Source organism: Nycticebus coucang, chromosome 22, assembly GCF_027406575.1.
Source record: "Nycticebus coucang isolate mNycCou1 chromosome 22, mNycCou1.pri, whole genome shotgun sequence".
Taxonomy (NCBI): Eukaryota; Metazoa; Chordata; class Mammalia; order Primates; family Lorisidae; genus Nycticebus; species Nycticebus coucang.
In genome coordinates, this window is record NC_069801.1 from 16408941 (window position 1) to 16480755 (window position 71815).

General features: G+C 41.7%; 1 protein-coding gene across 11 annotated transcripts; it reads left to right on the forward strand.

The window, feature by feature from the left end:
* The first annotated feature begins 15458 nt into the window (after positions 1-15458).
* On the forward strand, positions 15459-57172 carry CDC42 (cell division cycle 42). 11 transcript variants are annotated; one of them, XM_053576070.1, is made up of 6 exons: positions 15459-15578; positions 40050-40204; positions 44312-44384; positions 50206-50315; positions 50430-50627; positions 55680-57172. In XM_053576070.1, exons 2-6 carry the CDS (start codon positions 40100-40102, stop codon positions 55767-55769), a joined length of 576 nt encoding a protein of 191 aa, XP_053432045.1. In that variant the 5' UTR covers positions 15459-15578; positions 40050-40099; the 3' UTR covers positions 55770-57172. The 11 variants fall into 11 exon arrangements, with proteins under 11 accessions (XP_053432045.1, XP_053432055.1, XP_053432044.1 ...); XM_053576080.1 differs by having other exon boundaries at positions 55684-57172; XM_053576069.1 differs by lacking the exon at positions 55680-57172 and adding an exon at positions 54209-55076.
* Positions 57173-71815: the final 14643 nt, after the last annotated feature.

A 71815-nucleotide genomic window follows, 5' to 3' on the forward strand; every position in this document is an offset into this window, starting at 1 on the left:
CCAGTTCTTTCTTATGGAAGTGAATTTATAGATGGGATTCCTGCCCCAAATTAACCAAGTAAGTGGACACCCTGTAGTTCATTTCCATTTCTTCTGGCCTTATGCCTTTCCTACCTGAACATCAAAGAGAAGCCAAGCTCCAGTGTTTCAGAAGCTCTGTGGGGATTCCTCATCTCTTTGCCACTCCCAAGAGGTGTCTGCTTTCACTCTGAAGCTAGTTACTATCTGTGTCTGTCATTGTCTTTTTTGAGTTAGTCTTGACACCAACTATAAAGAACCCTAAAAGCTCTTAGTCCTGTGAGCACTGGGAAGGAGAGCAATGTAGAAATAATTCTATATTCTATTTATTTTTTTCCTTTTTGAGGTAGAGTCTCACTCTGTTACCCAGTCTAGAGTGCTGTGGCATCAGCCTAGCTCATAGCAACCTCAAACTCCTGGGTTCACATGATCCTCCTGCCTCAGCCTCCCGGGTGGCTATAACTACAGGCACTGGCCACAGTGCCTAGCTAATTTTTCTGGTTTTAGTAAAAACCAGGTCTTGCTCTTACTCAATCTGATCTCGAACTCCTGAGCTCAAACAATCTTCCCAGCCTCCCAGAGTGCTAGGATTACAGGTATGAACCACCGTACCCAGCCTATGTGGTATTTCTAAAATGTCACAGTGTCTGTTTCCCCTTTGTGATTATTTTGACTTCAAGTTCCACAAAATAATAATTTCATCTAGTTATTGAAAAATGTTCCTGCCAGATGGTTGCTTGTGAAAACTAGTGTTGGGACCACAAGGTAATATGAGATTCCTAGCAACTGGCTGGTGCCATGGAAAAATATGTCATCTGTTAGGCAGCTACTCCCTATGCAGTGAGTGGGTGCCAGACCCTGGATGCCAGAGAGAAGGCCAGTTCCAGAGGGTGTGGGGGCCATGAGGAGTCCACTATGGTGGTGGTGGCTGAAGAATTCCAGTGCAGTTGGCTCTCCTAGGAGTATCATGTGTGGTCATATTCCATGGGCAGCATAGTACAATGAACTTGACAATGACTTGACTATTTTGCTGAGCATTTTCTTTCCACCCACTGCCATGCATTTATTGGCCGGTTTCCCTTGGCCTGGAATGCCCCTCCTTCATATCTCCCCCAGTCTGTTCTCGCCTACTCCAGTTCATTCTTTATGATGCAGACAGACATGGTCACCTTCATAAAGCCTTCTTTGATTTCTGCCTTGAAACCTTCCTGTGAGCTCCTCTAACACCTCAGCTTTAGTTCTCTTCTGTCCTTGCTTATTCAGCAAATAAATATTCTTTTTTTTTTTTTTTTTTTGTAGAGACAGAGTCTCACTGTACTGCCCTCAGGTAGAGTGCCATGACGTCACATGGCTCACAGCAACCTCTAACTCTTGGGCTTACGCGATTCTCTTGCCTCAGCCTCCCAAGCAGCTGGGACTATAGGCGCCTGCCACAACGCCCTGCTATTTTTTTGTTGTTGTTGCAGTTTGGCGGGGGCTGGGTTTGAACCCGCCACCCTCGGCATATGGGGCCGGTGCCCTACTCACTGAGCCGCAGGCGCCGCCCCAGCAAATAAATATTCTTATGTGCCATACCCTGATCTAAGGGCCACACTGCAGTGCAGTGTCCAGTTTGTGTCCCCAGGCAGATCGTGAGCTCCACGAGGAGGGAATCCCTCTATTCTTGGCATTGAACTCAGGGCTTGCACATGGTTGATCCTCAGGAACAATTTGACTTTTGTAGGAGATGTAAATGATTTAAGGCATTTCCTTCTAGTGAACACAAATAACTAAGGTTCTTGGGTGACCATTAAATGTTATTACACTGGGGAGAGCGCAAGGAGGGGAGACTATTAATTCCTGTGGAAGAACGAGGGCTGGAGGTAAAAATAAAACCGACAACACAAAAGGGAAGTCTTCACTGGGGTGTCTAGCTTTCTTTTCTGTTCTGCACCTGACCTTGCAATAAGGTGAGGTTAACTGCCCTCGGCTGGCTCTGCTTGAAAGCTCAAGGGCCCCTTTGGTGCCTAGCAACAAGCTGGCTACACAGCACAGTGATTTTGAAGCTGGGTGTGTCTCCTAGGCAGGAAGCCGCCAATACCGCCAAAGCAGCCAGGGCCTCCCCTTCACTTCCTCTCAGCCAAAACTCCGCCTCCAGTGGGGCCAATACTTAGTGTTTTGGAGCCTTATTTAGGAGCACAAATGAAAGGTTTCTAGCAATGGTAACTTGAACAGCTTAGGAGATGTGTGATGTCAGACGAGTCATGCCACCTCTCTGAGCTTCAGCTCCCATGCCTGTCTTGTTCCTGTGCTTATTCTCAGGTAGGGTCCCCCCTAAGGCACAGAAACACTCAATACATGCTATTGTGTCCGAATCTGCTTGGTTAGGGGAAGATTCAGTTAGTAATTCTCAGCCGTCCCTTTGATGATGTTCTTTTCTTCTGAGCCCCACTCTTGTCTTCAGCCAACTCCATCTTCTCATTTCTTTATGTGATATAGCAAATCCTTTTTTAATATCGATTGGGGTCTTACTATGTTGCCCAGGCTGGAGTGCAGTGGCTATTTACAGGAGTGGTCATAGTGCACTGCATCCCAAAGTCCTGGGCTCAGGGATCCTCTCACCTCAGTCTCCAGAATAGCTGGGACTGCAGCTGCACACCACTGCCACTGGGCACTACAAAATCTTATTCTTATTTTTTCATTTCTTCCCTCTCCTATTTGCTTATCTTTTGCAAAGCTACTAAGCCTCATCATTAAGACCCAAAAATTCTACCCGAGCATTTTGGTTTTTAGCCAATAATGCTGCTGTAGTAATCTTACTTTTTTATTTTTGGAAACAGAGTCTCACTTTATTGCCCCCGGTAGAGTGCCCTGGCATCATAGCCCACAGCAACCTCTAACTCTTGGGATCAAGTGATTCTCTTGCCTTAGCCTCCCAAGTAGCTGGGATACAGGCACTCACCACCATGCCCATCTAGTTTTAGAGATGGGGTCTATCTGTAGCTCAGGATGGTCTTGAACCTGTGAGTTCAGTCAATCTGCTCACCTCGGCCTCCCAAAATGCTGGGATTACAGATGTGAGCCACTATGCCTGGCCAGTAATCTTACTTTAAAAAAATTTAAGTATAGGCTCAGTGCTTGTAGTTCAAGTGGCTAGGGCATGAGCCACATACACTAGAGCCGGCGGGTTTGAATCCAGCCTGGGCCTGCCAAACAACAATGACAACTATAGCCCAAAAATGACTGCGTATTGTGGTGGGCGCCTGTAGTCCCATCTACTTGGGAGGCTGAGGCAAGAGAATCACTTAAGTCCAGGAGTTGGAAGTTGCTGTGAGCTGTGATGTCACAGCACTCTGTGACGCCAGGATGATGGTTTGAGGCTCTGTCTCAAATAAATTAAATAAATAAAACAGGTATCCTATAAAGTGTACAATTTTTTTTTTTTTTGAGACGGAGTCTCACTCTATCGCACTGGCTAGAGTACAGCGGTATGATCATAGTTCATTGCAACCTCAAATTTCTGTGCTCTGAGGCCAGGTTCATGCCTGTAATCCTAGCACTTTGGGAGGCTGAGATGGGTATATTGCTTGAGCTCACAAGTTCAAGACCAGCCTGAACTAGAGGGAGACCCCCCATCTCTAAAAATAGCTGGGTGTTGTGGCTGGCGCTTATAGTCCCAGCTGCTCAGGAGGTTGAGGCAAGAGAATCACTTGAGCCCAAGAGTTAGAGTTTGCTATGAGCTATGATGCCAGAGCACTCTACTGGGGGCGACAAAGTTAGACTAAAAAAAAAAAAACTTCCTATGCTCAAACGATCTTCCTGCCTCAGCCTTCCCAGTAGCTAGGGCTATAGGCATGTACCACCATGCCTGGCTAATTTTTTCTGATTTCTGTGGAGAGAGGATCTTGCTCTTGCTCAGGCTGGTCTCAAATTCCTAACCTCAAGCACTCCTCCCTCCTCAGCCTCCCACCATGCGCAGAAAACTGCACTTAATTGCATGGCTCAATAAATTTGTACAAAGTGGGCAAACCCTTATTACCATCTTGCAGATCAAAAGATAGAATAATAACAGCACCCTAGAGGCTTTCCTCATGCCCATTCCCAGCCATTAACTTCCTGAAAGATCATTGTTCTAGAGTAGTTTTGTCTGTTTCTAAACCAAACATAATTAATCTGTGCCTGGCTTCTTTTGTTCAACATTGTGTCTGTGAGATTCATCCACTCCTGAGCATTCTGCTTGTCCGTGCCTGTGTACCTGGAAATGCCTGTCCTTTCTGCCAGGACATGGAGTGTCCTGCCCTGGTCTAGCCTGCCTGGGCAGATCCCAGAGCCAGATCAAACCTTTCTCCTTCGGGAAACCTTTCCTTGTTTGAATCCCAGCTTGTCTATCTACCAGCAATATGACTATGGGCATATGTCGGGAATCTATCGATGCCTGATTTTTATTACATAGTTTATTTCAGAGCTGTTATGAATCCCAAGTGAGATAATACTAAATTTTTTTTTTTTTTTTTTTTTTTTGAGACAGAGTCTCTCTTTATTGCCCTCAGTAGAGTGCCGTGGCGTTACATCTCACAACAACCTCCAACTCCTGGGCTTAGGTGATGCTCTTTCCTCAGTCTGCTGAGTAGTTGGGACTACAGGTGCCTGCCAGAATGCCTGGCTATTTTTTGTTGCAGTTTGGTGGAGGCCAGGTTCATACCCACCATCCTTGGTATATTGGGCTGGCGCCCTACCCACTGAGCCACAGATGTTGCCCCATAATATTAAATATTAAATACTTAGAGCAGTGCCCAGAACACAGAAAGAACTTAGTAAATGTTAGCTATAACTACTGTGAATGTTCTGCCTTTCTAATATTTTTGCCTAGTACTTATTATTATTATTTTTTTTTTGTGGTTTTTGGCCGGGGCTAGGTTTGAACCTGCCACCTCCGGCATATGGGACCGGTGCCCTACTCCTTGAGCCACAGGCGCCGCCCCCTAGTACTTATTTTAATTATTGTTCATCCCTCTAAGAGAACTCAGTTTCTTGAATAGGAAGTGTGTCTTCATTTATTGCATTTCTTTTTTTGTTTGTTTGTTTTGAGACGGAGTCTCACTATGTCACCCTCAATAGAGTGCTGTGGTGTCACAACTCACAGCAACCTCCAATTCTTGGGCTTAAGCAATTCTCTTGCCTCCAACTCTTGGACTTAAGCGATTTTCAGCCTCCCGAGTAGCTGGGACTACAGGCGCCCGCCACAATGCCTGGCTATTTTTTGGTTGCAGTTGTCATTGTTGTTTTTTTTTTTTTTTTTTTTTTTGTAGAGACAGAGTCTCACTTTATGGCCCTCGGTAGAGTGCCGTGGCCTCACACAGCTTACAGCAACCTCCAACTCTTGGGCTTAAGCGATTCTCCTGCCTCAGCCTCCCGAGTAGCTGGGACTACAGGCGCCCGCCACAACGCCCAGCTATTTTTTGGTTGCAGTTTGGCCGGGGCCGGGTTTGAACCCATCACCCTTGGTATATGGAGCCGGCGCCCTACCGACTGAGCCACAGGCGCCGCCCAGTTGTCATTGTTGTTTAGCAGGCCCAGGCCAGATCGAACCCACCAGCTTCAGTGTATGTGGCCAGCACCCTGCTCACTGAGCTACGGGCGCCAAGCCCATTTATTGTATTTCTTTAACAGATATTTACTGAATGTGCACTATATCCTAGCACTGAGGATACAGTGGTGAAGGAAGTCCTTGAATTTACTTTTTTTTTTTTTTGCAGTTTTTGGCCGGGGCTGGGTTTTGAACCCACCACCTCTGGCATATGGGGCCCGCGTCCTACTCGGTTGAGCACAGGCACCTTGAATTTACTTTTTAATGGGAGGAGACAGATAATAAGAAAAATAAAGAAGTGAGATCATTTCAGATAAGGACCTGCACTAAGAGAACTGAAGCAGTGTGGGATGAGAGTGGGTTGGGGTGAGTGGGAGGAAGTCTTCTTGAGGAGGTGATATTTGAACAAGAGGAGAACAGCAGGGCAGCGCCCGTAGCTCACTGGGTAGGGCACCAGCCATATACACCGAAGCTGGTGGGTTCGAACCTGGTCTGGACCAGCTAAAGCAACGACAACTGCAGCAAAAAAATAGCCAGGCATTGTGGCAGGTGCCTGTAGTCCCAGCTACTTGGGAGGCAGAGGTAAGAGAATCACATAAGCCCAAGAGTTTGAGGTTGCCGTGAGCTGTGATGCTACAGCACCCTACCGAGGGCAACATAGTTAGACTCTGTCTCAAAAAAAAAAAAAAAAAAAGAAAAGAAAGAGGGAACAGCAGGTGCAAAGGCAAAATTAACTCAGTATGTCGGAGGAACAACAAAGAGGATGGTATGGCTGGAGCCCAGCGAGCAAGTGCTTAGTCCAGATGAGACTGGAGACATGGACAAGAGCCAGTAGCTGAGGGCCTTTTGGGTTATGGGAGTGAATTTCATCCCAAGAAGAGGCCAAGAGGCCATCACTCCTCTTTGCATTAGAGGTGCCCAGTATGGAAGACACACTCACTGGCCACGTCATGCCTCTGACCAATTGGCCCACAGAAGCGATTCTCAGATTGATTTCAAGTTAAAACTTTATCACAGGGCGGTGCCTGTGGCTCAAAGGGGTAGGGCACCGGCCCCATATGCCGGAGGTAGTGGGTTCAAACCCAGCCTGGGCCAAAAAAAAACAAAAAAAAAAAACAAAAAAAACAAACTTTATCACTGTGTCACGTGCCTATGGGTTCTTACTAAACCCTATAAGACAGGGACGGAGTCATTTGGTAATTTCTAGACTTTTCTCTCTCTCCTATCTGTCTCATCCACCCCAGCTCAGTGACCCAGATTATCTCCGCCAGAGATGTGTAACTAAGATGAAGGAGGCAAGTCTGGGCCACTCAGAGAAAAGGCAAGTGGGGAAACAGGTTTGGTCAGTTCATCGCTTTTCTCTGACTCCCAACAGGTCCAGGTCCCAGGACAAGTGGAATAATGTGGGCACAGATGGAGGAGGGAGGCTGCACAGCAAGGGAGTCGGTCTCTCAGTGAGACCTGTGGAGAAGGCAGCCAGAGTAGGAGCTCCTTTGGAGTCCCAGCAGCAGGGTGGGGCTCTTGGCAAGGGCTGACAGTGACCAGCTAGGGGAACGAGGATGGGGGAAGGGGCTTGAGTGATTCGAATGTACACACCCATGTCAACCTTTTGGTAACAAAGACTTTATTTTCATTAAATGTAATTATTTTTTAACTCATTAGTACTTGTGAAAAGCACATAAAACAAATATACAGGACGGCACCTGTGGCTCAAAGGAGTAGGGCGCTGGCCCCATATGCCGGAGGTGGCGGGTTCAAACCCAGCCCTGGCCCAAAACTGCAAAAAACAAACAACAACAACAAAAAAAACAAACAAATACACAGTACAATGAATGATTATAAAGCAAACGTCCAAGTAATCATCACCCAGGTCATGAAATAATGAACTTGAACATTGCCAACACTGCCCCCCTTCCCTTTTAAGATTATAACACCTTTTAGAGGCAGCCAGTAGCAGGACTTTCATGATAATCACTTCCTTACTTTTCTCTGTAGTTTTATTGCCTAGGAATCACACAGAAAGTCTCAAATTCGGATTTTCTCACATATATCCTGTGATTGAAGAACTCAGAGGAAAGCCTCCTTAATGGAGACCCTTCTATTCCTTAGTAAATCTTGGCAGGCCCATGGGGAGATGATGGTGAATTTCAGTCTTTGGCATTTGGCAGAGAAAGCAGTTTGAGGCTTCTCTCATTCAGCCAGTGTGTAAGTTTTCAAGGCATCTGAAGAGCACTATGAGGGAGGGTCATGAAGATGCATCCCAAACTGGGCCTGGCCCTAGGAGCTTAGGGTAAGGCAGAAAAAACTTGGGTAGACATTCTAGAATAGGCTGACAGTTCAGGCAGGAGCTCAGAGAAGTGTTCTGGGAGTTTAGAAGAGAGAGGGATTTTTTTTCTGGTTAGGGGGAAGCAGCTCTGGCTTTGCAGAAGAGATGGGAATATGTTTATTCATGCATCATTTATCAAACATTTTTGAGGACTGGCAGTTTGCCAGAAAAGCAGGCAAAAGAATATAAAAAATGGATGAGATAAACTCTCTGCCTATTTATGGTCTAATGGTTTAGTTAGCATAGATACCAATTTTCAATATGATATACTTTAAAAACAAAGTGTTATAAGAATGTTTGGTTGCCTGGGGTTGTCAGGGGAGGCTTCTGAACTAAAGCCTAGGCTAGTCCTTGAAGGAGAGAAGAGTGGAGTTTGGCAGACAGAAAAGGGAGCCACCAAATCTGTAGAGGCACAGAGGTAGGAAAGGACATAGGTCAGTCTTGGCCAAAGATACAGTTCATGACTGGAATGACTATAATCCCAGCACTTGGGGAAGTTGAGGTGGGTGTTGGGGGCCTAAACCCTTTCCCTTCCTCTTTCCGTAGAACTAAAGGCCTACCTGGCCTTCCCCCAAGAGTTCTGCCAGAAAGACCCTAGCTGGCCAGAACCTTCCAGCAAGCTATAGAATCTTCCTCCTACTATGCCCAGTATAATACAAGCCTCCAAGCCCCCTCAGTGCAGATGCCATCTTTGCCCAGGTGGGTCTCTGTCCCCTTTCATTAAATTTAGCCTGCACCTCTCCTAGTCTTGTCTCTGGGAGATGAGAACCCCTTTTTAGTGGGAGGATTGCTTGAGGTCAGGAGTTTAAGATCAGCCTAGGTAACATAGCAAGACCCAGTCTCTATAAAAAAAACAAACAAACAAAACTAGGCGGCGCCTGTGGCTCAGTGAGTAGGGCACTGGCCCCGTATGCCGAAGGTGGTGGGTTCAAACCCAGCCCCGGCCAAACTGCAACAAAAAAATAGCTGGGCGTTGTGGCGGGCGCCTGTAGTCCCAGCTGCTTAGGAGGCTGAGGCAAGAGAATCACGTAAGCCCAAGAGTTAGAGGTTGCTGTGAGCCGTGTGATGCCATGGCACTCTACCCGAGGGTGGTACAGTGAGATTCTGTCTCTACCAAAAAAAAAAAAAAAACTAGCCAGATGTAGTTGTGCACGCCAGTATTCTCAGCTACTTGGGAAGCTGAGGCAGGAGGACTGCTGGAGCCCAGGAGTTTAGGTTGCAGTGAGGTATGATGATACCGTTGCACTCTAGCTTGAGCAACAGAGCAAGACCCTGTTTCTAAAAGAAAGGTAGGATTCATAGTGGGAATGTGGTGGGAAGGAAAGTGGGACTTGATAGATAGGATGATAAGCAGTAAAGGTGTTTTAGGTAAAGGGAATAGCATGAGAAGGAGCAGAGTGATAAATCATGGTATCTGTCTGCCTAACACTAGGTAATTCAGTCTAGCTGCAGCATAGGTGTGTGATGAAAGTTGTGATGGTTAATTTTACATCAACTTTTTTTTTTTTTTAAACAGAAACTCAAGTTGTTGCCCTGCATAGAGTGCTGTGGCATCATAGCTCACAGCAGCCTCCAACTCAGGCTCAAGCGATTCTCTTGCCTCAGTTTTTCTACTTTTAGTAGAGATGGGGGGGGGTCTCAATTTTTGCTCGGGCTGGTCTTGAACACATGAGCTCAAGCAATCCACCTACCTCAGTCTCCCAAAGTGATAGGATTACAGGTGTGAGTCACTGTGCTGGGCCTGTTTTATACATCAACCTGATGGAGCCATAGGGTGCCCAGATAGTTAGTCAAATATTATTTTGGATATGTCCATAAGGGCATTTCTGGATGAGGTTAATATCTGAATCAGTAGGTTCAGAAAAGCAAATTGCTCTCCCTAATGTGGTAGGGCCTCATTCAATCAGTTGAAGGTCTACTTAGAACAAAAAGGTTGATCCTCTTTTGAGTAAGGGAGAATTTTTCTTGCCTTCAGACTCAGATTAAAACCTTGGCTCTTCCTTGGTCTTCAGTATACTTGCCTTTGAACTGGAACTGAAATATCAGCTCTTCTGGTTCTCAGGCTTTAGGATTTGGACTAGAACTAAACGATCAGTTCTCTTGGCTTTCTAGCTCGCCAACTTACCCTGAAGATTTTGGGACTTGTCAGCCTCTGTAATTGTGTGAGCCACTGCCTTATAAAAATCTTTCTCTCACATAATGTGTATACACACACCCACCCACCCACACACACACAGAGTACCAAAAATGTATACACATTTTAAGAAAGGAAAAAACGGTATTGAAAAAAAAATTTTTTTTGAGACAGAGTCTCACCTTGTCGTCCCCAGGAGAGTGTTGTGATATCATAGCTCACAGCAACCTCTAACTCTTGGGATCAAGTGATTCTCTTGCCTCAGCCTCCTGAGTAGCTGGGAGTATTGGCGCCCGCCACAGTGCCTGGCTATTTTTAGAGATGGGGTCTTGCTGTAGCTTCTGCTGGTCTCCAACTCCTGAACTCAGGTGATCCACCCACCTCGGCCTCCTAAAGTGCTGGGATTATAGGCGTGAACCACCACTCCTGGCTGTATTAAAATTTTAATACTCAAGTCACATTAGACTTCTGCAATTATAAGAGATGCAAGATATAATATACCAGTACTGAGTATTACAATTTATATGGCACCCCCATATATATGTTTAATAGAACCTCCATAGTTGACCATTTCCCTACATGGATCACCCCCTTACGTTGGCCTCATTTTCTTTTCCTTTTTTTTTTTTTTGTTTTTTTGCAGTTTTTGGCCGGGGCCGGGTTTGAACCCGCCACTTCTGCTATATGGGGCTGGCGCCCTACTCCTTTGAGCCACAGGTGCTGCCTCCTTTTTTTTTTTTTTTTTGAGACAGACTCTCCCTACGTTGCCCTGGTGACACAGTGAGTGCCATGGCGTCACAGCTCATAGCACCTCCAACTCTTGGGCTTAAGTGATTCTCTTGCTTCAGCCTCCCAAGTAGCTGGGACTACAGGTGCCTGCCACAATGCCCGGCTATTTTTTGGTTATAGTTGTCATTGTTGTTTGACAGGCCCAGGCTGGATTCGAACCTTGCCAGCTCTGGTGTGTGTGGCTGGCGCCCTAGCCACTGAGCTATAGGCACTGAGCCAAGTTGGCTTAATTTTCATAGACCAGACATGCACCACATGTATGTATCTGTACATTATGACTGGTTCCTTATGTTGACCAGTTTGTTTGGTGGTTAACGTACAGTCCCTTGGGTGATTCACATACAGAGGTTCTACTATATATATAAACATTCTATTGGTTCTTGTTTTCTGGAGAATCCTGAATAATACAGAAGGGAAAGGGAAATAAGTTTAGAAAGGCAAGTTGGTGCTAGATCACAGGGGACCCAGAATCTGTGACTAAAGGACTTGAGTTTTTTTTGTTGTTGTTGTTGTAAAGACAGAGTCTCACTTTACTGCCTTCAGTAGAGTGCCATGATGTCACAGGACTCACAGCAACCTTTAGCTCTTGGGCTTCAGCGATTCTCTTGCCTCAGCCTCCCAAGTAGCTGGGACTACAGACGCCCGCCACAACACCCGGCTATTTTTTGGTTGCAGTTCAGCTGGGGCTGGGTTTGAACCCGCCACCCTCAGTATATGGGGCCAGTGCCCTACTCACTGAGCCACAGGCGCCACTCAGGACTTGAGTTTTATTCTGAAGACAAAGGAGCAAACACTGAGGGTTTCTGAGCAGGGGAATGACATAATTGGAGCCGAGATCTGGGAAGATGAATGCTGTGCTGTGTAAAATGAATTAAAGCAGAGATTCTTTTTTTTTTTTTTTGTAGAGACAGAGTCTCACTTTATGGCCCTCGGTAGAGTGCCGTGGCCTCACACAGCTCACAGCAACCTCCAACTCCTGGGCTTAAGCGATTCTCTTGCCTCAGCCTCCCGAGTAGCTGGGATTACAGGCGCCTGCCACAACGCCCGGCTATTTTTTGGTTGCAGTCTGGCCGGGGCAGGGTTTGAACCTGCCACCCTTGGTATATGGGGCCGGCGCCTTACCGACTGAGCCACAGGCGCCGCCCTAAAGCAGGGATTCTTAAGGGAAGCTTCTAGAAATTGGATGTGAATTCTGTGGGCATAGGGTCTGTGATGCAGAAAAGGTTGGGAACCCTTGGAGGTACCAAGGTGCAGGATACAGGAGTAGATGCTACAGAACCTGGAGGAGGTGGGGACTGAAGATGACTTCTGTGGTACGGAGTAGCTGGAAGTTTGAAAATAGGAGTGGGAATAGGGGCTGGAAGAGGCATAGATTTGGAAGTGATCTACACAGAGGGTGGTGACAAGGACTTTGCAGCAGCAGACAAGCTGCCAGGCAGAGGTGGCAGAGTGTTTTGTGAAGAGTCTTGTAGTTATAAGTGACAGAAACCTATTCAATCTGGCTCATGCAGTAGAGGAAATGTATTGGCTAATATAACTGAGGATTGAAGCAGGACTGGATCCAACAGCTCATGCAATGTCACTGAGACTCAGTTTCTTTTTTTTTTTTACTATTATTATATATTTTTAATTGAGGTTTAATTTATGTAAAATAAAATGCACAGTTAAGATGTACAGTTCTTAGGGTTTTAATGAATGTATTCACTCAGGTTTCTCCCCTCCTAATTAAGACATGAAGCATTTTAATTCTGCCCACATGAATAGCCACTAATCGGAGTTTTCCCTGCCTTCTCTCAGAACTCACTCAGATGGAATTACACAGGATGTAGCCTGGTGAGCCTTCCTCTTGTACCACGTGTTTCTGAACTCCACCTGTCTGTATGGTGTCTGTCTACTGCTAGGATTCTCGAGTGGGAATCATTACATGTGACCTTTTACGTCTAGGGTCTCTCCCTACTTTGCAGAAGTTTATAGCCAAACACATTAGAAGGGAAGCAGGGGGCACCCACCTGGGATTCTAAAATGGGATACTGGCAGTAAATGTAGGGGGCTTGACAGCAGCCAAAATGGACTATTCTGTGGCCAAGGAAGACATCTGCAGGGGCCTTAACACTGGGGTACAGGCCGAGTTGGTATGAGGGTACCTGGGAATCTGCATAAACGTGGGCTATCGGATAGTTTAGCTGGGGGTTCTAGGTTGTATGTCCATATCTTCTTGGGAGGGACTGGTCTTGACTTCACCCTTGGGCACTGGCTGCTGTCGAGCTTGAGGTTGTTGCTGAAGGTCCTTGCATTTTGCTTTCTTGAGTTTTGTTCTGTGCTTCTTGAACCAAACCTGCAGTACTATTAGATGTATGTCTATTTTTGAGGCCATCTCTTTCTGAAGGCTGGGGTTTGGGTGTGGGTGCTTATCATACAAGACTTTGAAAGCTTCCAATTGCTTCTCAATGAAAATGGTTTGTCTCTGTGTGAATGCATCTGTGTGAATGCATCTGGTGATTACCTTTCGGAAGCTCTTCCGTGCCTGACATCTTCTGATCTAGATGTGCTCCCCTGATCAGACCTAGGGATGAGCTGTGACTCAGTTTCATGTCTCCTTCTCTCCGTTCTGCTCCCTCCCTCTGTCTTTGTCTCATTCTCAGGCAGTCTCTCGCCACACAGCAGGAGGCTAACTGCCAGCAATGCCATGATTTTGTCTTACCCTCATTGAACTGGATGGTTCCCACCAAAGTTTCAGAATTGAATCTCATTGGGTCACAGACCCATTGCTGAAGTGCTGTGGCAACAGGACATTCTATAATCTTCTGACTGGCCAAGTCAGGGTCACATGTTGATGGAGGTACAGTCAAGGCCTCTAGAGTGACACGGATTGAGAACTGGGGCAGGGGCTGGTTTAGGAGAAATGAAAGTGCTATTATAGGAAGGCAGAATGGACACTGCAGTGGTAACCACAGCGGAAGGACAGCTGGAGACCCACGGCTGCCCTTCCTGTTGAGCTGTCATGGGGCACTGGGGTCTAGACTGGCAGGGAGCGACCAGGTAGATTGGGGTCAAGAAGTAATGCCACTGCTCTTTGGAGCTGTGAAAAGTTCTGGGAGTGCCCTTCTGACAAAAAGCTGACAACATAAGAGACAAAGTACTAAGGGAGTCCTTGTCCTCAAAATAAAAGCAGGAAAAGCTGAGCAGTTGGGTGACACCCCATCAAGATATTACTGTTGATGGAAAAGGCAAACATTGGGGACATTCATGGGAGTGTGAGACAGGATGAAGGAAAGGGCACTGTCACCTGGCCTTGCGGAGGGAGAAAACAAACACTTTCCCCTCAAATTTGAGAAACTAAGGTTATGCACTTTTACAATAGTCAAAAATTTATAATAGCCGGAAAAATCCTAAATTACAATAGTAGGAGATTAGGTAAAGGTAATGTCTAGAATGCAGGCCTTACAAACAATGCTTTATTTGACATAGAAAGATGTTTACAATGTAGTTTGGAGAAAGGGGATTACCATTTTATTTTTATGTAATAAATGTATATATACATAGCAATATGGGAAGGTGAGCACCAAAATGTTAACAGTTGGTTATCATTAGGGATGGGACTATAGCTGAAGCCCACTTCTGATTTCACTATAATAAATCTGCTGAGTAGAGTGATACTACAGTGGTCAACTAGAGCCAATCTCCTAAATGCAAGTCCCAGCCCTGCCACTGCCTGCCTTGGTGACCTTGGGCAAGTCCATTAACATTTCTGAGCCTCAGTTCATGCATCTCTAAAACGGGGGTAACAGTTCTTAACTCATAGGGTGGCTGTATTAAATTAGCTACTACTACATGCAAAGCTGTTAGCACCATACCTTTAGGAAATGCTAAAAAATATAATGTGTAATTTAAAAGTATAAAAGAAAATATGAGTATCAGTCAAATATTTTGGAATTAGGTGTCTTTCTTGTCTTGACTAAATAGCTGTGGCAGTAATTAAATTAATTATTATTAAGATTAGCTATGAAACATCTGTGAACAAGGCAGGGAAGATCCTTATTCTCCTGAAGCTTGTATACTAACAGGGAAGACAGATAATAGCTGCGTGGAGGTAGGATGATCAGGGAAGGCAGCAACACTGACTACTCAGGGCCAACCCAAGATCTGGGAAGAGGAGGCAGGCAGAGCAAAGAAATGCAAGGCCTTTTAGTGGGGTGGAAGTCTCTAAACCAAGAGAAGACCCATGCGGCTTCTGCAACGGATACTGGGCACAGGCAAGATAAAAAGAGAGATATTTGTCTCTACCACCGAGGCTGACTGGAAACAGGCCTCCTAGGGGAGTCAGGAAACCCTCCACCTGCAGCGTGATCTCAGGCAAATCATTATTTCTCTTTGAAAGCTTCCATCTCCTCGGATGATAATACTTTGCTTCACAAGGTTGCAAAGATCAAAAGATATGTAGGTGGAAGTGCTTCGCAAAATAACGTTCACAATATCACTACAAACACAACCACTGGAAAGAAGTACAGAGCACAACTCCGAGATGTACTGGTCGCTCTGGTGTGCCGGCAAGCCATAAGCGGGCGGAGCCAGGGTGGTTCAGGCTCCACCTCGAGCCATCCCAGCCGCTGCTCCTTCCCGGTTCCTCCCACTTCCGCGGGCACCCAACCGTGCGTCTTCTGCGTGCTGACGTCAGGTGCGTGCCCCTGTCCGGCGGCTGAGGAGACCCCGCGCAGTGCTGCCAACGCCCCGGTGGAGACGCTGAGGTGAGTGCGGGGCCCAAGCCTCCCCCGGGGAGCGGCTCCTGTCCGTCACCTTCCTGCGGTGCGGTCCCCGACCTCCGGTCATCCTCAGGGACATCCCATCTTTGGGATCTCGGGGAGCCTGGGAGCGCGGGGAATAGGGCAGCGCCCGGCTCGCTCTGCGCCCTCCGGGCGAGCGCGGGTCCGTGTTCTGTAGGGAAGCCGAGGTGGGGAGGTCGCGGCGGGGAAGGCGGGGGGCACGCGCCGTCTGAGAGGTGCGCGGCTCGGGCTGGGGTGCCGGCCGGTGGGCGCTGGCGGGGCCGGGCTGTCACCGGGCAGCGGCGGAAGGAAGGGGTCACACCCATCCCGGCCGCCCGGGCTCCCCTCCCCCTCCAGCCCGGCCCCCGCGGGCTCCCGAGGGCGGGAGGCCGGGCCGGGACGCCGGAGGCCGCGGGCGGTGGAGCCGCTCTGGACGCCTGGGGTGGGCTCGTAGCCCGGGTTCGAAGGCTGGGCTATGCCTAGGCGCTCCCTCTTCGACTTCCTGCTTCGCCTGGCGCCGCCGCGGACATTTTGCGGCGGGCTGGGGGAGGGGAGCGGAATTGCAGCCGCGGCGGGGAAGTGGCGGCTGGGAGGGGGCGGCCTGCGGAGTGCTCCTGGCTGTGCTTGCGCCGCGCTTCCCTCTTGCTTTTGGGCCGGACGCCCCATCCGTGCAGGGTGGGTCTGAGCCCGGTTTCTCCCGTCTCCTTCATCCCTGCCTTAGATCGAGTTCCTAACATTTCCGTTTACTTTTCCAAGTCTTTCCCTGCTTATTCAGCTGAAGCTTCCCTTTCAGGGAGTTATCTAACTACCTCCCGAAACTGTCGTTCGGCCGCTTCCTTAATTCCTCTTACTAGGGGGACATTTTCTTTGTTCGTTGGTTTTTTCTTGCCCTTTAAGTCCAAGAGAAATGCAGTGTGGAAGATTACGTCATCGCAATATGAGGGGTGAGAGTTTTAACTCATACAAGTCAGGGACTCATCAAATGAAGACAGCATTTTTGCAGCCTTAGTCGGTAACCCAGAGACTGACTTATCTGCTTGCTTTACAACGCATCGTATTCAGAGATGATTTTATGAAATCTTGTTATTTTTGTTCACAGACACCTTAAATACATCCAAAAGTCAGGAAGGTTTATAATCTCAGGATTAGCTTGTGCCAGGGAATAAAGTGTAAGACAACACCTTCTACAACCACTTGCGTAGGCGCTTAACTTTAAATTTAGGTCCCCTTGACTGTACTTGAATGAAGTAAACTTCATTGTGGGACCAATTCTTCGTTCCAAAAAGACTTACCAGACTGGATTCTCACGTACGATTTATTTCTTGCTGAGAACCTACCTAAGTTGACTCAAGTGTGCTTTTTGTGGAAACTGTGTTGAGAAGAGCCATCAGTTTATTTTATGCCTAATCTTTGCTTGCTAGACATTTTAGTTTTGATTTTAACAACAAGTTTTGGATTTTTAACCAAAAAAACTTGAGTAATAATTTTCAGATTTTTGCAATCACAAGTTTTGTTCCCCTGGATGTTAGATACATTTTAAATTTTATTGATTTATTTTTTTGAGACAGAGTCTCATTTTGTCACCCTTCCTAGAGTGCCGTGGCGTCATAGCTCAGAGCAACCTCAAACTCTTAGGCTCAAGTGATACTCTTTTCTCAGCCTCCCAAATAGCTGGGCCTATTGGTGCTAACAGTGCTCAGCTATTTTTAGATATGAGGTCTCCCTTTGGCTCAGGCTGGTCTCGAACTTTTGAGCTCAAGTCATCCACCCACCTGGGCCTCCCAGAGTGCTAGGGTTACAGGTGTGAGCCATGGCACCTGGCCCACATCTTAAATTTTAAAAACTTCTTGACTAAGTGGTATGGTAGCACAGAAGAATATTGACATTGTAAAGCAAACACATTTAGTTGTATAATGCATTGTTATAAGGATAGTTCATGTTGGAATATCTGCTTTCCCATCGTTTCGCATTTGTATAGAGAGAGCAGATTGTTAAGAAACACTTTAAGAGTGGTAGGTTCAAATCAGCTTTCTATAGTATGTAGGTATTATAGACAATTGGAGATGTCTAGATAGATCTTTCGACATACATAGGTTAGCCTTAAATGAGATATCTTACTTTAGAAATATAAAATTGTAATACTTACCTAGAGCCTTTTTTCTTGAGTTTTCTATACCTAAGATGTTTAAATATATATTAGTTTGCATCTTTTCTTTTAAAATATAACCAAATAGTTTGGATTTACAGGTTTTACACTGAGACCCAAAGATAAGAGATTGGTAATTAACTCAGTATTGTTACAATAAAAATGAGTTCCTTTTAGTATATTTCTTCAAGACCTAAAAGGTATTACATCCTCTGTTAATCCTTAAAATATTTTCATATTATATCCAACACTTGTGCTTAAACTTAATTTCTGGAAATCTACATCTAAGGCAGATGTTACAGCCTGTAGTAGTGAAACAAACATCAGTGAGATTTTTAAAGCCCACCAGGACCAAATCTTGAATTTTTTTTTTTTTTTATTGTTTTAATAAGCCAGGTTACACTGATTGCAATTGTTAGGTAAAGTCCCTCTTGCAATCATGTCTTGCCCCCATATGAAGTTTTTTTTTTAACTTTGAGATTTGTTTTCCTTGGTTAGGGTACTTTTTCTACTTGTGATTTTATGATCTATTAGAAAAGCATTTCTAGGGCGGCGCCTGTGGCTCAGTTGGTAAGGCGCCGGCCCCATATACCGAGGGTGGTGGGTTCAAACCCAGCCCTGGCTGAACTGCAACCAAAAATAGCCGGGCGTTGTGGCAGGCACCTGTAGTCCCAGCTACTCGGGAGGCTGAGGCAAGAGAATCGCTTAAGCCCAGGAGTTGGAGGTTGCTGTGAGCTGTATGATGCCATGGCACTCTACCAAGGGCCATAAAGTGAAACCCTGTCTCTACAAAAAAAAAAAAAAAAAAAAAGAAAAGCATTTCTAAAACCGTTTTTGAAATGGCTATGCTAATAACATGTTTTGATCCAAGAGCTGTCAAATTTGGGGCAGTACAATTTACTGTGACTGTGGATAGTTGTACTGACAGGCTTTTTGGGAAGTAAAAGACAAATTGTATTTATAGATACATTTTACATACATTTCTCTATTGTTTTAGTCTTTAGATTTTTGGAGAGGGTGAGGAGCATGTAATGAGCATGGGAAGGGGTTAATATTGTGTTAAATAGCTCCATTAGGTGGGGCGACTCTGTCTCTAAAAAAACCAACCCCCCCAAAAAAAATCTCTCATAAATGGATTTATATAGGGCAGTTTGCACACGAACTTTATGGGCAACCTGTACATTGCTCTGTATTAAAGGGGTACATTCTAGGCTTTTATAATAAGGCCTTAGTGTTCTTTCAAATATATTTGTTATCAGTTTCTGACATTAGAATGTAAGTTTCACTATGCAAGACTTTGGCCTGGCGTGGTCATGCCATATCATGCACACGTAGAATACTGCCAGACACGTAGTAGGTTTTCAAGAAATAACTTGTCCAATGAATGTGATGGTTAATCCTCAGATACCATTTTTCATTGCTGTATATTCCATAGGCCTTTGTGCTGCGCTTCCTGAGACAACTTCTGTGCTTGGTCAGCCATATCCATATTTGGGCTCATTGAAGTGGTAATTACAAATCTGCTCTTGCTTGATTTTATCCATCTGTTTGGTCCAGTATTTTCTTTTCTTTTGTTGAGACGGTCTCACTTTGTCTTCCTCAGTAGAGTGCTATGGTGTTGTAGCTCACAGCAACCTCAAACTCCTGGGCTTAAGTGATTCTCTTGCTTTAGCCTCCCCAGTAGCCAGGACTACAGGCCTCCTGCCACAACCTGGCTATTTTTAGAGATGAGGTCTTGCTCCTGCTCAGGCTGGTCTCGGGCTATCTATCCGCCTCAGCCTCCCAAAGTGCTGGGATTACAGGCATGCCCTCTTGGCCTAGTACAGTATTTTCTGCAGCTATGCTATGTGGGATGATTGACTGTCACTTAGAAAATCTTTTGCTGATCAGTTCTCTATCCTACAAAAGATTATTCAGACTTAATGTTTGTTTCTTTCCTTTATTTCTTTGTTTGCAAATAGCAGCCTTTTTTGCCACTTCTTTTCCTCTTTCCCAGCAGCAGTTTTCAACCTGTGGGTTGTGACCCCTTTGGGGGTTGAATAACCTTTTCTCAGGGTTTGCCTAAGACCATCTTGCATATCAGATATTTACATTACAATTCATAACAGCAAAATTGCAGTTGTGAAGTAGCAACAAAAGTAATTTTATGGTTGGGGGTCACCACAATATGAGGAACTGTATTAAAGGGTGGTGGCATTAGGAAGGTTGAGAGCCACTGCTCTACAGTATTCTAAATTCTTCTTTTTTAATATTTATTTATTTTTTTGAGACAGAACCTCAGGCTGTTGCCCTGGGTAGAGTGCTGTGGCATCACAGCTCACAGCAACCTCCAACTCCTGGGCTTAAGCAATTCTCTTGCCTCAGCTGCCCAAGAAGCTGGGACCATAGGCACCTGCCACAATGCATGGCTATTTTTTGGTTGTAGTTGTCATTGTTGCATGGTAAGCCTGGGCTGGATTCGAACCCGCCAGCTCTGGTGCATGTGGCTGGCGCCTTAGCCACTTGAGCTATAGGCGCCGAGCCCCAGTATTCTAAATTCTTGCTCATATTATGCTTTGTCTCTTACCAGTTTCTACTTTTAATTTCCAGACCTTCAGTCCTAAATATTAAAGCAGTTTTCATTATTTGCCACTGCAGCTATGACTGTTCGTGTTGCTGTTATAAGTCCTGAATGTTAAACTCTTCGCTAGTCACTTCTGGACGTTGATCTCAAACTGCTCAATTCTATGAAGTGAAACCAGGTGTTTTACCAACAAAATGGTGTGTCTCCTAGCACTTTTAGAAAAATATTTTTTTAAATCAAATATTAGGTATTAGCCATTATGCTAAAATCCGTGATAGTTTCCAGTATAGCAGAAGCCTATATTGTTAAATCGTGATATTCACCAGGCATTGATGTGCTGTTCCTGAAAAGAACCTCTGACTTGGTATTCACTATTATTATTTAACATTTTACATTTTAACCCTGTATCATTTTCTCCAAAAATAACCTTTTTATTTCCAGTTTGCCATTTTAATTCTGCTGTGTATTCTTAAGAGACTGCTGCTGTACCAATTAAAAGTATTGACTCTGGAACTAGACTACCTGGGTTCAAATCCTGACTTTACCATTTAACTATGTGTAGTCTAAGTAAGGTTTTTTTTTTTGGAGACAGAGTCTCACTTTGTTGCCCTCCATAGAGTGTTGTGGCGTCATAGCTCACAGCAACCTCAAACTCTTGGGCTTAAGCAATTCTCTTGCCTCAGCCTCTCAATTAGCTGGAACTACAGGCTCCCACCACAGTGCCCAGCTATTTTTTGGTTGTAGTTGTCATTGTTGTTTGGCAGGCCCTGGCTGGACTTGAACCCCCCAGCTCCAGTGTATGTGGCTGGTGCCCTAGCTGCTGAGCTACGGGCGCTGAGCCTCTGAGTAAGGTCTTTGTAACTCAGGTTTACTTCCTGTTAGGGGTAGGCGTAATGCCTACCTCACATTGTTGTTAGGAAGATGAAGTCAGTACAGTGTATGTGAAGTGCTTAAGACTATTCTCTGTTGGCTTGGTGCCTGTGGCTCAAGCGGCTAAGGCGCCAGCTACATACACCTGAGCTGGTGGGTTTGAATCCAGCCTTGGCCCGCCAAACAACAATGACGGCTGCAACTAAAAAACAGACGGGTGTTGTGGTGGGCGCCAGAGGTCCCAGCTACTTGGGAAGCTGAGGTAGGAGACTCGCTTGAGCCCAGGAGTTGGAGGTTGCTGTGAGCTGTGATGCCAGGGCACTCTACCCAGGGCGACAGCTTGAGGCTCTGTCTCAAAGGAAAAAAAAAAAAAAGACTATTTTCTGTCACATAGTGCTCTTATCTTAATACATAACGTCTTAGGATCTTGTCTTCCACCTTTGAAAGCTATGTTTTCACCAGACATAAACATTTAATATCCGTCTCTCAGCCTAATCTCATGAATCTATAACACTTTCTGAATAAAGTGGAGATTGTTGCCTCCTTTACCTTTTGGTCCATTATCTTTACTAGTGTCATAGAAGCAAGAGTGTAAGGTATCAGATATGTAGTGTGTGGTCTTTGGTCTCAGCAGCATTTAAGCATTACCTGGGAGTTCATTAGGACTGTGAGTCCTACTGAGTCAGAATATGCATTTTAACAAAATCTGCATGTGATTTTTATGCATATTAAAATTTGAAGCATGGACTTCAGGACTGTTAGAGTAATGTTAAGGCATTTCAGAAATAATATGAGTGCTTTATTTTATTTTTAGTTTTCCTCTACTAAAGTATAACTTGGTTTCTTCAGGTAATATATCAGTATTTATTGCAGAGATCATAATCTGAAAGTGAATCTGAAAGTTATTTGGTTTTTAAAGGAATTATAGTTTCCTGAGTATTGTGTGGAATTGTCTCATGTCTGTGTTTATTATCAGGAACTAATGTGTTTAAAGTTATTAAGGTGGTATTGCCCACTTATTAAGCAAAATAGTTGTAAGTTCTGTAGCTCTGTGAACTTGGGAAAGTTAATAAAAACTTAAGTTCTAGTTTAGTATTCGCATTATACGTTTGAACATTTTACTGAAAACTGATTGTTATGAAGAGGAATGATCTAAGCATATGATCAGGATAATTCATATTTGTTTCAAACATGAAATTCATATTATTAGGTGAAATGCAAATGGCATTTATTTTTATCTGGTCAAATGTAAAAAAAAAATATATATATTTTTTGGCTAATATAAACCTAATTTCCAATCTCAAGGGAAAATGTTAATAACTAAAAATCTAGTCTTTAGCTATCATCCTGAAAAAAACTTACTGCTATTTTTCAAGGATCAGATTGAATTTCTCTATTTCTCTTATTATGTTTCCTTTTTCCTTCTTAAACTATTCTGTGTAAGAGAAATTCAACAGTATTATCTCCGTGCAGTATATGCTCTAGGAGTAGTGCTTCCTCATCCTTTTTAAATCAGGGCAGTCATAGAAAAATTTGTATGTCTCTCTAAGGTAAATGGAGAGAGGCTGTTCTTCGCTGGCTAGAGGTGCTGCAGATGCCATATGCCAGGAGATCGGGGGGCTCAATGTTTCAGGCACACCTGTGTCTATTCTGTGTCCTAAGTGGCAATCTGAAGTCATCTGCTGTTGGATATAAAGCCACGGCCATTCTTTTTGTTAAAAGATCACTGTTACTCCTTGTGGAAAGAAGAACTTACTGAGAACTGATCAGATGAAGAAACGTGTGGAACTGGAGGGAGAGATGGAGATGACATAAAAGAATGTTGTGATAATTAGTGTTTTTTTTTTTTTTTTAATTCTCTTTTTTTTTTTGTGGTTTTTGGCCGGGGCTGGGTTTGAACCCGCCACCTCCAGCATATGGGACCGGTGCCCTACTCCTTAAGCCACAGGCGCCGCCCAGTGTTGTTTTTTTTTTATACAGAGTCTTCACTATGTTGCCCTGGGTAGAGTATCTAGTATAGGGTTTTTCAATCTTTTTTATCTTATAGTTAAACTTCTATAGTTAAACTATAGTTTAAACTTGAACCTATAGTTAAACTTCTGCGGCACACTTAAATTATGTTAATAAAAAGAATATACTTAACTGTGCTTTGAACTTCTGTTGAAAATAATTCATTTAATGATACTTAAAAATTTTCATGGCACACCTAACATCTTCTCACAGCACACGGTTGAAAATCGATACTGGGTCAACCGTTTAAAATAGGGTAGTCAGAGGAATTCTTACTGTAAAAATGATATTTGAACCTGTAAGGGATTCACTGAACTGGCTGTCTATGCAAGAGCATTCCAGGTAGAAGGAACAATTATAATCACACCCTGCCCCCAACTCCCAGCAGAGAGGAAGAGGGGGTGAAGGAGAGAGCTTACTTTTTTTTTTTTTTTATTTTTATTTTTTTGTAGAGACAGAGTCTCACTGTACCGCCCTTGGTAGAGTGCCGTGGCGTCACACAGCTCACAGCAACCTCTAACTCTTGGGCTTACGCAATTCTCTTGCCTCAGCCTCCCAAGCAGCTGGGACTACAGACGCCCGCCACAACGCCCGGCTATTTTTTGGTTGCAGTTTGGCCGGGGCTGGGTTTGAACCCGCCACCCTCGGCATATGGGGCCGGCGCCCTACTCACTGAGCCACAGGCGCCGCCCTACTTTTTTTTTTTTTTTGGTAGAGATCAGGTCTTTGCTGTTTCCCAGGGTGGTCTTTAACTCCTGACTTGAATTGATCCTCATGCCTTAGCCTCCCAAAGTCCTAGGATTACAGGCCCATCCTTTAATCATTTTTAGTCAGTGACAAGCACTTTTATGCATATTTTGTATGAAGTCTGTAAAAATATATATTAAATATATTTTATTATTTATTTGGAGTACTCCTCGAGGAGCTTAGTTTCCAAAATGTTGTGTGTGTTGTGTGTCTGATTTCTGTTCAAATGTTTGATAATCAAGGTATAAATTGTACCTTGATGGTGTTGCTCCTAGTTTCAAAGTGTGCTTGAAAAGGCAGATTTGTTGCCAGCCCATACTGGATATTTTTTAAAGTCTTTGCAAACTATCTTTTTTTTGTTGTTGTTGTCTCTCCTCCCCACCCCCTTTTTTAAAAACAAATTAGATAGAACTATTCTGTTTACACCTTTGCAACCAAGCTGAAACATCTGCAGTCATGCCAGCTATAGTATTTTGATTGGACTTGGGAGCAAATGTTACAGCGTCTCCATTTGCCAAGTTATTTCTTGAGGTATATGGTTGAATCCCTCTGTACAAGTTCACCCCATTAACAGTACACTTTACATCAAAATTTGTAGACTGCTTTGATTGAGAATCTTGGTAATCGTGGCTTATCTTGTCTCTTTAAAAAATGGCTTGTGGTTTATAAAACAGATTGTATGGGAATCTGAATATAGGTAGCTCTGCCTCATCAGATAGTATAAAAGAGAATGATTATGGCTTGTTTTGTAGTTGGCATTTCACCTGGTAACCTTTCAAAGAAAGGTTTTCAATTTGTTAGATGATGTTTGTTGCCTTGGTAATATAGTTAAGCTGCAAACTGTATGCTTGTAGGTAGGGTTTTTTTTTTTTTCCTGAGACAGAGTTTCATTATGTTGCCCTCGGTAGAGTGCTGTGGCACCACAGCTCACCGCATCCTCAAGCTCTTGGGCTTAAGTGATTCTCTTTCTTTCTTTCTTTTTTTTTTTTGGCCGGGGCTGGGTTTGAACCCGCCACCTCTGGCATATGGGATCGGCGCCCTACTCCTTGAGCCACAGGCGCCGCCCTTAAGTGATTCTCTTGCCTCAGCCTCCCAAGTAGCTGGGACTGCAGGCGCCTGCCACAACAACGCCTGGCTATTTTTTTTTTTTTTTGGTTGCAGTTGTCGTTGTTTAGCAGGCCCGGGCTGGACTCGAACCCGCCAGCTTCGGTGTTTGCGGCTGTCACCCTACTCACTGAGCTACTGGGCGCTGTGCCATATGTAGGGTTTGTGATAACAGCCTTTCATTCTTGATTGACTTACAACTAAATTACTATGTACTGATTCTGAAAAGCCATTTATTTACATATATAATGCACAGATGAGAACATGAGTCACCTGATTATTCTTAAGATTTTTTTTTTTCCCCTAACTTCTCCATTTGTCTGTGGTACGAATCTATCTTCTAATTTCTCAAACTAAAAAACTTCCTCATGATTTACCTCCTCCTCAAACTCTCTACCCCCAGTGGGATTACCTGTTTCATATCTTTTCCCATGGCACTACTTCAGTGCAGATCTAAGACTATTTCAGTCTTGGATTATTGCAGTAGTTTCTTAGGCTGAGTTCCTTGGCTATCCGGTTGCCTTTGGCATTTTGCTTTGGAATAGAAGTATGATATTAATATTCTGGAAAAACTTGTTCATGGATATGGAAGAGTGATAGCTTTTTGTTTTCTACTTAAGTTGAAACTCTACTGCCTAACTTTTAGAGTCTGTATGTTTTTGTTTCTTCCACTTTTTTTTTTTTTTTGAGACAGAGTCTCACTTTGTTACCCCTGGTAGAGAGCTGTGGTATCAGCTCACAGCAATCTCAGACTCTTGCACTCAGGTGATTCTCTTGCCTCAGTCTCCCAAGTAGCTGGGACTACAGGCGCCTATTACAACACCCAGCTGTTTTTAGGGATGGGATCTCGCTCTAGCTCAGGCTGGTCTTGAACTGCTGAGCTTAGGCGATCTGCCGGCTTCAGCCTCCTAGAGTGCTGGGATTACAGGAGTGGTGGCCGCAGCCTGTTTTTTCCTACTTTGCAGGCTTACTTGCGCCCTTTTCTCCTGGTATTCCATCTAACTAGAGAGTTATTCTCACCTTCTTGTAGACCACTCTCCCATGTTCATTATTTGAAAAGCTATAGCACTCGTAGTTTATATAGTGTAAATTTGAGCAATCTGAGATGACTACAGTTAGCCTCTTCTGCTTATAACCAGAAAAGTGTATAAAGTGATGTACGTGGACCTGTCTAGCATGGTATTTGGCACAGAATAGGCATTCAGTAAATTATTGAAATGTTTTGAAGGCAGAGTTTCTGTCTTACTCAGTGTACTGCTATAGTAGGCCCTTAAATATCTTGCTTAATTTTATAATGTTAATAGAATTGAGTCTTGGAAGAAAAAAGCCTATTTTAACAGTTTTAATTTTATGCCCTACTTTGTGTTCTGATTGGATAAAATCTTTTAGGTGCTTGGGATCCTGTCGTTTAACCAGCACACACCATACTAGTACAATTACAGTTAAATTCTTTTTGCATTTCTTTTTCACTTTAGAACAAGAAGAGTTTTAACAGTTACATGTTTTTAATAACATTGTGTTACCATGCTGGGTGTCTTCACAATTATTTTAAATATGTGGCAGCATCTTATCCTATGGTACATTATTTAAACATTTTCATGTTACATTAACTGTTTGGATGTTGTAGCATTTTGTTGTTTCTTATTTTTAGTATTTTTTTAGAAACAGGATCTTGCTATGTTGTTCAGTCAGGAGAATAGTGGTGTACTCATAGTTCGCTGTAACCTGTAACTCCAGGGCTCAAGTGATCCTCTTGTTTCAGCTTCCTGGGTAGTTGCAATTACAGGTGCACGCCACCACACTTGGCTAAATTAAAAAAGTTTTTTTTGTAGGCTGGACAAGGTGGCTTAGCTTATAATCCTAGCACTCTGAGAGGCTGAGGTGGGAGGATTGCTTAAGGTTAGGAGTTTGACCAGCCTGAGCAAGAGGGAGACCCCATCTCTATAAAAAATAGAAAAATTAGCTGGCTGTGGTACGCACTTTTGTAGTTCTAACTACTTGAGAGGCTTGAGGTAGGAGGATCCTTGAGCCCAGAATTTGAGGTTGCAGTGAGCTATGATGATGACACTGTACTCTACCCTGGGCAACAGAGTGAGACTCTTAAAACAAAATTTTTTTGTAGAGAAGTCTCAAGTGATCTTCCTTTTCAGTGCTGAGATTACAGGCATGAGCTACTGTGTCGAGCCTCCATTGTTTCCTGATAAAATCTTTTCTTCCTTTCGGACAAATTATCTGAAGTGGGATCACTGAGAAAAGTGATGTGAATGTTTTTATAGCTCTTTAAAAAACTGCCTAAGGTCATGAAATAGATTGAGAATTTCAGAGTTTGGTTTATCAAGACTTGTTAGCAAGGAAAAAAAAAAGATTTGTTAGCTTCTAGACAATGCTTTACTGACAATGCTTTTCCTAATTGTTAAAGATGTCCTGGAGAGCTTTTCATCTTAGTAGATATTCTTTTTTTGTTTATTTTTTATTAAAGAAAATATTACATGTGCATGGTGAAAACTTTAGTGCCAAAGGAATATGACAGAAAATGAATGTGCTCATCACAGACACCTATTCTTTTTCTAGGAGCAGCCACTGTTTTTTTTGTCTTGAGACAGAGTTTCACTTTGCCCTCGGTAGAGTAGTGACCTCAAACTCTTGGGCTCAGGTGATTCTCTTGCCTCAGCCTCTCAAATAGCTGGGACTACAGGCGCCCATCACGATGCCGGCTGTTTTTAGAGATGGGGGTCTTGCTCTGGCTCAGGCTGGTCTTGAACCGGTGAGCTCAGGCAATCCACCCATCTCGGCCTCCCAGAGTGTTAGTTACAGAAGCAGCCACTGTTACTAGTTTCTTAGATATCTTTGTAGACAGTCTCTGCATCTGTAAGTATATGCATCTCCTCTCTGTTTGGAAAAAAATTCACGTAAATTGACATGTTATACACATTGTTTTATACCATGCTTTTTAAAAACTTAATCTTGGAGATCTTCCATATTGCCACGTATATGTTTGTGAGGGCTGACGTATCATAGACTGGGTGATGTAAACAACAAACAAATTTGTTTCCTTATAGTTCTGAGGGAGAAGTCCATGATCAAAGTGTTGGCAGGGTTGGTTTTTCTCTGGGGGCCTTTCTCCTTGGCTTGTAGATATCTGACTTTGGATGTCTTCATTCATCTTCCCTCTTTGTCCTAATTTCCTTTTCTTATAATGACACCAAGACACCAGTCATAATGGATTAGGGTCTACCTATATGACCTCATTTTACTTTTGTTTTGAGAGAAGGTCTGGGAGTGGTATGATCATAGCTCACTGTAAACTCAACACTTCTGGGCTCAGGTGATTTCCTGCCTCAGCCTCCCATGTAGCTGGGACTTCAGGGGCATGTCACTGTGCCTAGCAAATTCTTCTATTTTTTGTTGAGATTGGGGGAAGGGGTCCTTGTTTTTGCTCAGGCTGGTCTTAAACTTTTGACCTCAAGCCATCTTCCTGCCTAGTCCTCCCAGAGTGCTAGGATTATAGGTGCTGTGAACCACTGCACCTGGCCTCAATTTACCTTAGTTACTTTTTTTTTTTTTTAGAGATAAGAGTTTCACTATATCCCCCTCGGTAGACTGCTGTGGTGTCACAGCTCACAGCAACCTCAAACTCCTGGGCTTAAGAGATTCTCTTGCCTCAGCCTCCCAAGTAGCTGGGACTACAGGTGCCCGCCACAATGCCCAGCTATTATTTGGTTGCAGTTGTCATTGTTGTTTGGCAGGCCCGGGCTGGATTCGAACCTCGCCAGCTCTGGTGTATGTGGCTGGCACCTACTCACTGAGCTACGGGCGCTGAGCCCTTAATTGCCTTTTTAAAAGCCCTCTCTTCAAATATAGTCACATTCTGAGGTACTGAGGGTTAGGCCTTCAACATAAGAATGGGGGGACACACAGTTCAGCCCCTAACAGACATTGAAACTCATTCTTTTTAATAGTTTCATAGTGTTCCTTTTTACTATAACCTATATTACCTGTCCCCTATTTGTATAGCTGTCGATACTCTCCTGTTTTCCTCTTACAAGCAAGGATGCAGTGAATATCCTTGTATCTACTTCTTTGTGTACTTGGGGAAGGATTTAAAAATGGAATTGCCAGGTCAATGAACGTAATGTACATACTGAATTCTGGTAGATGGGCTTAGTGCCCATTGCTCAGTGGTTAGGGTGCCGGCCACATACACTGAGGCTGGTGGGTTCGAACCAGCCGGGCCTGCTAAACAACAGTGACAACTGCAACAAAAGGTGTTTGGTGTTGGGCGCCTGTACTCCCAGCTAGTTGGAAGACTGAGGCAAGAGAATCACCTGAGTCCAAGAGTGGAGGTTGCTGTGAACTGTGATGCCATGGCACTCTATCGAGGGCAACATAGACTCTGTCTCAGAATAAATAAATAAATAAATAAATAAAAAATAAATAAAAAATAAATAAATAAATAAATTCTGGTAGATGTTGGGCTAGATTTGGAAGCCTGGTTTCTTATTGATGCTGATAGGGGTTTTTTTTTTTTTTTTGTTTGTTTGAGACAGAGTCTTAAGCTGTCGCCCTGGGTAGAGTTCTATGGCATCATAGCTCACAGCAACCCCCAACTCTTGGGCTCAAGTGATTCTCTTGCCTAAGTTTTTCTATTTTAGTAGAGACGGGGGTCTCAACTTTTTCTCAGGCTGGTCTCGAACTCGTGAGCTCCTAGCAATCCACCCTCCTTGGCCTCCGAGAGTGCTAGGATTGAAGGTGTGAGCCACTATACCCAGCCCGATGCTGATAGTTTTTGAAAGCAAAATTTTGCCTTATGAATTAGGTCCTATTATGAGGGAAAAATGTTACTCTAATCTTTATTTTCTTCTTCTTCTTTTTTAAAATTTTTTTTAGAGACAAGGTCTTGCTCTGGCTCAGGGTGGTTTTGAACCTGTGAGCTCAGGCAGTCCACCTGCCTCGGCCACCCAGAGTACTAGGATTACAGGCGTGATCCACTGCACCTGGCTGATCTTTATTATTTTCTGATCAATACTTTGTTAGTGCTCTTATTTTTTTTTTAGGGGTACATGATTGGCTCTTAGTCTGATGTAATATAAGAATACAAGCTGGTATAGAAGATTGTCTAGAGAAGATTTGATTCTAAATTGGCTGCTTGTTTGAATTACTTCACAATAATATTGTGAACACATATTTTGAGTGCTGTATGTGGAGTAACTCAGTTCTTACAAACAACCTATGATGTTGATACTGTTGTCTTTTTTTTTTTTTTTTGTAGAGACAGAGTCTCACTTTATGGCCCTTGGTAGAGTGCCGTGGCCTCACACAGCTCACAACAACCTCCAACTCCTGGGCTTAAGCGATTCTCTTGCCTTAGCCTCCCGAGTAGCTGGGACTACAGGCGCCCGCCACAATGCCCGGCTATTTTTTGGTTGCAGTTCAGCTGGGGCCGGGTTTGAACCGGCCACCCTCGGTATATGGGGCCAGCGCCTTACCGACTGAGCCTCAGGCGCCGCCCCTGTTGTCTCTTTTTTTATTTTTTTTTTGAGACAGAGTCTCAAGCTGTTGCTCTGGTAGAGTGCTGTGGCATCGTAGCTCACAGCAACCTCCAGCTCTTGGGCTCAAGTGATCTTCTTGCCTCAGTTATTCTGTTTTTAGTAGAGACTGAGTCTCACTTTTGCTCAGGCTGGTTTTGAACTCCTGAGCTCAAGCAGTCAACCCTCAGGCCTCCCAGAGTGCTAGGATTATAGGTGTGAACCACTGGGCCTGGCCTCTTTTCTCTATGGAGAAATAAAGGCTTAAAGAGGTTAAGCAGCTTGCAGAAAGTTACACAAGAATGGAAATAGGAGCTTTAGGCCTGCTTGACTTGAAAGCGTGGGCTATTTACTGCTACTCTATATTGTTTTCCTGAGGGCATGTTAGAGACTTGATAACATTTAATTATGATTAAATTATTTTGTCTCTTAAAGTAGAGGTGGGTTACATACCTTTCTGTAATATTCTGAGCTACAGATGTGACATTTAGTTTAAACTTTAAACTGCTCTTTTTGAGATTGGAGGGGATTTCAGAAAGGATTGGCCAAATTAGCAAATAAAACTCATCAAGTAGAAGCAAGGATTTTTCTGAGTTCTTTTCATTTACAAAATGAAATTCAATTCTTTTATTTAAATATATAATGTACATAAGTTACAGATTCTCATTTCTGCCACTCTGGTCGAACTTTACTGGAAAACCTTTACATTTCTTCCTTGAACCTGTTTTCTGTGCATAATGAAGTTTCTGTCTATGTTTTGAAGGTTATAGCTGACTAACACCTGTTTGCTGGTCTTTCCTAGATAGGCCTGGGTGAGGACAGTGGAGGTTGTTTTGGAAGTGTCGCTGAGGAGGTAGGTGGACACAGGGATGGAGTTTTAGTGCCTGCACATAACTGCGGTGTGGTCTCTACCCATAGAAAGTGGGTGAGCTGCTACCATAGCCTTGTGCTGAAATTAGGCAGGAAGATACGTCTGCCCACAGTGGCCCCTGGGACTCCTTCAGGCTGTTGGACCAGACCCCAACTCAGTGTCGGACCTCTTGCCTGTGACCACTGTCAGGGCCAAACCTGAATGAGCAAGCCTGACTTCCCTCTTTTTCATAGTGTTTAGATACTTTGACTTAGCATTGTTCTGATCTTTCCCGTAGGACCATTTTGGTTTGTACAAGTTTAAATTGGGTGTAAGGATACGTGCCATATTAGGTATTTACTCTGTACCAGGTGGTATACTAGTTGCTTTATGTACATTACTTCATGTCTCTTTATAGCAGTTTTGTGAATTAGATGTTAACTTGTAGAAGAGAAAATTAATGTATAAAAGTGAATTAACTTGCCAGGGTCATAAATATTGAAGTAAAGATTGGCACTCATATTTGCAGATCTTTAAAAATCTCATATTTTTTTGTATTACTACTTTAGTCACAGAGTTTTAAAAAATATTTAGAAATTGGGCGGCGCCTGTGGCTCAGCAGGGCGCCGGCCCCATATGCTGAGGGTGGCGGGTTCGAACCCAGCCCCGGCCAAACTGCAACAACAACAAAAAAAAATACTTAAAAATTTATTTGTTCTTGGCTTTAATTGCTCACTATCGTATTAGATGCCTTGGGAAGGGGAAAGCTATAAGCCTATAGTTCTTCCTCCTTTAGAGAGCTTAAAATCTATTTGAATAAAAAACACAAGCACATATGAATAAAAATAGCATGATTACATATTCTTGAGATTCATTTGTTTAGTGAATGAGTACCTACTTACTGCATTGCTGATATTCAGCTATTTTCTGGGCATGCAACAGAATCCTTGCCTTTATGGAGATTTCCTTATATTTTTCCTCTGTCTTCTTTACTGCCAATAATAAACAAGATGATTATAGATTATGACTGTACTATAAAGAAAATAAGCAGGGTAATATGATAGAGTGTAAGGATGGAGGAGCCTTACTTTGGATAGTGTGGTCAGTGGAGAACTTGCTGAGGAGATGATGTTTTGAGCTGAGATCTGAAGACTGAGAAGCCAACAGCTTTAAGATCAGGGTCAGGAGTATTGTTGGCACAGACCCAAAGGCAGGACAAAGCCTGGCACATTTCAGGAGCTAGAGACCTGCGTAGCTAGATCATGGAGAGTGAGGAGGAGAGGAGTGTAAGAAGAGTCTTTCTTTAGTCCATTTGGGCTGCTATAATAGAATACCATAGACTGGGTATCTTGTAAACAATGTAGACTTATTTCTCATAGTTTTGGAGGCTGAGAAGTACAACATAAAGGTGCCAGTAGATTTGGTGTCTGGTGAGAGCCCACTCTGTGGTAGGTACATAGATGGTGCCTTCTTGCTATTTCCTCGCATAATGGAAAGGGACAGGGAAGGGGTGTGTTTTTATAAGGACATTAATCCCATTCAGCAGGGCTCTACCCTCATGACCTAATCATGTCCCAAAGGTGGTACCTTGTAACACTATCACATTGGTGATCAAGTTTCAACACATGAATTTTGTGATGGGGGAGATAACATTCATACCATAACAGGAGGTCAGTTGGGGCAGTTTTTGATAGTGAAATAGTGAAGGTCTCAGAGAAGGTGAGATTCTGGGGTGGAAGGCAAAGATAGAAATAGGATGAATTATAAGGCCATACATCCAAGGTTTGGGGCAATTTATATGAATAAAGGTATAGACTTTGAATAAGAGCACCAAACCCATTTTGGATAACTTAAATGGTATCAGGCAGTTAGCAATTGGTTGGGCATAGTGAGGTACATAAATGCTAGTTGAGCAGTTTCTGTCTTGTTTGTCCCCAGATTATCTAGATTTCAGAGCTGTGGGAAACTCTGATTTCATATTTGGGATAAGCCAAATTTTCTTTTGTTTTCTGGTCTTTGGTATGAAACTGAGGGGATGTTTGTATGGGCATGTAGTTAAGAGAGTTGAGTTATGTTACCTTTTTTTTAAAATGTGGAAGTATAAATACGTGTGTGTGTGTGTATATATATATATATATATATTTTTTTTTTTTTTTTTGAGACAGTCTTAAGCTGTTACCCTGGTTAGAGTGCTGTAGTGTCACAGCTCACAGCAACCTCAAACTCTTGGGCTTAAGCGATTCTCTTGCCTCAGCCTCCCAAGTAGCTGGGACTACAGGTGCCCACCACAATGCCTGGCTATTTTTTTGTTGCAGTTGTCATTGTTGTTTAGCAAGCCCAGGGCCAGGCTCAAACCCACCAACCTCGGTGTATATGGCTGGCACTGTAAACCACTGTGCTACGAGCACGGAGCTAATGTTACCTTTTTTTTAATGTGAAAGCATATCTTTATTACAAAATAATTTTTTCTATTAATAAAATAGTATAAACAAAAAAAAAACCCATAAACTTTATTAAGCACCTAATATGTACTAAGCTTTGTCCTATACACAGCCAAATCCTAAGTCACAGAACAAAGTTCTACTGCTTGGGACAACAATCCTGGCAAGGTACACAGACAATAAAAATACAAAGTATCACCCCCCACATACTTGTCCTTCACAGCATTATCAATAACTGACACCATTGTATGCAATTTTCTCATTCTAGTCTCTTAAATAAGAGCAGCAAAGTGGAGACTGAAACCAGTATGATAACCAAAAACAAGACCAAGTTAACTAAGAACCTACTGCTACACATGAAGTTCATGCAAAGGGGACAGGATGGGAAACTAAAAAACTAGTAAGAGTAAGAAAACGAAATCATTAGTGAAAGCACTAGTACTTGGATGTATCAGGAATTTAAGGAAAGTTTCATAATAGAAAAGCAAAATTTCTCATAATGTGAAGATCTCCATGAAAGAATGTCATTTAGAGGATTTAATCCTGAGTTTGAGAAATTAAAGTTTCAGATGAATGCTAAGAACAAAGCAAAAGAAGCTAAAGATGAAACAGTGGATGTGTCAGATAAAGAAATGTCTAGAAGATATGAGATGAGACCTTGGTGGGGAAAACTGGGAAAAAGTTTACCAAGAAGGAAATCATGCCAATTACCAAGAAGATAAAAATGTAGACACAAATTGATTAAAGCAAAGACATTCTTAACACCCCAAGATTGAAATGAATGCCTTAAGACATGGCTCAGGGATGGCTTGTGAACACCATATTTTTGTAATTTATCCTGATGATGTCTCTACAGTTAATCCTATAATGTTTATTTGTAAGAGAGATGTAATTTTAGAAACATGCTGGTTTTAAAATAGATGTGTGGGGCGGCGCCTGTGGCTCAACGGGTAGGGCGCCGGTCCCATATGCCGGAGGTGGCGGGTTCAAGCCCAGCCCCGGCCAAAAAAAAAAAAAAATAAAATAGATGTGTGATGGATATTATACATCCTTTATTTAATGCTACTTAAAGTTTTGGCCCTTGATCTTTAAATTTAAATGTAGGTGGGTACAGTGTTGTTTCCTAAAATTTTGACCATAGACTTTTAATAACTTTCTAGTCTTGACCTTGAGTTGGTGCATATAAACACCGATGTTTAAATTGTCCTTATGTTTATCTTTTAAAGTATTAATCATGTCAAGCCAATTCGTACATATTTCAGAAATCAAAGTGTCTTAAGAATTTATTATATATAAATTCATCATGAACAAACATGCCTCTCAAGCCTGAAGTATTTGCATGCTACCAGATTATTCAGTATATGGTATTATGGTTTTTGTTTATACCATTTTATTAACAGAAAAAAAATTGTTCTATAATAAAGATACGCCTTCACAGCTAACTCACGCCTGTAATCCTAGCACTCTGGAAGGCCAAGGCAGGTGAATTGCTTGAGCTCCCAAGTTCAAGACCAGCCTGAGGAAAAGCGAGATCCAGTCTCTACTAAAAAAAAAATAGAAAAACTGAGGCAAGAGGATCACTTGAGCCTGACTTGGAGGTCACTGTAAGCTATGACGCTATGGCACTCTACCCAGGGTGACAGTTTGAGACTTTGTCTCACAAAAAAAAAGGAAACACACACACACACACACACACACACACCCACACCCACCCACACCCGCTCAGGAGCTTGAGACTGGCCTGAGCAAGAGTTGAGACCCTATCTCTACTAAAAATGGAAAAAAAAACTAGCCAGGTGTGATGTCTGGTGCCTGTAGTTCCAGCTACTGAGGAAGCTGAGGCAGGAGTACTTCTTAAGCCCAGGAGTTTGAGGTTGTAGTGAACTAGGCTGAGGCCATGAGACTCCCTTTCCTCCTCCTTTCCCCCTTCTCTTCTCCCTTCCCTTTCTTTTCTGCAGTGTTTTGCTTTGTTGTCCAGGCTGTAGCTTCAAACTCCTAGGTGCATGCAATCCTCTTACCTCAGCCTTCTGACTAGCTAGCTAGGACTACAGGTGCATGCCTTCGTGCTGGGTAGTTTTTAATTTTTTTGAAGAGATGGGGTCTTCATGTGTTTGTTGCCCAAGCTGGTCTTGAACTCTTGGTCTTTAGTGATCTTTCTGCCTTGGCCTCTCAGGTGCCAGGATTATAGGTGTAGCCACTGTGCCCAGACTTCAGGAACATATTTTATAAAGAAAAAATTTGGGTAATGAATAAAATGTTTAAGACCAGCTGTTATTACCTAGCTTCTACTTTGGAAATTATGCTAAGAAACTATTGCTATGTTATATAGACTTTATATAAAGCTGAAATTGTTCAAATTATTCATCACAAAGCTTGGCCAATTAAATGAACATGAATCTGGGATTTTACTTCACCTTATGCTAAAGCAGGGGTTCTCACCCTGTGGGCTGCGACCCCTTTGTAACAATGAAGATACATTGAGGCATTAGGAAGGTTGAGAACCACTACCCTAAAGCATTAGGCTGATAATGTTTTATTGGTGCTGGCAGATGTGAGTCTCCTGGGTCAGAAACAATTTACTTAAGGCACAGCAAGCAGCGTGAGATCAGTGTGCGTGTTGCTTCCTCTTAACCCTAAGATCCATGAAGGAATGCAGAGGAGGCCCAGTTGGATGCTGTACATGCAGTGAATTTGCTTCACAGCTGAGGAACACTGGAGTTTGAGGAGTCCACTATTTCATAGCAAGCAGTAAGCATGCCTGCTCTCTGTCACTCAGAGGGAGATATTACTGCATCGTTCAAGGGGGTTTGCTATAAACACAACTCTCTGGATGCCCTGGTTCAAGAGTGGTTAGGACCTTGCCTTAACTTAACCAACAAGATGTATGGGAGTATGAAAGACCTATAGGGAATGTATCTCTGAACACTTCTTGAAAGATACATTTATAGAATTTAATTTTTTTCCAAATCAGGATGGATACAATTATTATTGAGAATCTCCTTGTATTTTTATTGGGACAAATACTTTGAGCATTAGCTCTATTACTTTGACTTTTTGACAGAGTACCAGAGTTCTTTAAGATTATTTGGTGTTTACTGAGGACTCTGAAAACAGATTATAAAGTTCACAAAGAACTTTTTTTACATGTTTTCCTCAGTATTTGCTTGAGGTCTGAAGAGCTGGAAAAGAATGCCAGGTTACATGGGCCCTAACTGGCTGAGGGGCAAGTTCTTGTATTTTGGCCAGAATTTTTTTATCTGTGTAATGATGGGGTTAAGTTGGTTCATTAAGGGATTTTCTAATTCTTCATTGGCTCATGCTTGTAATCTTGAGTTTGAAAATGGGTTGCAGGGCGGCGCCTGTGGCTCAGTCGGTAAGGCGCCGGCCCCGTATACCAAGGGTGACGGGTTCAAACCTGGCCCTGGCCAAACTGCAGCCAAAAAATAGCCAGGTGTTGTGGCGGGCTCCTGTAGTCCCAGCTACTCGGGAGGCTGAGGCAAGAGAATCGCTTAAACCCAGGAGCTGGAGGTTGCTGTGAGCTGTGTGAGGCCACGGCACTCTACCGAGGGCCATAAAGTGAGACCCTGTCTCTACAAAAAAAAAAAAAAAAGAAAATGGGTTGCATTAGGGGCAAATGTGTTTCACATGAAAACAGCATTACTTCTAGTGTATTTTGGATTAATGTGAATGTGGTGTCTTTTTCTGACACTGCTTATATCAATTCATTTCTGACACTAACTCTCACCCCACAGCTTAAGCTCTAAGAGTCCCATAAGACTGCCCTCACCTTTAGGCATCAGCTGCAAATCGGATATCTAAGCCACTCAAATTTCTGGCCAGTTGACTACAAACGTGGGGGGTTCCCTGACTCAAGTTTGATAATTAACTAGAACAACTCACAGACCTCAAGAGAACATTTTAGTTGCCTTTACGCTTTTACAAGATAAAACTCAGGAACAGCCAAATGGCCTAATGCAAATATAGTAGAAACTCAATTGTTGACCAACTTCCTACATTGACCACCTCCTTAAATTGACCGAATTTTCATAGACTGGATGTGTACCACTTGTGTTTCAGTATACTAGGTTTAGTTCCTTACATTGACCACCTCTGTATATTGACCAGTTTTTTATATGAAAAATAAGGACATAACATGGCTGGACACATTCTGGACATCCCTTTTATACAGCCATGTTAATAGGCATTAAAGGTTTGTTATGAGGAATTGTTATGAAGGGTGCTATAGGAGCACATAGGCATGGCATCCAATTCAGAGTTAGGTGGTTCTCTATGTTTAATAAGGTTGCAGTTGAAAGCAACAAGAAATTGTAACCTTTTAAGGATTATGACTGAAATAGGACTTTATCTTAAAATCTAAGTATACATGTGGTAGTGCTTCTTTATTCTCTCAGAAAAATTGTTGAAAGTATTTCATTGGATCTGGGATTGCATTTACATCAGTTTCATAGAAGTTAAAATATGGAGGTAAAATAGCTGGTAGTGATTTTAAGATTCCTCAATAAAAGGACATTTTGATTTTAGAGATGTTTAATTGTGAAGAAATTATTTCAATATTGAATTCTGGTTAAATTTGTAATTAATAGCTTCTTAGAATGGAGGACTAGAAGTAAGAGAAGTTTAAAGTAGTTCTGTTTATGAGTCAGTATGATTTAGAGTGATCTGACTTTTTTCTCATAGAATTGGAGGTTTTAGACTCTATATCATGAATATTGATTTAGTAACTAGGCATCCTGGTGCTAAAACAGCTCCTGAGACCAGAGATCACCCTGATCTTTGTTTGGTTCCTCATGCTGCTCATATATTACGAGAGGTGGGTGGGGGTGGTAGTGGTACTGCTACTGCTTGTGGGTTAGCGCCTGAGTAACTATAGCTCTAAGGCTTAGTAATGAACCATTCTTTAAAGCAGTAGCCTTTGTATTGTGTTGTCTAGTTCACTTATGTGTTTTACATACTCATGTGAGTGCTGAAGAGGTTTCACAAAATATTTGCCAAACTGCATGGTATTCTTTTTGATATAGCCTCTTCTTTCATTTCTTTCTTTTTTTTTTTTTTTTGTAGAGACAGTCTCACTTTATGGCCCTCGGCAGAGTGCCGTGGCCTCACACAGCTCACAGCAACCTCCAACTCCTGGGCTTAAGCGATTCTCTTGCCTCAGCCTCCAGAGCAGCTGGGACTACAGGCGCCCGCCACAACGCCCGGCTATTTTTTGGTTGCAGTTTCGCCGGGTCTGGGTTTGAACCCACCACCCTCGGCATGTGGGGCCGGCGCCCTACTCACTGAGCCACAGGCGCCGCCCCTCTCTTCTTTCATTTCATTATAAAAAGAAATATGCTGCTTATTTCAGCACTTAGCACTTTTTTTTTTTTTTAATTTTTTTTTTAGACACAGAGTCTCACTTCGTTGCCTTCTGTAGAATGCTGTGGCTACCGTGGCGTCACATAGCTCAGAGCAACCTCCAACTCCTGGCTTAGGCGATTCTATTGCCTCAGCCTCCCGACTGAGCCACAGGCACTGCCCTACGCTTATTTGGAGATAGGGTCTGTCGCTTGGGGTAGAGTTCAGCGGTGTCATCATAGCTCATTGCAGCCTCAGACTCCTGAGCTCGAGCAATTCTTCTGCCTCAGCTTCCTGAGTAACTGGGTCTACAGATACACACCACCATGCCTGGATATTTTTTTCTATTTTTAGTGGAGATGGGGGTTTCACTCTTGCTCGGGCTGGTCTTTTTTTTTTTTTTTTTGCAGTTTTTGGCCGGGGCCAGGTTTGAACCCACCACTTCTATGCCCTACTCCTTGAGCAACAGGTGCCGCCCACTAGGGCTGGTCTTGAACTCTTGAGCTCAAGTAATCTAGCTGCCTCAGCCTCCCAGAGTGCCTGGCCTGGAGGTGGGTTCTTTCTGTTGCCTTATTGATTTCTAACTCTTGGCCTCAACCAGTCCTCCCACCTTGTCCTTCTAAATTGCCAGGATTTTATAGGCATGAACCATGGTGCCTGGCCAGAAATTGATTTTTATTTGTTGTTGTGACTTTGAGCAAATCTCTATTTCTCATTTTAGATTCTTGCAGCTGTAATAATTGTACTAGTTGTGTTCTTGCTGTGAATGAATGAACCTGTTTGCTAGGTGAGGTTTAAAAAAATATGTAAGTACACATAAACAAATATCTTTAATCTTTTTGCAGGTCAACATCAGATTTGAAATATTTAAAGTGGATATAAAACTATTTCAGCAATGCAGACAATTAAGTGCGTTGTGGTAGGCGATGGTGCTGTTGGTAAAACATGTCTCCTGATATCCTACACAACAAACAAATTTCCATCTGAATATGTTCCGACTGTAAGTATAAAAACTTCCATCTGTTATTGAAATGCATAATAATTTGATACCCTTTTGAAAATGCTTTTTCTGTATGTACTGAAATTTTTCTGTTGTCTGCCTTTGTTTCCTGTTTTTAAAGATCTTGACTTCTCATGGGTAAATTATGTACACTTTAAAATTAAACAGCTGAAAAAAAATCAGTGGAAAGTCAGAAGGGGTGACACAAGGGTTTGCAAGAAGTGCTGGGAGGCAAAACTCCAGTAGACAAGATTCTAAAGAGTGGTGGTCTCAGTTTGGAGAAGTGTGCCCTACATCTTGGAATGAGGTGACTTTCTTTTTTGATATCTTGGCCAATGGTTGATCAGTACTTGGAGGTCTCCTGGGATGCTATTTGGGGTCTTGTATCTTCAGAGAAAGTCTCTCTGCTTATCTTGTGGAGCTGTTTTCTTAGAAGTACGAGAGCTCCAGACTGATGCTTAGGGGCAGAAAAGAGAAGACTTTGTTTTTTTTTTCTTTTTCTTTTTTTAATGTTACCGCTTCCTCTCTCTGCATTTTGTTTTGTTTTGTTTTGTTTGTGTAGCAGGTCCAGACCAGATTTGAACCTGCGGCGCCCCACCCCCACCACTGCAGTGCATGGGGCTGGTGCTCTAACCATTGAGCTATGCGTGCCCAGCCTAGAAGACTTGTTTTTTTTATGAGAAACCAACAGAAACCTTTCATAAGTTATCAACTCCTTGGACTCCTTGGAATGGTAGAGGAAGGATGAGAATAATAGATAGTGAAGCAGGAGGCAGTTATCTAGAGTAGAGCTAATTTGTGAAAGAATGTGTTTGAGATTTGGGTTGTCCCAAGTTGCTTAAGCAATCCAGTGGTATAATTATGTTAGATATGCATGCTCATTCAGTGGGGAGTGCAGAGTTGGCCTGGCAATGGCAGCTACCACCTCTGTTAAGCAAGCTATTTAGGGGTAATGAGGAACTTATGTATGATTAAAATGAGACTAGTATCTTTGGAAGTGAAAAGGAGGAAAATGCGTTAGTACTTGAGTTGAATCTTCAGAGACTTGAGCGTTATCAGGAAGGTGAATATGGGGTAAAGGTAATTATGTCTGTTCGGAATTGACAGTTTCTTCTGTGTCCTAGGGCAGGTAAAGTGATTGAGTTAGGCTATGGGAATAAAGAAGACGAAGTTTTTTTTTTTTAAGGGAGATTAAAGGTATGATTAAATACAAAAATCATGTTTTTTGAATTGGCCCATTTATGGACAGTGTAAATGGAAGATGTTTTGAGGTTACAAGAGACTGATAGAGGGAATTTGTAGAGATAGATGGATCTTATTTTCTTTCTTTCTTTTTTTTATTTTTTTTCTTTTGCAGTTTTTGGCCGGGGCCAGGTTTGAACCCGCTACCTCTGGTATATGGGGCTGGCGCCCTACTCCTTGAGCCACAGGCGCCACCGGATCTTGTTTTCAAGTGATGACAACTATTAGAAATTTTGTACTTCAGTCTCCATTAAAGATATTTACTTGTGTTTTGTGACCAGCCATTTGGTGTTATATTTATTTATTTATTTTTATTTATTGTTTTTTTGTTTTGTGTTTTTTTTTTTTTTTTGGCCGGGGATGGGTTTGAACCCGCCACCTCCGGCATATGGGACCGGCGCCCTACTGCTTGAGCCACAGGTGCCGCCCTTTTTGGTGTTATATTTAAAGTGGGCTTGTGGATGTTTTATTTGTATGTTTGTATATAGATCTCTGGAAAAGGGATAGGGTGGGGGGGACCAATAGTAGTAGTAGTAGAAGAAAATTTTAAATGAGCCTTTTTAGGTAAATAAATGGACCACGAGGCACACACAATATAGTCATGGTACCTTTTTTTTTTTTTTTTGAGACAGAGTTTTACTGTCACCCTCAGTAGGGTGGTGTGGCGTCATAGCTCACAGCAACCTCAAACTCTGGGCTTAAGTGATCCTCTTGCTTCAGCCTCCTGAGTAGCTGGGACTACGGGCACCCACCACCTTTTAGAGACAGGGTCTTGCTCTGACTCAGGCTGGTCTCCTACTCCTGAGCTCAAGCAGTCCACCTGCCTCAGGAGTATAGGTGTGAGCCACTGCACCTGGTGAATGGTACTTATTTTGGAAACGGATTTGGTGTAAAATGCATTTTTGTTTTCACTTATGAACCAGGAGTTGCCATTTCTAGAATAACAGAAACTTAGAGCTGGTAGAGCTCATATATAATCTATCTCTTACAGATGAGGGAATTCAGGCCCAATTTAGTGGAGACACTTAAACATTAGTATTAAGTAGAATCTGGATTAGAAGCCAGCTTTTCTGATTCTCAGTTCAGTCTTTGCCTTGTATATGAAAAATCTGGTAAAGAAGGGCTGTTTTTTTTTTTTTTGAGTCCCATTTCTTAAGTGTGATTTAAGAAAATAGCCCATGTGGTTTGAGACTTTAGCCCCATTCATTCCATTTCTTTGTTCTTGTTGTCAAGAACTAACTTTCCCAAGTCAGACACAGTGATTCATGCCTGTAATCCTAGCACTCTGGGAGGCCCAGGCGAGTGGATTGCCTGAGCTCACAGGCTCAAGACCAGCCTGAGCTATAGTGAGACCCTGCCTCTAAAAATAGCCAGGCATTGTGGCAGGCACCTGTAGTCCTAGCTACTTGGAGGCTGAGGCAAGTGACTTGCTCAAGCCCAAGAGTTTGAGATTGCTATGATGCTATGGCACTCTATCAAGGGTGACAAAGTGAGACTCTCTCAAAAAACAAAAACAAAACCCCAACAAAACATGAATCAGTAGGTAGCTGAAACATTAAGCAGGGCTGATCTTTTCCCAGTTTGAAAACATCGCTTTCGGGGCGGTGCCTGTGGCTCAGTCAGTAGGGCGCCGGCCCCATATACCGAGGGTGGCTGGTTCATACCCGGCCCCGGCTGAATTGCAACCAAAAAAAAGAAAACATCACTTTCCCCTTTTATCTATTTTATTTATTTAATTAATTTATCTTCTAATTTAAACTTTTTTTTATTGTAAATGGACAAATTATAGTTGTATAGGAAAGCATTTTATTCATATAGAAATTAATTCAAAAGAATTCATGAATTGGTGTTGGGTCTTTTCTCATTTAGCATAATTACCTCCCATTTCCTCCACCCCCCCCACCCCCTCACCCCCCCACCCCCCGCCACTGTACTGGTTTTTTTAAGGATTTTATGGTCCATTTACAAATAAGATACCTAGTCAAAGAATATATCTTATGTCTTTGTGGTTTGTGCCCGATAACATGAATTTTATTCATGAAATTCCCAAAGAATATCTGTAGCCTTTTCTTGGATTCCTTGAGTGCTTTCAGGGAAGCTTTATTTCTCCCAAAATCAGCTTGTTCGTAACAATTCTCATCCTGTCTGGTACCTCAAAAAGAAAAAAAAAAGATTATCATGAATCTAGGAGATTTTAATTCTAGATTAAAAGGAAATGGTCTATGAAGAAATAATTTCTTTTTTCTTTTTTTTTTTTTTTTGAGACAGTCTTATTACATCCCCCTCTGTAGAGCGCTATGGCATCGCAGCTCACAGCAACCTCAAACTCCTTGGGCTTAAGCGATTCTCTTGCCTCAGCCTCCCGAGTAGCTGGGACTACAGGCACCCACCACAAGGCCCGGCTGTTTTTTTGGTTGGAGTTGTTGTTTAGCAGGACCGGGCTGGGCTCAAACCTGCCAACCTCGATGTATATGGTTGGTACCCTACTCACTGAGCTATGGGCACCGAGCCAAAATAATTTCTTAGAAATCAGATCGAATATTGAAGTGTCTCCAAAGTTTCAAACTTGAACAGGATCATTTTGTGTAGCTAGAGGACTCTGCTCCTGTGGTATAACCTTCCGTGGCTTTCTATCCAGGCTGCTGGGGGTAGAGCAGGCATCCTAGGACATAACTTTTGTCACTTTTTCCAAGGACCACTTAGCTCATACATGGGCTTAGTTGGCAAGATTGGTTATATAAGGGTGATGGGCAGACTAAGGGAAGATTAAATCTTAGGAACGAGAAAACACTGTCTTAGCTTAAGGGTTGTCCTGTCCATTTACCCTCACCTTCTTCGCTAACGATGTTGTATTTTTATTTTTAGGTTTTTGACAACTATGCAGTCACAGTTATGATTGGTGGAGAGCCGTATACTCTTGGACTTTTTGATACTGCAGGTACTTAATGTCTTTTATAGTGTTTTGATCTGAAACTATAACATTTGCTGGTTTGTTGTCTTTTTTGGATGTTTTGGGAAACCAGCATATTAGCAAACCATTTGCCTTTTGTTAACAGCAGGATTGAATATAATGGTGGCTGATGGCTTGACCATGGAGCAGTCCCAGAGCTGGGATGGCAGATGGGAATTCGGAGTAACTTGGGTAGATGTTGTGGTAGGAGATAAAGTAAAATAAGAGCAGAGTTTGTTAGATAAGCTCTGAATTGAACTAACAAAATCCTGATGTGTGCACCTTGCATAGAATTGAGGACTGTGTTAGTGTTTGGGGGAGAGACTAAGAGAATGAATTCATGGGAAATATGCTTACTGATTATCTTCCTTTGCCCTTCCTCCCCACTCTCTTATAAAGCCCAGAATTTCCTAAATATGCCCAAGGTTGTAAGTTTATAAACTATGAACTATATTTATTATTATTGCTCTCTGAAATTTGAGGCCTTATTTAGTGTATTTGTCTGTATAATACATGTTTAGATAACTTCTTATGAAAGGTAGTTGGTTATTTTATGCTACAACTGAAATTGAATTGAGGGTATACCTGTGTCTCCCTCACCATATATTGAGATCTGTTGTCAACTATCCAAATTTTAAGAACAAACTACTTTCTTCCTCAAGGGCACCTAATTCCTCAATGTTACTTCTTGTTTGTTTTTAACAGGGGCTGTACCTCTTAATTTCTGACTTTTCTCTATGTAGTCTCTTATTATCAGTTTAGTTAGCCAAAGGAAAATCTCAGAAAAGATATCCTTTAGAATATCTTTAGAATGTAAGAATTCTAAACTTTTTTTAATTATTATTTTTTTTTATTAAATCATAGCTGTGTACATTAATGTGAGAATTCTAAACTTCTAATGAATTACTCTGTCACTGTCTGCCAGCTAGCCTGTCACTCTCATGGAGTGTATTACACTGCCCACTTTGAGGAACTATTGGATTTAAGTGGGAAGGTGAAATGGAAAAACAATAGTAAACAGTTAAGTAGAGAACATTTTAATGAGTTAAAAATTATGAGAATGTTATGTATATTAGAGGAAACTTGGAAAATAGAGGGAAAAGATTAAAATAATGACACATAGTCTCATGATAAGTAAGGAATTTTTCCTTCTGTGTTGATTCATGCCTGTGGAGGCCATCTGCATGCAGCAGAGAGTAATCTACTTGTTGAAAATTAATTTTATATCTGGGTGTGGTAGTGGGCACCTATGGTTCAGTTACTCGGGGATGCTGAGGCAAGAGGATCGCTTGAACCCAGAAGTTTGAGGTTACTAAGAGCTAGGCTGATGTCACAGCACTCTACTAGCCTGTGCAACAGAGTGAGACTCAGTCTCAAAAAAATTCAACAAAAACATACAACTAGATATAATGTAAAATAAAACAATACAAGGTATATAAAGCAGAAGTTGACAATTAAAAGGTCAAACAGGTGTATCCATTGTTGTAGTAGAAAGTTTCACAACTTGTCTGTGACGAACAGAATAGTCTGACTTAGCACACAGAGAACACTGTACCACAACAGCAGGATATACACACTTTTCAAGCACAGCAAAATTTTACAAGAACTTAACCATACTCTGGGCAGCCAAGGTGGGTGGATTGCCTAGCTTGGGACTTGGAGACCAACTGGAGCAAGAGTGAGACCCTGTCTCCAAAGATAGCCAGGCAGTGCCTGTAGTCCCAAGCTACTTAGGAGGCTGAGGCAGGAGGATTGCTTGTGCCCAAGAGTTTGAGGTTGCTCCAAGCTATGATGCCATGGCACTGTACCAAGGGCAACAAAGTGAGACTCTGTCTCAAAAAAAAAAAAAAAAAAAAAAACAAACCCTAAAAACTTACCATAAACTGGGCCAAAAAGCACATCACAGAAATTTTAAGGAAAGACAATCACGCAGATTGTCTTTGCTGATAATACAGTTCAGCAGTTTATTATTTTCATTTATTTATTTTTTTGAGACAGAGTCTCACTATGTCACCCTCAGTATGAGTGCCATGGCGTCACACAGTTCACAGCAACCTCTAACTCCTGGGCTTAGGTGATTTCTGTTGCCTCAGTCTCCTGAGTAGCTGGGATTATAGGCCCCTGCTACAACGCCTGGCTGTTTTTTTTTGTTGTGGTTTGGCCGGGGCTGGGTTTGAACCTACCACCCTCGGTATATGGGGCCAGTGCCCTACCCACTGAGCCATAGGCGCCACCCTATTTTTTAATTTTTTAATTTTTTTTTGGAGACAGGCTCAAGCTGTTGCCCTGGGTAGAGTGCCTTTGGCGTCAGAGCTTATAGCAACCTCCAACTATGGGGCTCATGTGATTCTCTTGCCTCAGTTTTTCTATTTTTAGTGGAGACGGGATCTCATTTTTTGCTCAGGCTGGTCGCAAACTCGTGAGCTCAAGTAGTCCACCTGCCTTGGCCTCCCAGAGTGCTGGGATTACAGGCGTGAGCCACCGCCATCTAGCCTACTTCAGCCAGTTTTTAAAAAAGAAAACCATGTTTGTAAGTTAAGAAATATCCTTCTCAATAAAAAGAATAATTAATTTTAAATTTTATTTTTTTCTTTATTAAATCATAACTGTGTACCTTATGTATTTACGGGGTACAATGTGCTGATTTGATATACAATGGAATGCTTACATATAACTGATTAACGTAATCATCTCCTCCCTTAACTTACTTGTCGTGGTAAGGCGTTTATACTCTGTTCTTAATTAAATTTTATTTTCACAGTTGTAAGCTTTTACATATTATTTTTTGGTTAGTACTTTCTAAAGCTTTGTTGTTATACAATAAAATTCGCTCATTTCAAATGTTTAGTTTGACAACTTTTGCTGACTCTCCACATGTCAGCAGAATATAACATGTTTATCACTGTAAAAATTTTCCATCTGAGTGCCTAAGCACAGTGGCTCACACCTGTAATCCCAGGACTTGGGAGGCTGGGGTGGGTGGATTGTCTGAGCTCGCAGGTTTGAGATCAGCCTGAACCAGAGCGAGACCACATCTCTAAAAATAGCCAAGCGTTGTGGTGGGCGCCTGTAGTCCCAGCTACTTGGGAGACTGAGGCAAAAGATCTCTTAAGCCCAGGAGTTTGAGGTTGCTGTGAACTATGATGCCATGGCACTACCAAGGGTGACAAAGTGAGACTCTTGTCTCAAAAAAAAAAAAAGTTTCTATGTGCCCTTTTGCAGTCAGTCCCCTCCCTTGACCCGGTCCCAAATAACCACAGATTGGTTTCCTGGTTTCTACAGTTTTGCTTTTCTAGGGTCTCATATAAATGGAACCATGAATATGTAGTCTTTTTTTTTTTTGGTAGAGACAGAGTCTCACTTTATGGCCCTCGGTAGAGTGCCGTGGCATCACACAGCTCACAGCAACCTCCAACTCCTGGGCTTAAGCAATTCTCTTGCCTCAGCCTCCCGAGTAGCTGGGACTACAGGCGCCCGCCACAACGCCCAGCTATTTTTTGGTTGCAGTTCAGCCAGGGCCGGATTTGAACCCGCCACCCTCGGTATATGGGGCCGGCGCCTTACTGACTGAGCCACAGGCGCCGCCCAATATGTAGTCTTTTATTGTTTGACTGCTTTCACTTAGCATAATGTTTGCGAGAGTCTTTCATGCCGTGTGTATTATTGCTGGGTAGTATTCTATTCTATCAATACAGCATTGTTTGTTTCTCCATTTACAAGTTGATGGATATTTGGGTTCCAGTTTTACGCTATAATAAATATTGGTGCTATGAACTGCTCCCATGTTTTTAGCTATTGTGAATAATGCTGCTGTGAACATGGGTGTACAAATATCTCTGAGATGCTGCTTTCAGTTTTGTTTTGTTTAAGCCAAATCTTGGGCTTAAACGATTCTCTTGCCTCAGCCTCCCAAGTACAGGCCCCCACCACAACGCCCAGTTATTTCTTGTTGCAGTTGTCATTGTTGTTTAGCAAGCCTAGGCTGGGTTTGAACCCACCAGCCTCCGTGTATGTGGCCAGTGCCCTAACCGCTGTGCTATGGGTGCCAAGCTTCTATTTTTAAGTTTTTGAGGACCTTCCATATTGTTTTCCAGAGTGACTATCTCATTTTATGTTCCTACCAACAGTGCATAATGCTTCAGTGTCTCCACATTTTTGCTAACACTTATTTTCTGTTTGACTATAGCTATCCTAATGAGTATGAAGTATTATTATAGTTTTTGACTTGTATTTCCCTAGTAATTAGTGATGTTGAGCATTTTTTCATGTGCTTATTGGTCATTTGTATATTTTCTTTGGCGAAATGTCCAATGCCCATTTTTGAATTCAGAGTTTTTTTGGTTGCTTTTGTTTTTTTGTTAAGTTTTAAGAGTTCGCTATGGATTCTAGATATTAATCCTTCATCAAATACATGATCTGCAAATATTTTTCTCTCATTTTGTGGGTTGCTTTTTTACTCTGTTGATACCATTTTTTTGGTGCATAAAGTTTTAAAAATTTTTATGAAGTTAGATTTGCCTGTTTTTTCTTTGGTTACCTGTGCCTTTGGTATCATATTCAAAAGATCATTGCCAAGCCCAGTATTATGAACTTTTTGCCCTATGTTCTCTGAGTGTTTTTAAATTTTAGGTCTCTTAAGTATATTTATTTATTTTGAGTTAATTTTTGTATTTGGTGTTGGCTAAGGTCCAACTTCAAGTGGATATCTCATTTTCTCAGCACCATTTACTGAAAAGAGTCCTTTTACTACTGAATGATCTTTGTACCCTTGTTAAAAAACATTAGACCATGTACGTGAGAATTTATTTCTGGGTTCTGTACTCCATTATCTTATACGTCTGTCGTATGCTAGTATAACACCGGTTTGATTACTGTAATGTATATTAGGTTTTGAAATCTGGAAGTGCGAATCCTCCAGCTTTATTCTTCTTCAAGATTATTTTGGCTGTTTGGGATCTCTTGTTGGGATTTTGATAGGGATTCCATTGAATCTGTAGGTTGCTTTGGATGGTACTGACATTTAAGAATATTAAGTCCTCTAATCTATGAACATGGGATGTGTTTCCATTTATTTATATCTTTAATTTCTTTCAGCTGTGTTTTGTAATTTTCATTGTACAAGTTTTTCAGATACTGGTCACATGTGTGCATTAAATAAACATGTGAACCTGCTTTAGTAGTCATGATAGACAATGGATTTTTTCTTTCTTTCTTTTTTTTTTTAATATTTATTTATTTGCAGATTTTGGCCGGGGCTGGGTTTGAACCCGCCACCTCCGGCATATGGGGCTGGCGCCCTACTCCTTTGAGCCACAGACACCTCCCGACAATGGATTTTTTTCATCTGCATTTCACTGAGATGTTTGTTTCCTTAGTTGGTTTTTCTGTGATTGTTTCTTTACCAAATCTAAGATTGATTTTTTTTTTTTTCACTGCCACTCGTCTTTAATAATGTCTAAGATTGATTTTTAACCATTTCTGTAGCAGGAGTTTATTATTATGTTATTGTTGGGTTATGAATGGATACAAAGATTGAAAACTACAAGCTAGTTATAAAAGCAAATAATGTAACAGCAAGTTTGTTACTCTTCTGAGTGCTTGAGACATTAAATAGAATTAGCCAAGTAAGCATATTGTCCACATACTTACCTTACAAAGCCATACATTTTTTTTTTTAAAGCCATACATTTTATTAGATAAATAAGTTGCTTTCTGCCTAATAACTAATGTGCTGTGACTTGTAATTTTAATGCTGAAAGGACACCAACATTCAGTTGCAGAATTCATTCCTGCCTATTTTTCTTCCTAGGGCAAGAGGATTATGACAGATTACGACCGCTGAGTTATCCACAAACAGATGTATTTCTAGTCTGCTTTTCAGTGGTCTCTCCATCCTCATTTGAAAATGTGAAAGAAAAGGTAAGTTGTTCAGATATTCTTGTCCTGAAAAAAGTCATCACAGAATTTCTTTTGACCTATTGTACATAGCTTCTGGGTTAATGAAGGTGTATTTTAAAATGCTTTTTCTTATAGTGGGTGCCTGAGATAACTCACCATTGTCCAAAGACTCCTTTCTTGCTTGTTGGGACCCAAATTGATCTCAGAGATGATCCTTCTACTATTGAGAAACTTGCCAAGAACAAACAGAAACCTATCACACCAGAGACTGCTGAAAAGCTGGCCCGTGACCTGAAGGCTGTCAAGTATGTGGAGTGTTCTGCACTTACACAGGTAAGGACGGTGTGAAACCCCATGTTTAGGATGCAGGGATTATTTCTAATGGTGGTCAACAGTGCTCAGTGCTACCTAGGAAGAACATGTACAGCTTTATGGTGTATATTCTTTTGTTAGAGGCCTCTTTGTTTATTGGAGAACGTTATTAGTCTCTAAAGCTCTTGGGTTGGTGAGTGTCCATGTTCTGAATGATTTGTAGTAGTCAGGGTTGTGTTAAAAAAGAAAAAAACAAAAAATTTTATAGCAGAGGTCCAAATTAAGCACAAGCTTGCAAAAGAGGATGAGAATTCTTTTCTAGAAACTTAATTTTTCATCTAAATACATCTGATCTTTTCTTGCTATTTATAACAATTGATGCTATACTGTTGCTACACTGTTTCTGGGATAACTCAGCTGGGACAAGAATTAGTTGTAATAAATGAGACTTTTATGTCAAGGAAGACTGCCTTGGCTATTTCTGCCACAGTTTCAAGCATGCTTTATAGTGCAGTTATTAAATATGTTACTATTTTCCTCTATTCCTATGTTTTTGGAGGTATCTCTTCCTTATGTGGACCTCTCTTTCCTTCTGGCCATTTTGGAATGATTTAATTGGAATTCTTCTTAAAGTTTGATAAGGAAGCTCAGATCGGAGGACAGGGAGCCACGTAGGAGTGAGAATTTTAATAGACATGTATAGTTTAATCTCTCCACCTTACGATATTGCTGATTCCCTCTTTGATACTGTTGTGGGAACATTTATCATGCTTGCTTTTTCAGATAATTGTTCATTTTTATTTATTTTTTAACACTCTTGGGTACATAATTATATGCAAGCTAGGATAAATGGCATAGATAATTACTTATTACATATGTGCTAGATATTTAGTATATGGCACCTAGTGCATAATTTAAAACCTCCAGTTTAGTGGTTGGTTGGATATTTAAAGGTAAAACTTTGTCTCTCATTATATTGCCCTTGGTAGAGTGCCATGGCACTGCTCAAAGCAACCTCAAACTCTTGGGCTTAGGTGATTCTCTTGCCTCAGCCTCCCAAGTAGCTGGGACTACAGGTACCTGTCACATTGCCCGGCTATTTGTTGTTGTTGTTGTTTAGCAGGCCTGGGCTGGGTTCAAACCCTCCAGCCCCAGTGTATATGGCCAGTGTCCTAACCACTGAGCTATAGGCGCCGAGCCTAAAGATAAAACTTTTATACTTAACTGGGATATCCCACAGGGTAACTTAAGCCTAAATATCAGATGATTTAAATATGTTCTTCTAAATCCAGTTTTTCTTGGCACTTTAGTACTATTGGAAAAACAAATATTTCTAAGTTCTGAAGGATTTATATCATACACATAACACTGATTGAGATTTCAAAAAAATGCCTAGTGCTTCTTTCTGTGTTTTGATACCATCCTCAGAAAAGTGTGTGTGTGTACATTGGGCGAGGTAGGGAAAGGATGTATGTGAAATATTAATGTCTGAGTTAGATATTATATATCTGTTGCATAACCCTGTTCTTCTACAGGTATGGGCTGCTTTAGGGGAGAGGAAGCAAATAGGCCATGTGGTCCTACTTTTAGGTCACTTGGTGAAGCTTTAGACAGTTGTATTAATGCTATAAATATAAGATATTTACATTATGTACAGGTATATATGGTAAATCACTTTGCAGAGAACAGGAAGTTTAAAAAGGTCTTAGCAAGTACATTTTTCTTACTAGATTTTGAAGTTTGGAGAAGTCAAACGAGGAAAAGGTAGAAAATGGGGTCTATAGTTGTATTTGGGAGCTAGAACTTTTAGGACCTCAGATTTTATTTGTTGGCTTTTCCAAAACTAAATAAAGTCTTAATATAAGCAGATACTGGATCAAAGAAAGATCAGTTTTGTTTCATAGGAAATTTGTTGATCTTTGTCCACAATAAACAAGGAAAGAGTTCTTGTCAAGGGATACACCCTAGCTGCTAGTGGTCCTCCTCCTCTTTTTCCCCTTATAAAACGTATTTCTCTTTTTGTACTCCTTCCTTTTATATTTGACCATCAGAGTTTATTCTTAGATATGTAGAAAGAATTGTAGAGGAATTTTAACTTTTGTATATTATTTCTAGTTTGTAAATGATGCAGAAAAAAACTTTTCAACCTCTTTTTTTAAGCACGTATTACTATTTCTCATTTATTTTGTGTCTAATGGAATGTGTGGGTACTATTCCTCTGGGATGCCATGGTTGAGGGGGCAGGGTGGGGTGGGAATATCTGGAGTGGTCTGGGGCTGGCATTTATTCTTGGAACTGTATTCTGGGACTTGTAGGACATTTTTACTTGTAATTCAACTGACCCAAACAACATATGAAACTACCTTGTGTAGTGAACTTGTGGCATCAGATTTAGGTGAATTTATGTGAGTCCGTAAGACCTGGGTTCAAGGTACTACGACTTCTGAGTCACACTGTCACGTTGGAGTTTCTGGCTGAGGTGTAAGTGTACTGTATCTTAATCTCTGTATATCTGAGAATATTCTGTGTTTTCATTCTATGCTTTATGCTCTGATACCCATGCGGACATCTGAAAGCACTGGACTGCTTGCTAAAACTCATTCTAGGACCCCATTCTTTATTTTCTTATGACTTGGGTGGTGGTTACTTGCTCTAATAACATTGCTGAATAACTGAAGTGTATGCTGTTTCTAGAGTCCCTTTAAACTCCTCCCAGTTGGTACTGTTACACAGTTAACACTTTTTAAAAATGTATGCCCCGTTTTGTTCTGGGAAACTGATTTATTTTGAAATCCTGATTAATCCTATTGAGATAGGTCATTGAATCTAGAAACATGTAGCATGCCTGTTAGTCTGCTATTTGTGCCTTCAGTTATTCAGGGGCTGAATTCACATAAGCTCGAAATTGTAATAGAGTTATTTTCAAAGTGTGTATGCTGTTCTTGTCTGTAGAAATTCTAGGGGATTCTGCGTGGCATCTGTCTTATGAGTATATGTCTGCTGTTTTGCCCCTCCTGGCATTAGTCTTTTCTCTTTTGTGATAGAGTCTCACAGGCTAAAATGCAGTGGCATCATCATAGTTCACTGCAACCTCAAATTTCTGCGCTCAAGCGATCCTCCTGCCTCAGCCTTTTGAGTAGCCAGGATTACAGGTGCATGCCACTGCACGTGGCTAATTTTTTCTACTTTTTGTAGAAAGGAAGTCTTTCTCTGCTCAGGCTAGTCTCGAACTCAAGTAATCCTCCTGCTTTGGCTACTCTGAGTGCCAGGATTACAGGCATGAGCCACTGCTCCTGCCCCACTATTTTCGTTAAAATATTATAATATTAAATTTCAATGTGTGATTATTTTAGAAGTGAACATACTGGATTTTCATAAAAATTGCTTTCTTGCCCATTTACTCTTTCCTGAGGTGAAATTTTTGTTCAATGATGTACTGTCTAAATAATGGGTTTAAGATCTAGAACTTCGGCATTTTATTTTTCATAAAGTACATTGCTTCTGTGAATTCAGCTCGTTTAATCCGGACTGCTATTGTATCTGCTAGTCTTTCTAATCCTCTAACCTGGCTGCTATTCTCTCTCCTCCCCTCTGTCTTGTAGAGAGGTCTGAAGAATGTGTTTGATGAGGCTATCCTAGCTGCCCTCGAGCCTCCGGAAACTCAACCCAAAAGGAAGTGCTGTATATTCTAAACTGTTTTCTCCTTCCCCTCTTTGCTGCTGCTTCCTGTCCCACTACTGTAGAAAGATCGTTTAAATACAAAGGAATAAAACCATCCTGTTTGAAAGCCTCTGCGTCTTTTTACTCACCACCTTAGAGCAACCTCTGTATTAGTTTTTGATCAAGAATGCAATATCTTATAGAATATTTTTTGTGATAAGTAGTCAAGTTGGACCTATTTAACTTTCTGCTGCTTGAGTTGCCTGATGCTCAGAGCTTTTGGGTTTGGATTACTATTGCAAAAGGGAACTTGGTCTGGCATTAAGAATATCCTCTTGGAGAATATAAGATTTTTAACACTTCTAGATCTTAGTTGTGGATGGAGAAAGTAACGCAAACATCATTTTACTCTTATGATCAATTGTTAATTGTAATTGCATGATAAACTTTATGGGAAAATGATGACCTGCTAGTAGAGTGTAACGGGGAAGGGAGAATTCTTTTCTGGTTTTCCTTGTGCAGTGACCTTTGTGTTGCTATTGCTTTGGCTGTCTGTGCTATAGTGGAGTATTTGTCAGTCTGGGGTGGGTAAGATATTGATGTATCTGCTACTGCTTTCTGAGTTTATTTGTTATACTATCTTTTAAGAATAGTATCCATTTTAACAGTGGACTTAAGGTTTGTTAATGTTGAGATGTAAAGTTGCCACCTTTATATTTTCCTGCTTCTGATTTTATTGTTGTGAGGGAAACATACAATTGTGGTTGCCTTCAAATTTTGAAATTAAAAATATACAATTGTTTGTATAAATGCCTGATGAAGCTTTATTCCTGTTGCACTGACTGGCTCTAATTTTACATACGTGTCAGGTACTCACATTTTTGCTCCCTTGAATCTCCTTGGCTCTAATTGGGATAAAGGGAGTTCAAAGTGATTGTCATTGCTGCTACCATAATCGTGCTCTCTCTTTGCCTATGCCTTCCATAGAATAAGGATGCCACCGACCCATGCCCGTCCTCTCGTCCTGTTTCATATCCAGCTATTCCATTTGAATGCAGAATGCTTCCCTTCTTTTTATGTAAAATATTTCAGCAGCACATTACAAAACTCATATTGAATGAGCAAATGACACATGTGCTTGTTTGCTTCCTGTGACATACATTGGTCTGCACACAGCTTTCTCAAAGGACCACTGTCTCACTCATGAATATCTACTCCTGTGCTCCTGAATTGCTGAATTCTTCCAGTGCCTTGGACAAAACGTGGCGAAGTGAGGTTATTGCGATGAGATTCAGGGATATTTTTAATTCTTTCTTTGTTGACTTGTCGGGGTTTGAATGTTTTAAATTTGAACTCCAACTTTATTATACTGAAAATCAGACTGCCCATTTTTTTCTTTCTGCCCCTTTTCAGAAAGGCCTAAAGAATGTATTTGATGAAGCAATATTGGCTGCCCTGGAACCTCCAGAACCGAAGAAGAGCCGCAGGTGTGTGCTGCTATGAACATCTCTCCAGAGCCCTTTCTGCACAGCTGGTGTCGGCATCATACTAAAAGCAATGTTTAAATCAAACTAAAGATTAAAAATTAAAATTCGTTTTTGCAATAATGACAAATGCCCTGCACCTACCCACATGTACTCGTGTCACACGAGGCCCCTAGGTATGGCCCCCCTTTCCCCTCCCAGTACTAGTTAATTTTGAGTAATTGTATATTGTCAGAAAAGTGATCAGTACTAGTTTTTGTTTTGTTGTTTCAAAAAAAAAAAAAAAAAAGTTTTTTTGTTTTTTTTTAAGCAAGGCATGCTTGTGATGACTCTGTAACAGACTAATTTGAATTGTTGAAGCTGCTCCCTGGTTCCACTCTGGAGAGTAATCTGGGACATCTTAGTGTTCTTATTTTTTTTTTTTTCCTCTGTTTTTGGGGGGAGTGTGTGTGGGGTTTGTTTTTTAGTCTTGTTTTTTTAATTCATTAACCAGTGGACAGGCCTAAGGGGAGGAGGATGGATTGATTCCACATTCCACTTTTTAGATCTAGTTTAGAAAACATGTTCCCCATCTGGTGCTCTTAGGAAGGAGTATAGTAAATGCCTCATTTAATAACATACTCCTTTTTGAAAGATGCCTTTTCTCTCCACCCTTGAGTAGATCCAGTATTTGATGAAACTCATGAAAGTGGGTGGAACCTGTCTTGCCCCTCCTCTTTTCTAGGATGCACTATCTATGTGACTATGACTTTCAAGGAAATTTGTTTGCCATTTGCTGATATTTTTTGGAAGTTAATTTCTAACTTCTTTCACTGATAAATGAAGAAAAGTATTGCACCTTTGAAATATTCCAAATGGATTGAGTTCATAATTAAAAAATTTTTTTTTCCTGTTAGTCATTGTCTTACATGCTTAGCATAGATTTGCAACTCAGTAGTATATGATATGGTGTTCCTAGACCACAGCTGAAGACCTGGCATGTAGGGGGGATATGAGGGGTGGTGCTAGAAGGCAGATGTCTATGGAATGATTCACATCCTCTCAATGTTGTGAGGGTGGAGGCCTGCTTCATGAAGAAGCTGGGGTGGGGTGGGGGTGGGGAGAACACTTAAAAACATGGGGACCAGTCAGGGGAATCCCCTTATTTCTGTTTTGCATATGAGGAACCCTAGAGCAGCCAGATGAGGCTCTCTAGTTTAATAAAAATCATGGGAAGAGTCTTATAAAGACTCTTCATAAGTGTTAATAGGGATTTTATCAACTTATTTTGGTTTCCAATTTTTAAAAATGTTTAGGTAATCTTTTCCACCTTCCCCAAATCCTAATTCTTACAGATTCATTAGTGTTGAACCAATGCTTTCTCATGTCTCAATTCTTTGTATGCATTCTTTTCAGATGTATTAAACAAACAAAAACCCTTCACAAGCCAGCCTGAGGGTTGTTATTTTCCCTCCGCCTCTTAACTTTCTGGAGTGGGAAGCTGACTCTTGATAATATCAATTTCTAATAAATTTTGAGATAAGATTTTAAAGGTTTATTATTTTTATTTCATTTTTTTTCTGGCATTCAGTTTGAGATGTTTTTTCTTCCATAAGGTTGAGGTTTATGCCTTCTCTTGTAAGTTTGGCAGATAGTAGAAACTTCCCGAAAGTAGCTTGTAGGTCGCAGGTCCTTTTTTTTTTTTTTTTTTTTTTTTGAGACCGACTCTTGCTTTGTCACCCGGGCTAGAGTGCTGTGGCTTCAGTCTAGCTTACAGCAACAAACTCCTGGGTTCAAGCCATCCTCCTGATTCAGTCTCCCAGAATGCTGATATTATAGGTATGAGCCCCTGTGCCTAGCCCATTAACAGTTCTTAGTGAAGAAATATTCAAGAAACTCACAGCTCATGCTGGAAGGAAATGTCAGTACATTTCTAACTCAAATGAGTTGAAAAGCAGTTTGTTTTCTTCTAAGTTTTATGCATTACTGGTTCTGAAACTTGGCTACTTAAGTGCAGCTTGTTGCATAATGAAATTTTTAAGTTTTTAAGTATTTCTGAAGTGTATCCAGGTTTGAAAACCATTGCTCTTGGGTTGTTATCTCAAACTAGTTCTGTCAGAATATAGATTCTGTGCTGTGAATCTGAATATATGGGATACATTTTCTTTAGATGCCAAGAATGATTTATTTCCCTTAAGGACATTACACTGATCTATATGAGAATCTTAGAAACTCAGAACCTTTAATCTAATTAAGATTGACACAGTGTAGTCTCATTTTGATAGTTTACATGGAAGAGTATTTGGCATAATTCCATACTACGCTAGAATTAAGCTGGATTGTTGGGAAGGAGTTAGGAAGAAAGTGGATAAAAGTTTTACCAGTTCTAAGCAATGAATGTATTTTATTTAATGCTGTTGACCCTACTAGGGAGAGATACCTGCTTCATGCTGTGATACCTTGGAAAGCAGATGCGTGTGTCTTTACTTCTTAGTAGCGTCAGTGGCATCTAGGGCCTTGATTATTGCTGTATTCCTGTCCTGGAGCAGTGTTTGACACATGATATGGCTCATTCACTGGGTACGTTACTTTAAGAATGAATAAATGAAATAAAGCAGGTCACATGGTTGTGCTGATGAATTAGCCACACATCAGAATAAGGGTGACAGAAAGATTGGTTGAAGGTAATGTTTTCTTATTTAAACATTTAAATTTGACTTATGCATTTTTAGAAGAAAATGAGTAGCAAATGGATACAGCGAATGTTGTTTGTATTTAATTATTTTCTGTTTGCTTAACAAACTTGTTTATAGTCATGGCTTGGTAGGTGAATGGTACTGTTCAAGTGGTGTGGTTTTTAGAGTTGGAAATGGATTATGGAAAACAGTTCTTAGAAGACTTGGCTTGTGTCAAAATTTACAATATTTAGTGTAATACAATATTAGTATGTCACTGGCATTCTTAAATATATTTTACTGAAGATCTTTCTAAAGTTCTTTCTGTAGTTTGTTAAAGCTGCATCCTTTGAGCTGCACTTTATGTCAGTAGGGGAACATATTCTAAGAGGGAAAAAAAGAATTATTTGAAGGAACAATTGCAATATTTCCTTTACTGTTAGGTATATTTATTCATGTTTTTATATTATAATCGGAATACCTCTTAAATTTGTGTACATTTAATATAGTAGTAATACTTTTTTTTTTTTCTGAAAAGTCATTAAACCAATTGTGTCTTATTAGGTTACCTTCATAGAATAAAATAGTGGTATTTAGGTTTAGACTGTTTTCCTTTTTTCTTCTATTTTGAGGTTATTAGGGGTTATTTAGGGGTTGGGTGGTAAGAAGCTTGAATACCAAGGGCCCCGCTCAAAAAGCATTGAAACTTAGATTTGTACTTGCTGTGTACAAATTTAGAAATTTTGTTAATAGGGTGGTGCCTGTGGCTCAGTGAGTAGGACACTGGCCCTATATATTGAGGGTGGCAGGTTTGAACCTGGCCCTGGCAGAACTACAACAACAAAAAAAATAGCTGGGCGTTGTGGCGGGTGCCTGCTGCTCGGGAGGCTGAGGCAAGAGAATTGCCTAAGCCCAAGAGCTGTGATGCCATGGCATTCTACCGAGGGTAACAAAGTGAGACTCTGTCCTTAAAAAAAAAAAGAAAAAAAAAAATTTTGTTACCTAACAGTATGGGGAAGGGGCAGCACTTCACTGGAGAATAGCAAGTTATTTCGAGAAGCGTTGAGCTCTTCATGGTTAGAGTGTCTCTGGATGATTATATGAGGGAAGCGGCTTTAAATCACACTCATATTTTAGCCTTCCTTATACTTAAGTCTTACCCTGCATCCACCCACCTTCAAAGCATGGTGATTTAATCACATCAAGAGACCTCATCAATCATGTTTTTTTACCCTTAGGGCTGCTTGAACACTTTGAAATACTACTTTGAGTATTTTTCATTTTTCCCCCAAAGTGCTTCCACCTTTTTTTTTTTTTTTAAAGACTCACTTTATTAGCTGTTTTCACAATAATGTTGTGTTAGAAATATAGTAGCATAGTACAGGAAGCATTTTTCTCACTCATGGGTCAATTGTCCTTGTCCCCACCTTTCACATTGGGCTCAGGTGGGCTTCCTGTTTCTCATTCTGGTGCCCAGCTCCAGAGAGCTGTGGCTACCTAAGAGTGAACTTCTTCTGGGGAACGAAAATGGGCACGGTAAAACATATTTAAAATTTTTCATGTTCCATTGCCCAAAGGATGCCATATAGTAAAGCCCAAAGTCAATGCATCATTCATTCATTCTTTGAGACTAGAGTCTTGCTTTGTCACCTGGGCTAGAATGCCATGGCCAACTGGTTCTTCTGCCTCAGTCTCCTGAATAGCTGGGACTGCATGCTACCCTTGCTTGGCTAATTTTTCTGTTTTTAGTAGAGATGGAGGTCTCATTCTTAGGCTGGTCTCAAATTTATGAGCTCAAGGGATCCTCCAGCCTCAGTTTCTCAGAATGCTAGGATTATAGGTGTGAGCCACCACACCTGCCTGCCCTCATTCATTGTTATAGTCATTTCGTAAATTCAACAAATAGCATTTTTTAAAAAAGTGTTTAAGGCATTGAGGATATAGCAGAGAATAAAACGTCTTCTCACTTCTATTTGGAATTTTCTTTCCTTATAGTTTTGATAGCTTCCTAGTCCTGACTAACCATGTGATCTTATCCTACTTTCAATGCTATCAAGAGACATAAAAATCTTGTTTTTCTATGTATACCCCTGGCACCATTTGTCATCATTTTATAAGTCCTGTTCTGTACAGGGCACTGGAGACTTTGGGAGAATGACAGTCTCAAGCAGTGCAGATATAAGTAGGCAGAGGTAAGGACTTGCATCTAAGTATCCCATAGGCTGTTTTCTTGCTGTATTCTGCTGTGTGAATGGTCAGATTAGCCTCTGATGGGTATCTCACCATTGCCAGCCTGCAGGGAGCCTTTGTGCAAATTAGAAAAAGCTCTTCCTAAGATACTATGAATGTGTTGAAATAACGTACTCATATTTTTTCTGCCAACGACCAAACTATTTGGCTGCCATCTGCTGGGATAGTCATAGTAAATACACACATCTGCTTTGTGAGGCAAATAGTACTGCCTTAGATGTGGTGCCTTTGTGTAGTGCACAACTTACAGTTTATATGCAGTGTTTTGCTGAGGTGATTAAATCTGATTTAAATCTGTTGTACTTAGATTTAAAATAGGCCAAAATGGAAAACTGGGTGGCCTAACAATTTTGTAGCCCTTTTTTGTTCCTGTGCACAATCACAGAATTGAGAATAGCTAGTTTGATCCCTTCATTTTGTATGTGATGGAGAAAGGTGAGGAAATTTAGATGACTTGCATGTCATTGCACAGCTGTGATAGTATCAGAGCTGGGCTTGGGACTCCTATTCCTGGCAGCATTTTTGGTATTTACAAGTGCTGTGTCTTATTGGGTCCAGTTCCCCACTTTGGGTCTTCATCCTTAAGTCTTCTCTCCAAGGTGAATACTGCTTTCCTGCTCCTCATTGTTTCTCCTAGAATCTTTTCCATGCTGCTTTTTTGCTGCCCTCAGGTAATTTATGCATTAAAACTAGCTTGTAACAGAACCATTCAACTTTTGTGAAGTTAGACATTTGCCTATTAGGAGCATATTCAGTGATCATGGTGGAGAAAAAGCCTTATGCTGGAGAAATGTGAAATATGTCTAATAAAGGAGTATAATGGCAGGTTTAAAAATACTTTACTGATAAGTAGTGTCAAGATGGGAAGAGAGCCATGAATTGAATTATGATATTATAGTTGTATATGTGATTTTCTCCAAAGCAAATAAATGCTCAGGGGACTTTGGGTTTGTCATTGTTTTCTTTTTCTGAAATAGAAGTGAGAGATTTTCAGGTCAAAGGTAAGCATAACATTTTCTTAACCCTACTGTAATGGAGTGCAGAGTCACAATCAGCTCTTTTCTCTGAGGCACCCTGCAGAGTTGTGGTGGGGGTGTATGCAATACTCACTGTATCTGAATCTCTGGAGGTAGAGACTAGGGACCTTCATTGTAGGAAAGGATCCCTTTATTGTGATGAAGTTTGCCGCACTGTTCCTAACAGTTTACCTTTTGGCACATAGTTTATGCTTTCCTTATCTCTTTATCTATTAAACAATTGTGTACTTAGTTACTGAGGTCTCAAATACAGTTTAAGTTCCTGGTTGGTTGATAATTACATGGGAAGATAAAAAAGAATCCTAAGATTCTGAATCTGTAGGTATGGGGAGGCAGGACCTAGGAATCAATCTAGTTTCTAAAAGCTTTCAAGATAGAACTTTGATTAGCTGTGTTTGGGGACCAGTGTACATCTCAGTGATAGAACTCTTAAAATTTCTGATAGTTTGGGGCGGCGCCTGTGGCTCAGTGAGTAGGGCGCCGGCCCCATATGCCAAGGGTGATGGGTTCAAACCCAGACCCGACCAAAACTGCAACAAAAAAATAGCTGGGCGTTGTGGCGGGCGCCTGTAGTCCCAGCTGCTCGGGAGGCTGAGGCAAGAGAATCGCATAAGCCCAAGAGTTGGGGGTTGCTGTGAGCCGTGTGACGCCACGGCACTCTACCCGAGGGCGGTACAGTGAGACTGTCTCTACAAAAAAAAAAAAAAAAAATTTCTGATAGTTTAAGGTTACTGGTGGTGTGAATGTCTCCTACAGAGCTTATTTTTTAAAAAGGAAAATAATATGTGGTATCATTTTAGTCAAACTCTGGAGATAAGAGCTGGGCATCACTTAAATTTTTGTAAAAATTAGTTTTGGGGGAGCGTTACTCCTTTAAAACCCATCAGATTATTCTCATGTGCCACCAGTTTGACATCCATAACACTAGGTGATTTCTTTTTTTTTGTAGAGACAGAGTCTCACTTTATGGCCCTCGGTAGAGTGCTGTGGCGTCACAGCTCACAGCAACCTCCAACTCCTGGGCTTAAGCGATTCTCTTGCCTTAGCCTCCCAAGTAGAACACCAGGTGATTTCTTAAGGTTTCTATTATATCTGATACGAATTTTAGAGTGATTTCGGACTATAGGTCTTTGTAGATTTGTCTTTAGGAATAAGTTTTCCTAAACCTGTAGTTCCAAACCAGCATTCAGTTCTTAACTTTTTTTTTTTTTTTTTTTTTGTAGAGACAGAGTCTCACTTTATGGCGCTCGGTAGAGTGCCATGGCCTCACACAGCTCATAGCAACCTCCAACTCCTGGGCTTAAGCGATTCTCTTGCCTCAGCCTCCCGAGTAGCTGGGACTACAGGCGCCCGCCACAATGCCCGGCTATTTTTTGGTTGCAGTTTGGCCAGGGCCGGGTTTGAACCCGCCACCCTTGGTATATGGGGCTGGCGCCTTACCGACTGAGCCACAGGCACCGCCCCAGTTCTTAACTCTTAATCAGAAAGAGGGTTTACGAAGTTTATAGTCACCCAATTTTCCTTTTTTAAAGAGTCTCACCGTATTGCCCAGGCTAGAGTACCATGGTGTCAGTCTTTTTTTTTTTTTTTTTTTTGGCCGGGGCTGGGTTTGAACCCACCACCTCCAGCATATGGGACTGGTGCCCTACTCCTTGAGCCACAGGCGCCGCCCATGGTGTCAGTCTTTTTCACAGCAGCCTCAAACTCCTGGGTTCAAGCCATCCTCCTGCCTCAGCCTCCTGAGTAGCTGATACTCAGGTGCCCAACACCACGCCTTGCAAGTTTTTTCTATTTTTAGTACAGATGGGGTCCCACTCTTGCTCAGGCTGGTCTGTTAACTCCTGAGCTCAGGGGATCCTCCCACCTGTCTTCCAGAGTGCTAGGATTACAGGCTTGAGCCACCGAGCCCAGCCAGTAGACATATAATCTTGTTGGTGAATTGGCACTGAGATAGTTTGGGTAGACTCCTAAGTAATTAAACTACTTAGGCAGCAATTTGAGTGAGGGCAGCTATTTAAATTGTAGCAATCACCTAAGGTTTTCTAAGTTAAAGTTAGAATGTAGAAGAAAGCTGTTACTTCCCTAATAACTTGAAGACAAGCATGCCATACAAGTTTCTCTGGAGATGGATATCCTTTCCACTCTTCTCAGGAATATTTTAGTTCATCTACAGTGGTACACAAGATTAAATTCTAAGTACTGTAAGTTGGTGCTAAAAATGAATATGAAATTGAAATTATTTCAGCAGACTAAATTGGACTTCTATGGAAATGCAGTCTTACTAAGTTAAAAACAAGGTCTACTTTGTTCCTTTGTTACAGATCGCCCTTCCTCCCTTGGTTATTTGTCAGACCTTTGGGCATAGTGTTGGGCCAGTGTTAATGTGGCTTTTTTCTCTCCCTTTTAGTGTATATGTAGTTTCAGGCAGATTGATTTTTAGTCTGAATGATTAAACAGGTAGCTGTTCCCTTAATTTATTAGCCTGGTAGTGATGGATTAATATTTGATTGGATAGGGTCTTAGTTTTCTTGTGTCTTGATTTGTGATTTAGTTATAAATTGATGCAAAGTCTTCACAAGGCCAGTCTTCACAAGGGCAGGAACTGGAGAGAAGGGTGCCTGTGTGGGTTTATAAATACTCAGTGTTCTTGAGCTAGGAGTCTTGAGTGGAACGAGGTTCCCTCTTAACTCTCTGATCATGGGCTATTGAAGCATAGCCTTAGGAAGGTAGAAAAGCTTGTGTCAGTATCATGCTATCTATTTCTTGCTTCTTTTAAAACAGTTGGTAGAGTTAATTTTAACTTTGGTCCCTCTGTGTTCCTTTTCCAACGAGCTATCCTATAAACTTCATGGATTGTTGATGAGCTCTGCTTAGTGATGAATTTAAGTTAAAACTTTGTTGATTGAATTCAAAGTGCAACTATCTAAATTCTGGATACCATTTCCCTACACAGTCTTGACGGATAGCAGAATGTAATAAAGGCTGACTTACTCATTATTCAGAAGAGACTGTTAAGAGTCTGAGAATTCGGCTTCTCAGTACAGTAGAACCTCTGTAACTTGACTCCTAAGGAGCTGTACCAAATTAGTCAACATACAGACATGTTTAGCATAAGGAATGAGGCCTAACTGTATTGACACATGTACTTTTTGTACAGAGAATATCATAAGAAATCATAAAACAATAAAATCATACATACAGTTTCATACAAAATCAATACATTTGCTGTTTAATTCTCTCTGAAAAAAGTCAGTCTTGGTCTGTTTCTTATTCTTATTCCAATGTAAGTGGAGAAAACACTCTTAATGCTGTCTGCACCACTCTGCATACCTGGGCATTTTTCTATAGGAAACGATTTCAACTGTATTATCAGATACCTGGCATCCTCTTCCTTTGGAGTCTTTACAATTTCTTTTTTTTTTTTTTTGCAGTTTTTGGCCGGGGCTGGGTTTGAACCCACCACCTCCAGCATATGGGGCTGGCGCCTTACTCCGTTGAGCCACAGGTGCCACCCTGTCTTTACAATTTCTATGTCATCCTCACTTGCTTCTTTCACTTTATTAGTGGCTTCGTGCACTTTTACCCTGGTGTGTACTTTGGCCAGTATTGCTTGGCAAATTGGTTCTGGATCATCAGGTTCATTACAGGTTGCTACCTCATCATCCACTATAACAAAGTCTTCAAAATCTACTCCTTTGAATTCGGCCATGGGAGATGGATTGTCTGATGAGGCCAAAACATTGTGCTCCTGGTAAATCCAACTTTCTTGAGACACTTCTGTATCATTTCTGGCTGAACTGTATTCCAAGCATAATTGATGCAGAGCCTCCAGAGCATGAAACTGATGCAGCAAAGGAAGTTGCTTCCACAGGCAGAAGCAACGAATTTAGCAGGTGAATCCAGCTAAAACACAATGCTAATGTGTTTTAGCATTGACACACTGTAGGAGCTGGGTCAAGAGACTGGGTTTGTGAGATCCTATTTGGAGGCAGAAATTTCAATGTCATTTTGTGAGCTGGTTCAATTGGCCAGGGGAGTTGTTTGCTGTTAGTTGAAGAGACTGTTTACTCTTCACTTTTTAGTTGATACCCCTTACCCACTCCTCAGATATGACAGCAGTCATATATGTGCATTTGTATGATCACCAGGTGACAGGGAGGTCTTCATGCTTCAGCTTCTTGAGTGCACCTGGCTTTGCCAATTTGTCATTCACCAGGGCTTTTCTCTTAAGTTGAGCTAGCACAAGGCAGATCAGTGAAACATTCTTTGGAAAGTTTTCTGCTCTTAGATTTGTCATCTTGATGTTGAGGCTCCTGTCAGGCATCACCCTCAAAAAGATTCTGCACTAAAAGAGCCTTGAAGATGGTCGTCAGGGGCGGCACCTGTGGCTCAAAGGAGTAGGGCACAAGCCCCATGTGCTGAAGGTGGCGGGTTTAAACCCAGCCCCTGCCAAAAACTGAAAAAAAAAAAAAGAAGAAAAAAAGATGGTCTTCAGATGACTTCCTGGGAGATCTCGTGTTGCAGTTTAAAATTTCTTGAGCCAACCACTTGATGCTTGGAAATCTACCTCTGAATTCCTGTGCAGATATTTTTAGCATCTTCTTGTATCATTGGCCTGGAGATTGGAGTGGTGACTGTCCGCATTTGTTTAGAACCAGCTTAATGGGGCTTCATTGACTTCTTTGTAGAAAGTTTTCTTGCTTTTCCGCTATATAGTTCTTCACTTTCCTTACTATATCTCTCCAAGTTTTCATGTTTATATTTTCGGATGTTGCTAACTGTGGTCTTTTTAACGCCAAAACGTTCCACTGTTTTTGGCTACTGCTTTCCAGAAAATGTAGAAGATCAACCTTTTCCTTCAGTGTTAGCTCTTTGAGTTCTTTCTTTTGGGCCATTGTATCTTGATTAACTATAAATCTTTTTTTTTTTTTTGCAGTTTTTGGCCGGGGCTGGGTTTGAACCCACTACCTCCAGCATATGGGGTCGGCATCCTACTCCTTTGAGCCACAGGCACCTCCCAACTATAAATTTTTTGAGTAATTGTAGGATGTACCTACAATTCAGACTAGTCCTTCATGTTGAAAAAGTCTTCTGGAACATGTGATAAGGAGTAGGACGTTAGGCCTAGCCCAACATGTTGTAACAATAAAACGTGAAAAAAGGACTTACACTAAAGAAAAAATAATACAACTAAGGTGCAAGCCTACACCTATTCCTTGGTATAGAGTGGTCTCAGTTGGCCAAGTACAGATGGTAAATTAACTTTTTGACTGTGAACAGTGCCTATAGGTATTCAAACAAGATGTTCATTTGGTGTGGATGATCCTGTAGGCATGTTTCATTTTTGAGTGCTCAGCATTCGAAGTGTTAATATTGGGTGTCAGAGTCCAGGTGGTCAAGCTCCAACTTACAGAGGTGGTCAATATGTATCTTCTATTTGAGTATACATAGTACATATCTGATCTTGAAAAGTAGGTCAGCTTAAGGAGGTGGTCAATGTAGGGAGTTGGTCAACTATGGAGGTTCTACTGTATTTTGAAGAGCTTTCAGATTATTATTTCCCCTCTGATTTTGATTGTCTTGAGGATATTATATAGTCTTAGAAGTACTTGAAGCTTCTTTTAGGAGTTCTTATTTTTTTTAAATGTATTTATTTATTTATTTTTAGAGACAAGGTCTTGCTCTGTTGCCCAGCCTGTTAGGCAGTGGTGCAATCATAGTTCATTGCAGCCTCGAATACTTGGACTTAAATGATCCTTCTGTCTCATCCTCTCAAGTGGCTGAGACTGCAGGTGTGTGTCACTACACCTGGCCAATTTTTATATTTTGTAGAGACAGGATCTCACTATGTTGCCCAGGATGGTCTCGAACTCTTAGTCTCAGGCCTCCCACCTCAGCCTCCCCAAAGAGTATGAGCCACTATCCCCAGTCCTTTAGGAGTTTGAAGAAACTAGAGTAGCAAATCCCCTTTTCCCCTTTCAGCCCTGTAGAAAAAAGTTAGAGCTGGAGAGCAAGGTTCTGGTAGAGAATAGCACCAGTGAGACAACTGAAAATTTAGTAAGTGCCTAGCCTGACTCCAACAGTGTTATTTCTACTCTCTGGTTTTAAGTATTTTTTCAGCATCATTTAAGTGTTTGTTTTTTAAACAAATCAATGTTAGCGACTACAAGTTTTAGGAGAAGGTCTCCTACACTTATAAAAGATCTCAAATCATTTTTGAACCCTCTTCTTACACAGGGAGAAGGGGGATACTTGTTTACAGGCACATAAGGCACACTTAGTGGTAGAACCAACCTGGATGGTATATACAACCAGGACTTTGTCCCTGTTACACAACAGAAGGTACTCACTTTTAAAAAGACTGGGTGATTAATTCTTGCTAGTGAAGAGTAGCAGAACTTAGTGCTTAATCAATTATAGGAAAATAGGAACGCAGACATAGGGAAGTTTTCACTCCAAGACTCTTGGTCTCCAGCTTCTGCCTAAGTGCTTAGAAGACTGAAAGTGAGGGGAAAACCCCATGAGGTGGTATTTACTGGAGGGGAGGACTTCCTCAGAGTCAGGGCTCAGAGGGTAGTGTGTTCCTGATGTCTGGTGCAGTAGCCCAGGCTTTGTCAATATTACCCCCAAATGGTGCACGTTATTTCCGTAATAGTAGTGGGGAGCTTATTTGTAACCATTTTATAAGAAAACAGGCTGAGAGTAGCTAAGTAACTTGCTCAAGATGAAGCTTCTGAATAGTGAAATCATAATTTCACCTGCAGATCCATCTGGTTCCAACACCAGTATGTTCCCTAAAATACATGCTGCCCCCCAAACATGAATGAATGTTCTCAAAAGGTTTGTACTCAAAGGGGATGCACACTTTAGGAAGACATCTATAAAAAGAGGGAAGACCAGAACTGGAAGGTAGGGTACATCAGCCCTGTTTATCTTTCCTGGAGTCACTGGGTATGTAGATACAGGTTGAGTGTTCTTAATCTGAAAATCCAAAATCTGAAATGCCCCAAAATTAACTTTTTGAGTGCCAACATGATGCTTAAAGGAATGCTCCGTAGAAAATCTTTAATTAGGAATGCTCAAAGTGGTCTGTATTCTACGAGTATTCCAAAACCTGAAAAAAACTGTAATGTGAAACATTTTTGGCCCCTAGCATTTTTGATTAGGGATACTGAACTTTATATCTGAGGTTTTGGTTGTTTAAGGGAGGAAGAAAGGGCTTACATCCTGAAGACACAGGGATTTGAAGTGAGGCCACAGAGCAAAGTCCCTTGATGGGACTGGTCTTGGTAGCAGTTTGAGTAGGTTCAGGCCAAGCTCTCAGTGCTGGGAATGACAATGATAGGCAATCTCAATATTTATTTATTTATTCTTATCACTAAATTGTATTCCATCAATGTTTATTCATTCATCAATTGATAGACATTTGAGTTGTTTCCATCTTTTGCCTATTAATGGATAATGCTCTAGTGAACATTTGTGTATGCATTTTTGTATGGCTTTTTTTTTGAGACAGTCTCACTCCTGCCCTGGGTAGAGTGCCATGGCATCATAGCTCCCAATAACCTCAAACTCCTGGGCTTAAGCAATCCTCTTGTTTCAGCTTCCCAAGTAAGTTGGACTATAAATAGGCTTTCACCACAACACTGGCTAGTTTTTCTGTTTTTGAGATGAGGTCTTTCTCTTGCTCAGGCTGGTCTGGAACTCCCGAGCTCAGGCAGTCTACCTGCCTCAGCCTTGCAGAGTGCTAGGAATTTTTTTTTTTTCTGAGACAGAGTCTAAATTTGTCACCCTTGGTAGAGTGCTATGGCGTCATAGCTCACCTGCAGCCTCACAATCCTGGGCTTAAGCAATTCTCTTGCCTTAGCTTCCCAAGTAGCTGCAACTACAGGCTCCTGCTACAATGCCCGGCTTTTTTTTTTTTTTTTTTTTTTTTAAGAGACCAGGCCTTGCTCTGGCTCAGGCTAGTCTTGAACCTGTGAACTCAGACAGTCCACTCGCCTCGGCCTCCCAAGTGCTGGGATTATAGGTGTGAGTCACTGCATCTGGTCTTTGGCTTTTCGATTTTCAGATGAAGAAATGGAACGGAGTGATTTACCCAATTCCCAGTGCTGTGTTCATTGTTTTCTGGGGCTGGCGGAGGCCGTGGTAACATCTATTTAACTAGGGTGGTGAGCATTTTGGAGCATGTAGGGATTTATGGAAGAATTGAAATTATACTTAGTTTGGGGTCTTCTGTTCTTTCAGGAGGAGCAACATGATGACATGAGGATGGTATCACATTTTCTGTTGATCCTCTGCAACCTGGAACAGGTTGTTCTGTAAACCTTGGTTTTCTTATTTGAAAAACAGAGTTAATACCTACCTTGCACTGTTACGAAAAGACTAGCAATAATTTAGGTAAAGCACCCACCAGTATGCCTGGCTGTGTAAGTGATACTGTTACTTAGGAAGATGTTGGAAGGACCAAGGATAGGATAGACCTGTAATGATCCAGAGCAGCCACTAGATGGCAGAGAAACAGCAAGAAATGCTTGTGTTCCTGGGACTTGGCAAGGTTTCTTGAGTTTCTGTCTTCGTTGCCCCTAAGAGGAGAGTACAGGTTCCCAAATTGCTGAGAAAAGAGCCTACAAAATTTTATCATCCTGTACCTGTATCTTGTACTTTGATTTCTGAGACCCACTACTACCTTCCAAAGCCAATGATCTTCCCATTTCTTAAATAATTACTGCCAATTCCCTAGACCCCAGTCTGCTTGATTCTCATCAAATTGCCTACCTTTCAGTTAACCTTCAGCCAAGCATTGGTCTTCATTTACCTCATTTCCTTTTTCTTTTCCTTTTAATTGGGTCATGAATCAAGTCTCCTTGGTGTAGTCTCTGTCTTTGGGGAACTTGCACACCAAGACATCCTCTGTTATAGACAAACATGTCCTGTTCCTACAAGCAGCATCACGTTTGGGTTTTCAGGGAATAGTTAAATGTCGGTGTAGGATGGGGCTTGGAGGAAATTGGTTGATTTCAGAGCAGTGGGGAAATTTGGGTTGATTGGAATGTGTGCAGGTATTAAGCACTCTTTTTTCTTTGGAGACAGTCTCACTATGTCATCCTTGGTAGACTTAGAGTGGTGTGATATCACAGCTCACAGCAACCTCAAACTCTTGGGCTCAAGCGATTCTCTTGCCTCAGCCTCCCAAGTAGCTGGGACTACAGGCGCCTGCCACAGTGCCTGGCTATTTTTTTGTTGCAGTTGTCATTGTTGTTTAGCTGGCCTGGGCTGGTTTCGAACCCTTGGTGTATGTGGCAGGCGCCGTAACCATTGTGCTATGGGCGCCAAGCCGGCATTAAGCACTCTGAAGAGCACGCATTAGGACTGTTAACACCAGGTGACCGCTCCATTCTTTTAGAATTTTGATCCTAGGTGGCCAGAAAGGGTAAGTAAGGGGAATATTTACCTTTTTCCTGGGCCATTCAGGAACATTTCCTTTTGCTTGGTTTCTCTTAGGTCTCTTTTGCTGTATCTAGTAGAGTTGAAGCTCTCCCCAGTTTGTGAGGCTAGTGAGTAGAGCATGGAAAAAGCAGGTGAGTTAGGGGCAGAGTGATCAGGTCCTGGGCTGGAAGTAGCTTTGAAAGATCACGTGGTCCAGCAATGTATGTCTGAGTTGGGGGAAGTTAAACCTCTAGTCCTGAGGCTCTGCAGCCAGGCCTAGAGGACCTTGGGCAAGCCTGAAGCCTAAACATGGAATCGAATGGCCAAAGTCTTTTCCTGGGCCTCAGGAGGTCTGGCCCTTCAGTTGGAAAGTCATTGGCTCTGGTCTTACATTGTCTGATTTGCCTAATGTCTTTTCTTTTTTCTTTTTTTTGAGATAGAGTCTCACTCTGCCCTGGGTAGAGTGCCCTGGCATCATAGCTTGCAGCAACCTCAATCTCTTTTGGGCTCCAAAGATCCTCTTGTCTCAGCCTCCTGAGTAGCTGGGACTACAGGCGTCCACTACACCTGGGCATTTTTAGAGCTAGATCTCACTCTTGTTCAGGCTGGTCTTGAACTCCTGAGCTCAAGCAGTCCACCTGCCTTGGCCTCCCAGAGTGCTAGGATTATAGGCATGAGCCATCGCACCTGGTCTC

Bases quoted from the DNA above. Each gene is read 5' to 3' on its own strand.
- CDC42 (XM_053576070.1), top strand. From the start codon at position 40,100: ATGCAGACAATTAAGTGCGTTGTGGTAGGCGATGGTGCTGTTGGTAAA. The intron at 40,205-44,311 runs GTAAGTATAAAA...TTTTATTTTTAG, and splicing joins CATCTGAATATGTTCCGACT to GTTTTTGACAACTATGCAGT. The intron at 44,385-50,205 runs GTACTTAATGTC...TTTTCTTCCTAG, and splicing joins TGGACTTTTTGATACTGCAG to GGCAAGAGGATTATGACAGA.